The 55,627-nt window shown below is 40.2% G+C and overlaps 1 protein-coding gene across 1 annotated transcript; it reads right to left on the bottom strand.

Annotated features, from left to right (window-relative positions):
- Window positions 1–36,871: 36,871 nt before the first annotated feature.
- Window positions 36,872–53,753, bottom strand: LOC118961913 (GATOR complex protein WDR59-like; the record flags this gene model as incomplete). The annotated part of the gene is given in 8 exon segments (XM_036974580.1): window positions 36,872–37,449; window positions 42,819–42,961; window positions 43,198–43,318; window positions 46,444–46,525; window positions 46,703–46,847; window positions 49,574–49,686; window positions 52,318–52,399; window positions 53,620–53,753. Coding segments are annotated over 8 exon segments (1,056 nt in total), but the record flags the coding sequence as incomplete, so codon positions are not given.
- Between the last annotated feature and the right edge of the window lie 1,874 nt (window positions 53,754–55,627).

The following is a 55,627-nucleotide window of genomic DNA, read 5'->3' as shown; positions in this document are numbered from 1 at the left end:
CTCTATTATATTATGACAGACCAGCTACATCTACTGTCTCTATTATATTATGGCAGAACAGACAGATCTACTGTCTCTATTATATTATGACAGACCAGCTACATCTACTGTCTCTATTATATTATGGCAAAAGAGACAGATGTACTGTCTCTTTTATATTATGACAGACCAGCTACATCTACTGTCTCTATAATATTATGACAGACCAGCTAGATCTACTGTATCTATTGTATTATGACAGACCAGCTAGATGTACTGTCTCTATTATATTATGATAGATCAGCTAGATCTACTGTCTCTATTATATTATGGCAGACCAGCTAGATCTACTGTCTCTATTATATAATGACAGACCAGCTTGATATACTGTCTCTATAATATTATGACAGACCAGCTAGATCTACTATCTCTATTTTATTATGACAGACCAGCTAGATCTACTGTCTCTATTATATTATGGCAGACCAGCTAGATGTACTGTCTCTATTATATTATGGCAGACCAGCTACATCTACTGTCTCTATTATATTATGACAGACCAGCTAAATCTACTGTCTCTATTATATTATGACAGAACAGACAGATGTACTGTCTCTTTATACTATGACAGACCAGCTAGATCTACTGTCTCTATAATATTACGAAAGACCAGCTAGATCTACTGTCTCTATTATATTATGATAGATCAGCTAGATCTACTGTCTCAATTATATTATGGCAGACCAGCTAGATCTACTGTCTCAATTAAATTATGGCAGACCAGCTAGATCTACTGTCTCTATTATATTATGGCAGACCAGCTAGATCTACTGTCTCTATTATATTATGACAGACCAGCTACATCTACTGTCTCTAAAATATTATGACAGACCAGCTAGATGGACTGTCTCTATTATACTATGACAGACCAGCTAGATCTACTGTCTCTATTATATTACGAAAGACTAGCTGATCTACTGTCTCTATTATATTATGATAGATCATCTAGATCTACTGTCTCTATTATATTATGGCAGACCAGCTAGATCTACTGTCTCTATTATATTATGAGAGACCAGCTAGATCTACTGTCTCAATTATATTATGGCAGACCAGCTAGATCTACTGTCTCTATTATATTATGGCAGACCAGCTAGATCTACTGTCTCTATTGTATTATGACAGACCAGCTAGATGGACTGTCTCTATTATACTATGACAGACCAGCTAGATCTACTGTCTCTATTATATTACGAAAGACTAGCTGATCTACTGTCTCTATTATATTATGATAGATCATCTAGATCTACTGTCTCTATTATATTATGGCAGACCAGCTAGATCTACTGTCTCTATTATATTATGAGAGACCAGCTAGATCTACTGTCTCAATTATATTATGGCAGACCAGCTAGATCTACTGTCTCTATTATATTATGGCAGACCAGCTAGATCTACTGTCTCTATTATATTATGGCAGACCAGCTACATCTACTGTCTCTATTATATTATGACAGACCAGCTAAATCTACTGTCTCTATTATATTATGACAGAACAGACAGATGTACTGTCTCTTTATACTATGACAGACCAGCTAGATCTACTGTCTCTATTATATAATGACAGACCAGCTAGATCTACTGTCTCTATTATATTATGACAGACCAGCTAGATCTACTGTCTCTATTATATTATGGCAGACCAGCTAGATCTACTGTCTCTATTATATTATGGCAGACCAGCTACATCTACTGTCTCTATTATATTATGACAGACCAGCTAAATCTACTGTCTCTATTATATTATGACAGAACAGACAGATGTACTGTCTCTTTATACTATGACAGACCAGCTAGATCTATTGTCTCTATTATATTACGAAAGACCAGCTAGATCTACTGTCTCTATTATATTATGATAGATCAGCTAGATCTACTGTCTCAATTATATTATGGCAGACCAGCTAGATCTACTGTCTCAATTATATTATGGCAGACCAGCTAGATCTACTGTCTCTATTATATTATGGCAGACCAGCTAGATCTACTGTCTCTATTATATTATGACAGACCAGCTACATCTACTGTCTCTAAAATATTATGACAGACCAGCTAGATGGACTGTCTCTATTATATTATGGCAGACCAGCTGGATCTCCTGTCTCTATTATATTATGACAGACCAGCTAGATCTACTGTCTCTATTGTATTATGACAGACCAGCTAGATGTACTGTCTCTATTATATTATGATAGATGAGCTAGATCTACTGTCTCTATTATATTATGGCAGACCAGCTAGATCTACTGTCTCTATTATATTATGACAGACCAGCTTGATATACTGTCTCTATAATATTATGACAGACCAGCTAGATCTACTATCTCTATTGTATTATGACAGACCAGCTAGATCTACTGTCTCTATTATATTATGGCAGACCAGCTAGATGTACTGTCTCTATTATATTATGGCAGACCAGCTACATCTACTGTCTCTATTATATTATGACAGACCAGCTAAATCTACTGTCTCTATTATATTATGACAGAACAGACAGATGTACTGTCTCTTTATACTATGACAGACCAGCTAGATCTACTGTCTCTATAATATTACGAAAGACCAGCTAGATCTACTGTCTCTATTATATTATGATAGATCAGCTAGATCTACTGTCTCAATTATATTATGGCAGACCAGCTAGATCTACTGTCTCAATTATATTATGGCAGACCAGCTAGATCTACTGTCTCTATTATATTATGGCAGACCAGCTAGATCTACTGTCTCTATTATATTATGACAGACCAGCTAGATCTACTGTCTCTATTATATTATGGCAGACCAGCTACATCTACTGTCTCTATTATATTATGACAGACCAGCTAAATCTACTGTCTCTATTATATTATGACAGAACAGACAGATGTACTGTCTCTTTATACTATGACAGACCAGCTAGATCTATTGTCTCTATTATATTACGAAAGACCAGCTAGATCTACTGTCTCTATTATATTATGATAGATCAGCTAGATCTACTGTCTCAATTATATTATGGCAGACCAGCTAGATCTACTGTCTCAATTATATTATGGCAGACCAGCTAGATCTACTGTCTCTATTATATTATGGCAGACCAGCTAGATCTACTGTCTCTATTATATTATGACAGACCAGCTACATCTACTGTCTCTAAAATATTATGACAGACCAGCTAGATGGACTGTCTCTATTATATTATGGCAGACCAGCTGGATCTACTGTCTCTATTATATTATGACAGACCAGCTAGATCTACTGTCTCTATTGTATTATGACAGACCAGCTAGATGTACTGTCTCTATTATATTATGATAGATGAGCTAGATCTACTGTCTCTATTATATTATGGCAGACCAGCTAGATCTACTGTCTCTATTATATTATGACAGACCAGCTTGATATACTGTCTCTATAATATTATGACAGACCAGCTAGATCTACTATCTCTATTGTATTATGACAGACCAGCTAGATCTACTGTCTCTATTATATTATGGCAGACCAGCTAGATGTACTGTCTCTATTATATTATGGCAGACCAGCTACATCTACTGTCTCTATTATATTATGACAGACCAGCTAAATCTACTGTCTCTATTATATTATGACAGAACAGACAGATGTACTGTCTCTTTATACTATGACAGACCAGCTAGATCTACTGTCTCTATAATATTACGAAAGACCAGCTAGATCTACTGTCTCTATTATATTATGATAGATCAGCTAGATCTACTGTCTCAATTATATTATGGCAGACCAGCTAGATCTACTGTCTCAATTATATTATGGCAGACCAGCTAGATCTACTGTCTCTATTATATTATGGCAGACCAGCTAGATCTACTGTCTCTATTATATTATGACAGACCAGCTACATCTACTGTCTCTAAAATATTATGACAGACCAGCTAGATGGACTGTCTCTATTATACTATGACAGACCAGCTAGATCTACTGTCTCTATTATATTACGAAAGACTAGCTGATCTACTGTCTCTATTATATTATGATAGATCATCTAGATCTACTGTCTCTATTATATTATGGCAGACCAGCTAGATCTACTGTCTCTATTATATTATGAGAGACCAGCTAGATCTACTGTCTCAATTATATTATGGCAGACCAGCTAGATCTACTGTCTCTATTATATTATGGCAGACCAGCTAGATCTACTGTCTCTATTGTATTATGACAGACCAGCTAGATGGACTGTCTCTATTATACTATGACAGACCAGCTAGATCTACTGTCTCTATTATATTACGAAAGACTAGCTGATCTACTGTCTCTATTATATTATGATAGATCATCTAGATCTACTGTCTCTATTATATTATGGCAGACCAGCTAGATCTACTGTCTCTATTATATTATGAGAGACCAGCTAGATCTACTGTCTCAATTATATTATGGCAGACCAGCTAGATCTACTGTCTCTATTATATTATGGCAGACCAGCTAGATCTACTGTCTCTATTATATTATGGCAGACCAGCTACATCTACTGTCTCTATTATATTATGACAGACCAGCTAAATCTACCGTCTCTATTATATTATGACAGAACAGACAGATGTACTGTCTCTTTATACTATGACAGACCAGCTAGATCTACTGTCTCTATTATATTACGAAAGACCAGCTAGATCTACTGTCTCTATTATATTATGATAGATCAGCTAGATCTACTGTCTCAATTATATTATGGCAGACCAGCTAGATCTACTGTCTCAATTATATTATGGCAGACCAGCTAGATCTACTGTCTCTATTATATTATGGCAGACCAGCTAGATCTACTGTCTCTATTATATTATGACAGACCAGCTACATCTACTGTCTCTAAAATATTATGACAGACCAGCTAGATGGACTGTCTCTATTATACTATGACAGACCAGCTAGATCTACTGTCTCTATTATATTACGAAAGACTAGCTGATCTCCTGTCTCTATTATATTATGATAGATCATCTAGATCTACTGTCTCTATTATATTATGACAGACCAGCTAAATCTACTGTCTCTATTATATTATGACAGAACAGACAGATGTACTATCTCTTTATACTATGACAGACCAGCTAGATCTACTGTCTCTATAATATTACGAAAGACCAGCTAGATCTACTGTCTCTATTATATTATGATAGATCAGCTAGATCTACTGTCTCAATTATATTATGGCAGACCAGCTAGATCTACTGTCTCAATTATATTATGGCAGACCAGCTAGATCTACTGTCTCTATTATATTATGGCAGACCAGCTAGATCTACTGTCTCTATTATATTATGACAGACCAGCTACATCTACTGTCTCTAAAATATTATGACAGACCAGCTAGATGGACTGTCTCTATTATACTATGACAGACCAGCTAGATCTACTGTCTCTATTATATTACGAAAGACTAGCTGATCTACTGTCTCTATTATATTATGATAGATCATCTAGATCTACTGTCTCTATTATATTATGGCAGACCAGCTAGATCTACTGTCTCTATTATATTATGAGAGACCAGCTAGATCTACTGTCTCAATTATATTATGGCAGACCAGCTAGATCTACTGTCTCTATTATATTATGGCAGACCAGCTAGATCTACTGTCTCTATTGTATTATGACAGACCAGCTAGATGGACTGTCTCTATTATACTATGACAGACCAGCTAGATCTACTGTCTCTATTATATTACGAAACACTAGCTGATCTACTGTCTCTATTATATTATGATAGATCATCTAGATCTACTGTCTCTATTATATTATGGCAGACCAGCTAGATCTACTGTCTCTATTATATTATGAGAGACCAGCTAGATCTACTGTCTCAATTATATTATGGCAGACCAGCTAGATCTACTGTCTCTATTATATTATGGCAGACCAGCTAGATCTACTGTCTCTATTATATTATGGCAGACCAGCTACATCTACTGTCTCTATTATATTATGACAGACCAGCTAAATCTACCGTCTCTATTATATTATGACAGAACAGACAGATGTACTGTCTCTTTATACTATGACAGACCAGCTAGATCTACTGTCTCTATTATATTACGAAAGACAAGCTAGATCTACTGTCTCTATTATATTATGATAGATCAGCTAGATCTACTGTCTCAATTATATTATGGCAGACCAGCTAGATCTACTGTCTCAATTATATTATGGCAGACCAGCTAGATCTACTGTCTCTATTATATTATGGCAGACCAGCTAGATCTACTGTCTCTATTATATTATGACAGACCAGCTACATCTACTGTCTCTAAAATATTATGACAGACCAGCTAGATGGACTGTCTCTATTATACTATGACAGACCAGCTAGATCTACTGTCTCTATTATATTACGAAAGACTAGCTGATCTACTGTCTCTATTATATTATGATAGATCATCTAGATCTACTGTCTCTATTATATTATGGCAGACCAGCTAGATCTACTGTCTCTATTATATTATGAGAGACCAGCTAGATCTACTGTCTCAATTATATTATGGCAGACCAGCTAGATCTACTGTCTCTATTATATTATGGCAGACCAGCTACATCTACTGTCTCTATTGTATTATGACAGACCAGCTAGATGTACTGTCTCTATTATATTATGACAGACCAGCTAGATCTACTGACTCTATTATATTACGAAAGACCAGCTAGATCTACTGTCTCAATTATATTATGATAGATCAGCTAGATCTACTGTCTCTATTTTATTATGGCAGACTAGCTACATCTACTGTCTCTATTATATTATGAGAGACCAGCTTGATATACTGTCTCTATAATATTATGACAGACAATCTAGATCTACTATCTCTATTGTATTATGACAGACCAGCTAGATCTACTGTCTCTATTATATTATGGGAGACCAGCTAGATCTACTGTCTCTATTGTATTAGGACAGACAAGCTAGATCTACTGGCACTATTATATTATGGCAGACCAGCTAGATCTACTATAATATTATGATTGACAAGCTAGATCTACTGTCTCTATTATATTATGGCAGACCAGCTAGATCTACTGTCTCTTCTATATTATGACAGACCAGCTAAATTTACTGTATCTATTATATTATGACAGACCAGCTAGATCTACCGTCTATTAAATTATGGCAGACCAGCTAGATCTATTGTCTCTATTATATTATGACAGACCAGCTAAATCTACTGTCTCTATTATATTATGACAGACATGCTAGATCTACTGTCACTATTATATTATGGCAGACCAGCTAGATCTACTATAATATTATGACTGACCAGCTAGATCTACTGTCTCTATTATATTATGGCAGACCAGCTAGATCTACTGTCTCTATTATATTATGACAGTCCAGCTTGATATACTGTCTCTATAATATTATGACAGACCAGCTAGATCTACTATCTCTATTGTATTATGACAGACCAGCTAGATCTACTGTCTCTATAATATTACGAAAGACTAGCTAGATCTACTGTCTCTATTATATTATGACAGACCAGCTAGATCTACTGTCTCTATTATATTATGGCAGACCAGCTAGATCTACTGTCTCTATTATATTATGACAGACCAGCTACATCTACTGTCTCTGTTATATTATGACAGACCAGCTAGATCTACTGTCTCTATAATATTATGACAGACCAGCTAGATCTACTGTCTCTATTATATTATGACAGACCAGCTACATCTACTGTCTCTAAAATATTATGACAGACCAGCTAGATGGACTGTCTCTATTATACTATGACAGACCAGCTAGATCTACTGTCTCTATTATATTACGAAAGACTAGCTGATCTACTGTCTCTATTATATTATGATAGATCATCTAGATCTACTGTCTCTATTATATTATGGCAGACCAGCTAGATCTACTGTCTCTATTATATTATGAGAGACCAGCTAGATCTACTGTCTCAATTATATTATGGCAGACCAGCTAGATCTACTGTCTCTATTATATTATGGCAGACCAGCTAGATCTACTGTCTCTATTATATTATGGCAGACCAGCTACATCTACTGTCTCTATTATATTATGACAGACCAGCTAAATCTACCGTCTCTATTATATTATGACAGAACAGACAGATGTACTGTCTCTTTATACTATGACAGACCAGCTAGATCTACTGTCTCTATTATATTACGAAAGACCAGCTAGATCTACTGTCTCTATTATATTATGATAGATCAGCTAGATCTACTGTCTCAATTATATTATGGCAGACCAGCTAGATCTACTGTCTCAATTATATTATGGCAGACCAGCTAGATCTACTGTCTCTATTATATTATGGCAGACCAGCTAGATCTACTGTCTCTATTATATTATGACAGACCAGCTACATCTACTGTCTCTAAAATATTATGACAGACCAGCTAGATGGACTGTCTCTATTATACTATGACAGACCAGCTAGATCTACTGTCTCTATTATATTACGAAAGACTAGCTGATCTACTGTCTCTATTATATTATGATAGATCATCTAGATCTACTGTCTCTATTATATTATGGCAGACCAGCTAGATCTACTGTCTCTATTATATTATGAGAGACCAGCTAGATCTACTGTCTCAATTATATTATGGCAGACCAGCTAGATCTACTGTCTCTATTATATTATGGCAGACCAGCTAGATCTACTGTCTCTATTGTATTATGACAGACCAGCTAGATGTACTGTCTCTATTATATTATGACAGACCAGCTAGATCTACTGACTCTATTATATTACGAAAGACCAGCTAGATCTACTGTCTCAATTATATTATGATAGATCAGCTAGATCTACTGTCTCTATTATATTATGGCAGACTAGCTACATCTACTGTCTCTATTATATTATGAGAGACCAGCTTGATATACTGTCTCTATAATATTATGACAGACAATCTAGATCTACTATCTCTATTGCATTATGACAGACCAGCTAGATCTACTGTCTCTATTATATTATGGGAGACCAGCTAGATCTACTGTCTCTATTGTATTAGGACAGACAAGCTAGATCTACTGGCACTATTATATTATGGCAGACCAGCTAGATCTACTATAATATTATGATTGACAAGCTAGATCTACTGTCTCTATTATATTATGGCAGACCAGCTAGATCTACTGTCTCTCCTATATTATGACAGACCAGCTAAATTTACTGTATCTATTATATTATGACAGACCAGCTAGATCTACCGTCTATTAAATTATGGCAGACCAGCTAGATCTATTGTCTCTATTATATTATGACAGACCAGCTAAATCTACTGTCTCTATTATATTATGACAGACATGCTAGATCTACTGTCACTATTATATTATGGCAGACCAGCTAGATCTACTATAATATTATGACTGACCAGCTAGATCTACTGTCTCTATTATATTATGGCAGACCAGCTAGATCTACTGTCTCTATTATATTATGACAGTCCAGCTTGATATACTGTCTCTATAATATTATGACAGACCAGCTAGATCTACTATCTCTATTGTATTATGACAGACCAGCTAGATCTACTGTCTCTATAATATTACGAAAGACTAGCTAGATCTACTGTCTCTATTATATTATGACAGACCAGCTAGATTTACTGTCTCTATTATATTATGGCAGACCAGCTAGATCTACTGTCTCTATTATATTATGACAGACCGGCTACATCTACTGTCTCTGTTATATTATGACAGACCAGCTAGATCTACTGTCTCTATAATATTATGACAGACCAGCTAGATCTACTGTCTCTATTATATTATGACAGACCAGCTAGATCTCTTTGGATAATTCATTCCAATCATTTAAAAGTTAACAGCAGGTATTTTGCATGTACGTTTAAGTATTTTGATATGTTCAGAAATCTACAAAACAGACGTTTTACATCCTATTATAGTATGACAGACCAGCAAGATATACTGTCTCTATTATATTATGACAGACCAGCTAGATCTACTGTCTCTATTATATTATCATAGGCCAGCAAGATGTACTGTCTCTATTATATTATGACAGACCAGCAAGATATACTGTCTCTATTATATTATGACAGACCAGCTAGATCTACTGTCTGTATTATATTATGGCAGACCAGCTACATCTACTGTCTCTATTATATTATGACAGACCAGCTAAATCTACTGTCTCTATTAAATTATGACAGACCAGCTAGATCTACCGTCTATTATATTATGACTGACCAGCTAGATCTACTGTCTCTATTATATTATGACAGACCAGCTAGATCTACTGTCTCTATTATGTTATGGCAGATCAGCGAGATCAACTTTCTTAATTATAATATAAAGACCAGCTAGATCTACTGTCTCTATTATATTATGAAAGACCAGCTAGATCTACTGCCTCTATTATATCATAGCAGACCAGCTAGATCTACGGTCTCTAGAATATTATGGCAGACAAACTAGATCTACTGTCTTAATTATATTATGGCAGACCAGCTAGATGTACTGTCTCTATTATATTATGGCAGACCAGCTAAATCTACTGTCTCTATTATATTATGACAGACCAGCTAAATCTACTGTCTCTATTATATTATGACAGACCAGCTAGATCTACTGTCTCTATTATATTATGGCAGACCAGCTACATCTACTGTCTCTATTATATTATGACAGACCAGCTAAATCTACTGTCTCTATTATATTATGACAGAACAGACAGATGTACTGTCTCTTTATACTATGACAGACCAGCTAGATCTATTGTCTCTATTATATTACGAAAGACCAGCTAGATCTACTGTCTCTATTATATTATGATAGATCAGCTAGATCTACTGTCTCAATTATATTATGGCAGACCAGCTAGATCTACTGTCTCAATTATATTATGGCAGACCAGCTAGATCTACTGTCTCTATTATATTATGGCAGACCAGCTAGATCTACTGTCTCTATTATATTATGACAGACCAGCTACATCTACTGTCTCTAAAATATTATGACAGACCAGCTAGATGGACTGTCTCTATTATATTATGGCAGACCAGCTGGATCTCCTGTCTCTATTATATTATGACAGACCAGCTAGATCTACTGTCTCTATTGTATTATGACAGACCAGCTAGATGTACTGTCTCTATTATATTATGATAGATGAGCTAGATCTACTGTCTCTATTATATTATGGCAGACCAGCTAGATCTACTGTCTCTATTATATTATGACAGACCAGCTTGATATACTGTCTCTATAATATTATGACAGACCAGCTAGATCTACTATCTCTATTGTATTATGACAGACCAGCTAGATCTACTGTCTCTATTATATTATGGCAGACCAGCTAGATGTACTGTCTCTATTATATTATGGCAGACCAGCTACATCTACTGTCTCTATTATATTATGACAGACCAGCTAGATCTACTGTCTCTATTATATTATCATAGGCCAGCAAGATGTACTGTCTCTATTATATTATGACAGACCAGCAAGATATACTGTCTCTATTATATTATGACAGACCAGCTAGATCTACTGTCTCTATTATATTATGGCAGACCAGCTACATCTACTGTCTCTATTATATTATGACAGACCAGCTAAATCTACTGTCTCTATTAAATTATGACAGACCAGCTAGATCTACCGTCTATTATATTATGACTGACCAGCTAGATCTACTGTCTCTATTATATTATGACAGACCAGCTAGATCTACTGTCTCTATTATGTTATGGCAGATCAGCGAGATCAACTTTCTTAATTATAATATAAAGACCAGCTAGATCTACTGTCTCTATTATATTATGAAAGACCAGCTAGATCTACTGCCTCTATTATATCATAGCAGACCAGCTAGATCTACGGTCTCTAGAATATTATGGCAGACAAACTAGATCTACTGTCTTAATTATATTATGGCAGACCAGCTAGATGTACTGTCTCTATTATATTATGGCAGACCAGCTAAATCTACTGTCTCTATTATATTATGACAGACCAGCTAAATCTACTGTCTCTATTATATTATGACAGACCAGCTAGATCTACTGTCTCTATTATATTATGGCAGACCAGCTACATCTACTGTCTCTATTATATTATGACAGACCAGCTAAATCTACTGTCTCTATTATATTATGACAGAACAGACAGATGTACTGTCTCTTTATACTATGACAGACCAGCTAGATCTATTGTCTCTATTATATTACGAAAGACCAGCTAGATCTACTGTCTCTATTATATTATGATAGATCAGCTAGATCTACTGTCTCAATTATATTATGGCAGACCAGCTAGATCTACTGTCTCTATTATATTATGGCAGACCAGCTAGATCTACTGTCTCTATTATATTATGACAGACCAGCTACATCTACTGTCTCTAAAATATTATGACAGACCAGCTAGATGGACTGTCTCTATTATATTATGGCAGACCAGCTGGATCTCCTGTCTCTATTATATTATGACAGACCAGCTAGATCTACTGTCTCTATTGTATTATGACAGACCAGCTAGATGTACTGTCTCTATTATATTATGATAGATGAGCTAGATCTACTGTCTCTATTATATTATGGCAGACCAGCTAGATCTACTGTCTCTATTATATTATGACAGACCAGCTTGATATACTGTCTCTATAATATTATGACAGACCAGCTAGATCTACTATCTCTATTGTATTATGACAGACCAGCTAGATCTACTGTCTCTATTATATTATGGCAGACCAGCTAGATGTACTGTCTCTATTATATTATGGCAGACCAGCTACATCTACTGTCTCTATTATATTATGACAGACCAGCTAAATCTACTGTCTCTATTATATTATGACAGAACAGACAGATGTACTGTCTCTTTATACTATGACAGACCAGCTAGATCTACTGTCTCTATAATATTACGAAAGACCAGCTAGATCTACTGTCTCTATTATATTATGATAGATCAGCTAGATCTACTGTCTCAATTATATTATGGCAGACCAGCTAGATCTACTGTCTCAATTATATTATGGCAGACCAGCTAGATCTACTGTCTCTATTATATTATGGCAGACCAGCTAGATCTACTGTCTCTATTATATTATGACAGACCAGCTACATCTACTGTCTCTAAAATATTATGACAGACCAGCTAGATGGACTGTCTCTATTATACTATGACAGACCAGCTAGATCTACTGTCTCTATTATATTACGAAAGACTAGCTGATCTACTGTCTCTATTATATTATGATAGATCATCTAGATCTACTGTCTCTATTATATTATGGCAGACCAGCTAGATCTACTGTCTCTATTATATTATGAGAGACCAGCTAGATCTACTGTCTCAATTATATTATGGCAGACCAGCTAGATCTACTGTCTCTATTATATTATGGCAGACCAGCTAGATCTACTGTCTCTATTGTATTATGACAGACCAGCTAGATGGACTGTCTCTATTATACTATGACAGACCAGCTAGATCTACTGTCTCTATTATATTACGAAAGACTAGCTGATCTACTGTCTCTATTATATTATGATAGATCATCTAGATCTACTGTCTCTATTATATTATGGCAGACCAGCTAGATCTACTGTCTCTATTATATTATGAGAGACCAGCTAGATCTACTGTCTCAATTATATTATGGCAGACCAGCTAGATCTACTGTCTCTATTATATTATGGCAGACCAGCTAGATCTACTGTCTCTATTATATTATGGCAGACCAGCTACATCTACTGTCTCTATTATATTATGACAGACCAGCTAAATCTACCGTCTCTATTATATTATGACAGAACAGACAGATGTACTGTCTCTTTATACTATGACAGACCAGCTAGATCTACTGTCTCTATTATATTACGAAAGACCAGCTAGATCTACTGTCTCTATTATATAATGATAGATCAGCTAGATCTACTGTCTCAATTATATTATGGCAGACCAGCTAGATCTACTGTCTCAATTATATTATGGCAGACCAGCTAGATCTACTGTCTCTATTATATTATGGCAGACCAGCTAGATCTACTGTCTCTATTATATTATGACAGACCAGCTACATCTACTGTCTCTAAAATATTATGACAGACCAGCTAGATGGACTGTCTCTATTATACTATGACAGACCAGCTAGATCTACTGTCTCTATTATATTACGAAAGACTAGCTGATCTCCTGTCTCTATTATATTATGATAGATCATCTAGATCTACTGTCTCTATTATATTATGACAGACCAGCTAAATCTACTGTCTCTATTATATTATGACAGAACAGACAGATGTACTGTCTCTTTATACTATGACAGACCAGCTAGATCTACTGTCTCTATAATATTACGAAAGACCAGCTAGATCTACTGTCTCTATTATATTATGATAGATCAGCTAGATCTACTGTCTCAATTATATTATGGCAGACCAGCTAGATCTACTGTCTCAATTATATTATGGCAGACCAGCTAGATCTACTGTCTCTATTATATTATGGCAGACCAGCTAGATCTACTGTCTCTATTATATTATGACAGACCAGCTACATCTACTGTCTCTAAAATATTATGACAGACCAGCTAGATGGACTGTCTCTATTATACTATGACAGACCAGCTAGATCTACTGTCTCTATTATATTACGAAAGACTAGCTGATCTACTGTCTCTATTATATTATGATAGATCATCTAGATCTACTGTCTCTATTATATTATGGCAGACCAGCTAGATCTACTGTCTCTATTATATTATGAGAGACCAGCTAGATCTACTGTCTCAATTATATTATGGCAGACCAGCTAGATCTACTGTCTCTATTATATTATGGCAGACCAGCTAGATCTACTGTCTCTATTGTATTATGACAGACCAGCTAGATGGACTGTCTCTATTATACTATGACAGACCAACTAGATCTACTGTCTCTATTATATTACGAAAGACTAGCTGATCTACTGTCTCTATTATATTATGATAGATCATCTAGATCTACTGTCTCTATTATATTATGGCAGACCAGCTAGATCTACTGTCTCTATTATATTATGAGAGACCAGCTAGATCTACTGTCTCAATTATATTATGGCAGACCAGCTAGATCTACTGTCTCTATTATATTATGGCAGACCAGCTAGATCTACTGTCTCTATTATATTATGGCAGACCAGCTACTTCTACTGTCTCTATTATATTATGACAGACCAGCTAAATCTACCGTCTCTATTATATTATGACAGAACAGACAGATGTACTGTCTCTTTATACTATGACAGACCAGCTAGATCTACTGTCTCTATTATATTACGAAAGACCAGCTAGATCTACTGTCTCTATTATATTATGATAGATCAGCTAGATCTACTGTCTCAATTATATTATGGCAGACCAGCTAGATCTACTGTCTCAATTATATTATGGCAGACCAGCTAGATCTACTGTCTCTATTATATTATGGCAGACCAGCTAGATCTACTGTCTCTATTATATTATGACAGACCAGCTACATCTACTGTCTCTAAAATATTATGACAGACCAGCTAGATGGACTGTCTCTATTATACTATGACAGACCAGCTAGATCTACTGTCTCTATTATATTACGAAAGACTAGCTGATCTACTGTCTCTATTATATTATGATAGATCATCTAGATCTACTGTCTCTATTATATTATGGCAGACCAGCTAGATCTACTGTCTCTATTATATTATGAGAGACCAGCTAGATCTACTGTCTCAATTATATTATGGCAGACCAGCTAGATCTACTGTCTCTATTATATTATGGCAGACCAGCTACATCTACTGTCTCTATTGTATTATGACAGACCAGCTAGATGTACTGTCTCTATTATATTATGACAGACCAGCTAGATCTACTGACTCTATTATATTACGAAAGACCAGCTAGATCTACTGTCTCAATTATATTATGATAGATCAGCTAGATCTACTGTCTCTATTTTATTATGGCAGACTAGCTACATCTACTGTCTCTATTATATTATGAGAGACCAGCTTGATATACTGTCTCTATAATATTATGACAGACAATCTAGATCTACTATCTCTATTGTATTATGACAGACCAGCTAGATCTACTGTCTCTATTATATTATGGGAGACCAGCTAGATCTACTGTCTCTATTGTATTAGGACAGACAAGCTAGATCTACTGGCACTATTATATTATGGCAGACCAGCTAGATCTACTATAATATTATGATTGACAAGCTAGATCTACTGTCTCTATTATATTATGGCAGACCAGCTAGATCTACTGTCTCTTCTATATTATGACAGACCAGCTAAATTTACTGTATCTATTATATTATGACAGACCAGCTAGATCTACCGTCTATTAAATTATGGCAGACCAGCTAGATCTATTGTCTCTATTATATTATGACAGACCAGCTAAATCTACTGTCTCTATTATATTATGACAGACATGCTAGATCTACTGTCACTATTATATTATGGCAGACCAGCTAGATCTACTATAATATTATGACTGACCAGCTAGATCTACTGTCTCTATTATATTATGGCAGACCAGCTAGATCTACTGTCTCTATTATATTATGACAGTCCAGCTTGATATACTGTCTCTATAATATTATGACAGACCAGCTAGATCTACTATCTCTATTGTATTATGACAGACCAGCTAGATCTACTGTCTCTATAATATTACGAAAGACTAGCTAGATCTACTGTCTCTATTATATTATGACAGACCAGCTAGATCTACTGTCTCTATTATATTATGGCAGACCAGCTAGATCTACTGTCTCTATTATATTATGACAGACCAGCTACATCTACTGTCTCTGTTATATTATGACAGACCAGCTAGATCTACTGTCTCTATAATATTATGACAGACCAGCTAGATCTACTGTCTCTATTATATTATGACAGACCAGCTACATCTACTGTCTCTAAAATATTATGACAGACCAGCTAGATGGACTGTCTCTATTATACTATGACAGACCAGCTAGATCTACTGTCTCTATTATATTACGAAAGACTAGCTGATCTACTGTCTCTATTATATTATGATAGATCATCTAGATCTACTGTCTCTATTATATTATGGCAGACCAGCTAGATCTACTGTCTCTATTATATTATGAGAGACCAGCTAGATCTACTGTCTCAATTATATTATGGCAGACCAGCTAGATCTACTGTCTCTATTATATTATGGCAGACCAGCTAGATCTACTGTCTCTATTGTATTATGACAGACCAGCTAGATGGACTGTCTCTATTATACTATGACAGACCAGCTAGATCTACTGTCTCTATTATATTACGAAAGACTAGCTGATCTACTGTCTCTATTATATTATGATAGATCATCTAGATCTACTGTCTCTATTATATTATGGCAGACCAGCTAGATCTACTGTCTCTATTATATTATGAGAGACCAGCTAGATCTACTGTCTCAATTATATTATGGCAGACCAGCTAGATCTACTGTCTCTATTATATTATGGCAGACCAGCTAGATCTACTGTCTCTATTATATTATGGCAGACCAGCTACATCTACTGTCTCTATTATATTATGACAGACCAGCTAAATCTACCGTCTCTATTATATTATGACAGAACAGACAGATGTACTGTCTCTTTATACTATGACAGACCAGCTAGATCTACTGTCTCTATTATATTACGAAAGACCAGCTAGATCTACTGTCTCTATTATATTATGATAGATCAGCTAGATCTACTGTCTCAATTATATTATGGCAGACCAGCTAGATCTACTGTCTCAATTATATTATGGCAGACCAGCTAGATCTACTGTCTCTATTATATTATGGCAGACCAGCTAGATCTACTGTCTCTATTATATTATGACAGACCAGCTACATCTACTGTCTCTAAAATATTATGACAGACCAGCTAGATGGACTGTCTCTATTATACTATGACAGACCAGCTAGATCTACTGTCTCTATTATATTACGAAAGACTAGCTGATCTACTGTCTCTATTATATTATGATAGATCATCTAGATCTACTGTCTCTATTATATTATGGCAGACCAGCTAGATCTACTGTCTCTATTATATTATGAGAGACCAGCTAGATCTACTGTCTCAATTATATTATGGCAGACCAGCTAGATCTACTGTCTCTATTATATTATGGCAGACCAGCTAGATCTACTGTCTCTATTGTATTATGACAGACCAGCTAGATGTACTGTCTCTATTATATTATGACAGACCAGCTAGATCTACTGACTCTATTATATTACGAAAGACCAGCTAGATCTACTGTCTCAATTATATTATGATAGATCAGCTAGATCTACTGTCTCTATTATATTATGGCAGACTAGCTACATCTACTGTCTCTATTATATTATGAGAGACCAGCTTGATATACTGTCTCTATAATATTATGACAGACAATCTAGATCTACTATCTCTATTGTATTATGACAGACCAGCTAGATCTACTGTCTCTATTATATTATGGGAGACCAGCTAGATCTACTGTCTCTATTGTATTAGGACAGACAAGCTAGATCTACTGGCACTATTATATTATGGCAGACCAGCTAGATCTACTATAATATTATGATTGACAAGCTAGATCTACTGTCTCTATTATATTATGGCAGACCAGCTAGATCTACTGTCTCTCCTATATTATGACAGACCAGCTAAATTTACTGTATCTATTATATTATGACAGACCAGCTAGATCTACCGTCTATTAAATTATGGCAGACCAGCTAGATCTATTGTCTCTATTATATTATGACAGACCAGCTAAATCTACTGTCTCTATTATATTATGACAGACATGCTAGATCTACTGTCACTATTATATTATGGCAGACCAGCTAGATCTACTATAATATTATGACTGACCAGCTAGATCTACTGTCTCTATTATATTATGGCAGACCAGCTAGATCTACTGTCTCTATTATATTATGACAGTCCAGCTTGATATACTGTCTCTATAATATTATGACAGACCAGCTAGATCTACTATCTCTATTGTATTATGACAGACCAGCTAGATCTACTGTCTCTATAATATTACGAAAGACTAGCTAGATCTACTGTCTCTATTATATTATGACAGACCAGCTAGATCTACTGTCTCTATTATATTATGGCAGACCAGCTAGATCTACTGTCTCTATTATATTATGACAGACCGGCTACATCTACTGTCTCTGTTATATTATAACAGACCAGCTAGATCTACTGTCTCTATAATATTATGACAGACCAGCTAGATCTACTGTCTCTATTATATTATGACAGACCAGCTAGATCTCTTTGGATAATTCATTCCAATCATTTAAAAGTTAACAGCAGGTATTTTGCATGTACGTTTAAGTATTTTGATATGTTCAGAAATCTACAAAACAGACGTTTTACATCCTATTATAGTATGACAGACCAGCAAGATATACTGTCTCTATTATATTATGACAGACCAGCTAGATCTACTGTCTCTATTATATTATCATAGGCCAGCAAGATGTACTGTCTCTATTATATTATGACAGACCAGCAAGATATACTGTCTCTATTATATTATGACAGACCAGCTAGATCTACTGTCTCTATTATATTATGGCAGACCAGCTACATCTACTGTCTCTATTATATTATGACAGACCAGCTAAATCTACTGTCTCTATTAAATTATGACAGACCAGCTAGATCTACCGTCTATTATATTATGACTGACCAGCTAGATCTACTGTCTCTATTATATTATGACAGACCAGCTAGATCTACTGTCTCTATTATGTTATGGCAGATCAGCGAGATCAACTTTCTTAATTATAATATAAAGACCAGCTAGATCTACTGTCTCTATTATATTATGAAAGACCAGCTAGATCTACTGCCTCTATTATATCATAGCAGACCAGCTAGATCTACGGTCTCTAGAATATTATGGCAGACAAACTAGATCTACTGTCTTAATTATATTATGGCAGACCAGCTAGATGTACTGTCTCTATTATATTATGGCAGACCAGCTAAATCTACTGTCTCTATTATATTATGACAGACCAGCTAAATCTACTGTCTCTATTATATTATGACAGACCAGCTAGATGTACTGTCTCTATTATATTATGGCAGACCAGCTAAATCTACTGTCTCTATTATATTATGACAGACAAGCTAGATCTACCGTCTCTATTGCATTATGACAGACCAGCTCAATATACTGTCTCTATTATATTATGACAGACCAGCTAGATCTACTGTCTCTATTGTATTATGACAGACTAGCTCGATCTAATGTCTCTATTATATTATGACAGACCAGCTAGATCTACTGTCTCTATTATATTATGACAGACCAGCTAGATCTACTGTCACTATTATATTATGGCAGACCAGCTAGATCTACTGTTTCTATAATATTATGACAGACGAGCTAGATCTACTGTCTCTATTATATTATGACAGACCAGCTAGATCTACTGTCTCTATTATATTATGACAGACCAGCTTGATCTACTGTCTCTATTATATTATGACAGACCAGCTAGATCTACTGTCTCTATTATAGTATAACAGACCAGCTAGATCTCCTGTCTCTATTATATTATGACAGACCAGCTAGATCTACTGCCTTAATTATAATATGACAGTCCAGCTAGATCTACTGTATCTATTATTTTATGATGGACCAGCTAGATCTACTGTCTCTATTATATTATGACAGACCAGCTAGATCTACTGCCTCAATTATAATATGACAGACCAGCTATATCTACTGTCTCTATTATATTATGACAGACCAGCAAGATCTACTGTCTCTATTATATTATGACAGACCAGCTAGATCTACTGTCTCTATTATATTATGACAGACAAGCTAGATCTACTGTCTCTATTATATTATGACAGACCAGCTAGATCTACTGTCTCTATTATATTATGACAGACAAGCTAGATCTACTGTCTCTATTATATTATGACAGACCAGCTAGATATACTGTCTCTAATATATTATTACAGACCAGATAGATCTACTGTCTCTATTATATTATGACAGACCAGCTCAATATACTGTCTCTATTATATTATGACAGACCAGCTAGATCTACTGTCTCTATTATATTATGACAGACCAGCTAGATCTCCTGTCTCTATTATATTATGACAGACCAGCTAGATCTACTGTCTCTATTATATTATGACAGACCAGCTAGATCTACTGTCTCTATTATATTATGACAGACCAGCTAGATCTACTGTCTCTATTATATTATGGCAGACCAGCTAGATCTACTGTCTCTATTATATTATGACAGACCAGCTACATCTACTGTCTCTATTATATTATGGCAGAACAGACAAATGTACTGTCTCTATTATATTATGACAGACCAGCTACATCTACTGTCTCTATTATATTATGACAGACCAGCTAGATCTACTGTCTCTATTATACTATGACAGACCAGCTAGGTCTGCTGTCTCTATTATATTACGAAAGACCAGCTAGATCTACTGTCTCTATTATATTATGATAGATCAGCTAGATCTACTGTCTCTATTATATTATGGCAGACAAACTAGATATACTGTCTCTATTATATTATGGCAGAACAGCTAGATCTACTGTCTCTATTATATTATGACAGACCAGCTACATCTACTGTCTCTATTATATTATGGCAGAACAGACAGATCTACTGTCTCTATTATATTATGACAGACCAGCTACATCTACTGTCTCTATTATATTATGGCAAAAGAGACAGATGTACTGTCTCTTTTATATTATGACAGACCAGCTACATCTACTGTCTCTATAATATTATGACAGACCAGCTAGATCTACTGTCTCTATTATATTATGACAGACCAGCTTGATCTACTGTCTCTATTATATTATGACAGACCAGCTAGATCTACTGTCTCTATTATAGTATAACAGACCAGCTAGATCTCCTGTCTCTATTATATTATGACAGACCAGCTAGATCTACTGCCTTAATTATAATATGACAGTCCAGCTAGATCTACTGTATCTATTATTTTATGATGGACCAGCTAGATCTACTGTCTCTATTATATTATGACAGACCAGCTAGATCTACTGCCTCAATTATAATATGACAGACCAGCTATATCTACTGTCTCTATTATATTATGACAGACCAGCAAGATCTACTGTCTCTATTATATTATGACAGACCAGCTAGATCTATTGTCTCTATTATATTATGACAGACAAGCTAGATCTACTGTCTCTATTATATTATGACAGACCAGCTAGATCTACTGTCTCTATTATATTATGACAGACAAGCTAGATCTACTGTCTCTATTATATTATGACAGACCAGCTAGATATACTGTCTCTAATATATTATTACAGACCAGATAGATCTACTGTCTCTATTATATTATGACAGACCAGCTCAATATACTGTCTCTATTATATTATGACAGACCAGCTAGATCTACTGTCTCTATTATATTATGACAGACCAGCTAGATCTCCTGTCTCTATTATATTATGACAGACCAGCTAGATCTACTGTCTCTATTATATTATGACAGACCAGCTAGATCTACTGTCTCTATTATATTATGACAGACCAGCTAGATCTACTGTCTCTATTATATTATGGCAGACCAGCTAGATCTACTGTCTCTATTATATTATGACAGACCAGCTACATCTACTGTCTCTATTATATTATGGCAGAACAGACAAATGTACTGTCTCTATTATATTATGACAGACCAGCTACATCTACTGTCTCTATTATATTATGACAGACCAGCTAGATCTACTGTCTCTATTATACTATGACAGACCAGCTAGGTCTGCTGTCTCTATTATATTACGAAAGACCAGCTAGATCTACTGTCTCTATTATATTATGATAGATCAGCTAGATCTACTGTCTCTATTATATTATGGCAGACAAACTAGATATACTGTCTCTATTATATTATGGCAGAACAGCTAGATCTACTGTCTCTATTATATTATGACAGACCAGCTACATCTACTGTCTCTATTATATTATGGCAGAACAGACAGATCTACTGTCTCTATTATATTATGACAGACCAGCTACATCTACTGTCTCTATTATATTATGGCAAAAGAGACAGATGTACTGTCTCTTTTATATTATGACAGACCAGCTACATCTACTGTATCTATTGTATTATGACAGACCAGCTAGATGTACTGTCTCTATTATATTATGATAGATCAGCTAGATCTACTGTCTCTATTATATTATGGCAGACCAGCTAGATCTACTGTCTCTATTATATTATGACAGACCAGCTTGATATACTGTCTCTATAATATTATGACAGACCAGCTAGATCTACTATCTCTATTTTATTATGACAGACCAGCTAGATCTACTGTCTCTATTATATTATGGCAGACCAGCTAGATGTACTGTCTCTATTATATTATGGCAGACCAGCTACATCTACTGTCTCTATTATATTATGACAGACCAGCTAAATCTACTGTCTCTATTATATTATGACAGAACAGACAGATGTACTGTCTCTTTATACTATGACAGACCAGCTAGATCTACTGTCTCTATAATATTACGAAAGACCAGCTAGATCTACTGTCTCTATTATATTATGATAGATCAGCTAGATCTACTGTCTCAATTATATTATGACAGACCAGCTAGATCTACTGTCTCAATTATATTATGGCAGACCAGCTAGATCTACTGTCTCTATTATATTATGGCAGACCAGCTAGATCTACTGTCTCTATTATATTATGACAGACCAGCTACATCTACTGTCTCTAAAATATTATGACAGACCAGCTAGATGGACTGTCTCTATTATACTATGACAGACCAGCTAGATCTACTGTCTCTATTATATTACGAAAGACTAGCTGATCTACTGTCTCTATTATATTATGATAGATCATCTAGATCTACTGTCTCTATTATATTATGGCAGACCAGCTAGATCTACTGTCTCTATTATATTATGAGAGACCAGCTAGATCTACTGTCTCAATTATATTATGGCAGACCAGCTAGATCTACTGTTTCTATTATATTATGGCAGACCAGCTACATCTACTGTCTCTATTGTATTATGACAGACCAGCTAGATCTACTGTCTCTATTATATTACGTAAGACTAGCTGATCTACTGTCTCTATTATATTAAGATAGATCATCTAGATCTACTGTCTCTATTATATTATGGCAGACCAGCTAGATCTACTGTCTCTATTATATTATGAGAGACCAGCTAGATCTACTGTCTCAATTATATTATGGCAGACCAGCTAGATCTACTGTCTCTATTATATTATGGCAGACCAGCTAGATCTACTGTCTCTATTATATTATGGCAGACCAGCTACATCTACTGTCTCTATTATATTATGACAGACCAGCTAAATCTACTGTCTCTATTATATTATGACAGAACAGACAGATGTACTGTCTCTTTATACTATGACAGACCAGCTAGATCTACTGTCTCTATTATATAATGACAGACCAGCTAGATCTACTGTCTCTATTATATTATGACAGACCAGCTAGATCTACTGTCTCTATTATATTATGGCAGACCAGCTAGATCTACTGTCTCTATTATATTATGGCAGACCAGCTACATCTACTGTCTCTATTATATTATGACAGACCAGCTAAATCTACTGTCTCTATTATATTATGACAGAACAGACAGATGTACTGTCTCTTTATACTATGACAGACCAGCTAGATCTACTGTCTCTATTATATTACGAAAGACCAGCTAGATCTACTGTCTCTATTATATTATGATAGATCAGCTAGATCTACTGTCTCAATTATATTATGGCAGACCAGCTAGATCTACTGTCTCAATTATATTATGGCAGACCAGCTAGATCTACTGTCTCTATTATATTATGGCAGACCAGCTAGATCTACTGTCTCTATTATATTATGACAGACCAGCTACATCTACTGTCTCTAAAATATTATGACAGACCAGCTAGATGGACTGTCTCTATTATATTATGGCAGACCAGCTGGATCTCCTGTCTCTATTATATTATGACAGACCAGCTAGATCTACTGTCTCTATTGTATTATGACAGACCAGCTAGATGTACTGTCTCTATTATATTATGATAGATGAGCTAGATCTACTGTCTCTATTATATTATGGCAGACCAGCTAGATCTACTGTCTCTATTATATTATGACAGACCAGCTTGATATACTGTCTCTATAATATTATGACAGACCAGCTAGATCTACTATCTCTATTGTATTATGACAGACCAGCTAGATCTACTGTCTCTATTATATTATGGCAGACCAGCTAGATGTACTGTCTCTATTATATTATGGCAGACCAGCTACATCTACTGTCTCTATTATATTATGACAGACCAGCTAAATCTACTGTCTCTATTATATTATGACAGAACAGACAGATGTACTGTCTCTTTATACTATGACAGACCAGCTAGATCTACTGTCTCTATAATATTACGAAAGACCAGCTAGATCTACTGTCTCTATTATATTATGATAGATCAGCTAGATCTACTGTCTCAATTATATTATGGCAGACCAGCTAGATCTACTGTCTCAATTATATTATGGCAGACCAGCTAGATCTACTGTCTCTATTATATTATGGCAGACCAGCTAGATCTACTGTCTCCATTATATTATGACAGACCAGCTACATCTACTGTCTCTAAAATATTATGACAGACCAGCTAGATGGACTGTCTCTATTATACTATGACAGACCAGCTAGATCTACTGTCTCTATTATATTACGAAAGACTAGCTGATCTACTGTCTCTAATATATTATGATAGATCATCTAGATCTACTGTCTCTATTATATTATGGCAGACCAGCTAGATCTACTGTCTCTATTATATTATGAGAGACCAGCTAGATCTACTGTCTCAATTATATTATGGCAGACCAGCTAGATCTACTGTCTCTATTATATTATGGCAGACCAGCTAGATCTACTGTCTCTATTGTATTATGACAGACCAGCTAGATGGACTGTCTCTATTATACTATGACAGACCAGCTAGATCTACTGTCTCTATTATATTACGAAAGACTAGCTTATCTACTGTCTCTATTATATTATGACAGATCATCTAGATCTACTGTCTCTATTATATTATGGCAGACCAGCTAGATCTACTGTCTCTATTATATTATGAGAGACCAGCTAGATCTACTGTCTCAATTATATTATGGCAGACCAGCTAGATCTACTGTCTCGATTATATTATGGCAGACCAGCTAGATCTACTGTCTCTATTATATTATGGCAGACCAGCTACATCTACTGTCTCTATTATATTATGACAGACCAGCTAAATCTACTGTCTCTATTATATTATGACAGAACAGACAGATGTACTGTCTCTTTATACTATGACAGACCAGCTAGATCTACTGTCTCTATTATATTACGAAAGACCAGCTAGATCTACTGTCTCTATTATATTATGATAGATCAGCTAGATCTACTGTCTCAATTATATTATGGCAGACCAGCTAGATCTACTGTCTCAATTATATTATGGCAGACCAGCTAGATCTACTGTCTCTATTATATTATGGCAGACCAGCTAGATCTACTGTCTCTATTATATTATGACAGACCAGCTACATCTACTGTCTCTAAAATATTATGACAGACCAGCTAGATGGACTGTCTCTATTATACTATGACAGACCAGCTAGATCTACTGTCTCTATTATATTACGAAAGACTAGCTGATCTACTGTCTCTATTATATTATGATAGATCATCTAGATCTACTGTCTCTATTATATTATGGCAGACCAGCTAGATCTACTGTCTCTATTATATTATGAGAGACCAGCTAGATCTACTGTCTCAATTATATTATGGCAGACCAGCTAGATCTACTGTCTCTATTATATTATGGCAGACCAGCTAGATCTACTGTCTCTATTGTATTATGACAGACCAGCTAGATGTACTGTCTCTATTATATTATGACAGACCAGCTAGATCTACTGACTCTATTATATTACGAAAGACCAGCTAGATCTACTGTCTCAATTATATTATGATAGATCAGCTAGATCTACTGTCTCTATTATATTATGGCAGACTAGCTACATCTACTGTCTCTATTATATTATGAGAGACCAGCTTGATATACTGTCTCTATAATATTATGACAGACAATCTAGATCTACTATCTCTATTGTATTATGACAGACCAGCTAGATCTACTGTCTCTATTATATTATGGGAGACCAGCTAGATCTACTGTCTCTATTGTATTAGGACAGACAAGCTAGATCTACTGGCACTATTAGATTATGGCAGACCAGCTAGATCTACTATAATATTATGATTGACAGGCTAGATCTACTGTCTCTATTATATTATGGCAGACCAGCTAGATCTACTGTCTCTATTATATTATGACAGTCCAGCTTGATATACTGTCTCTATAATATTATGACAGACCAGCTAGATCTACTATCTCTATTGTATTATGACAGACCAGCTAGATCTACTGTCTCTATAATATTACGAAAGACTAGCTAGATCTACTGTCTCTATTATATTATGACAGACCAGCTAGATCTACTGTCTCTATTATATTATGGCAGACCAGCTAGATCTACTGTCTCTATTATATTATGACAGACCAGCTACATCTACTGTCTCTGTTATATTATGACAGACCAGCTAGATCTACTGTCTCTATAATATTATGACAGACCAGCTAGATCTACTGTCTCTATTATATTATGACAGACCAGCTAGATCTCTTTGGATAATTCATTCCAATCATTTAAAAGTTAACAGCAGGTATTTTGCATGTACGTTTAAGTATTTTGATATGTTCAGAAATCTACAAAACAGACGTTTTACATCCTATTATAGTATGACAGACCAGCAAGATATACTGTCTCTATTATATTATGACAGACCAGCTAGATCTACTGTCTCTATTATATTATCATAGGCCAGCAAGATGTACTGTCTCTATTATATTATGACAGACCAGCAAGATATACTGTCTCTATTATATTATGACAGACCAGCTAGATCTACTGTCTCTATTATATTATGGCAGACCAGCTACATCTACTGTCTCTATTATATTATGACAGACCAGCTAAATCTACTGTCTCTATTAAATTATGACAGACCAGCTAGATCTACCTTCTATTATATTATGACTGACCAGCTAGATCTACTGTCTCTATTATATTATGACAGACCAGCTAGATCTACTGTCTCTATTATGTTATGGCAGATCAGCGAGATCAACTTTCTTAATTATAATATAAAGACCAGCTAGATCTACTGTCTCTATTATATTATGAAAGACCAGCTAGATCTACTGCCTCTATTATATCATAGCAGACCAGCTAGATCTACGGTCTCTAGAATATTATGGCAGACAAACTAGATCTACTGTCTTAATTATATTATGGCAGACCAGCTAGATGTACTGTCTCTATTATATTATGGCAGACAAGCTAAATCTACTGTCTCTATTATATTATGACAGACCAGCTAAATCTACTGTCTCTATTATATTATGACAGACCAGCTAGATGTACTGTCTCTATTATATTATGGCAGACCAGCTAAATCTACTGTCTCTATTATATTATGACAGACAAGCTAGATCTACCGTCTCTATTGCATTATGACAGACCAGCTCAATATACTGTCTCTATTATATTATGACAGACCAGCTAGATCTACTGTCTCTATTGTATTATGACAGACTAGCTCGATCTAATGTCTCTATTATATTATGACAGACCAGCTAGATCTACTGTCTCTATTATATTATGACAGACCAGCTAGATCTACTGTCACTATTATATTATGGCAGACCAGCTAGATCTACTGTTTCTATAATATTATGACAGACGAGCTAGATCTACTGTCTCTATTATATTATGACAGACCAGCTAGATCTACTGTCTCTATTATATTATGACAGACCAGCTTGATCTACTGTCTCTATTATATTATGACAGACCAGCTAGATCTACTGTCTCTATTATAGTATAACAGACCAGCTAGATCTCCTGTCTCTATTATATTATGACAGACCAGCTAGATCTACTGCCTTAATTATAATATGACAGTCCAGCTAGATCTACTGTATCTATTATTTTATGATGGACCAGCTAGATCTACTGTCTCTATTATATTATGACAGACCAGCTAGATCTACTGCCTCAATTATAATATGACAGACCAGCTATATCTACTGTCTCTATTATATTATGACAGACCAGCAAGATCTACTGTCTCTATTATATTATGACAGACCAGCTAGATCTACTGTCTCTATTATATTATGACAGACAAGCTAGATCTACTGTCTCTATTATATTATGACAGACCAGCTAGATCTACTGTCTCTATTATATTATGACAGACAAGCTAGATCTACTGTCTCTATTATATTATGACAGACCAGCTAGATATACTGTCTCTAATATATTATTACAGACCAGATAGATCTACTGTCTCTATTATATTATGACAGACCAGCTCAATATACTGTCTCTATTATATTATGACAGACCAGCTAGATCTACTGTCTCTATTATATTATGACAGACCAGCTAGATCTCCTGTCTCTATTATATTATGACAGACCAGCTAGATCTACTGTCTCTATTATATTATGACAGACCAGCTAGATCTACTGTCTCTATTATATTATGACAGACCAGCTAGATCTACTGTCTCTATTATATTATGGCAGACCAGCTAGATCTACTGTCTCTATTATATTATGACAGACCAGCTACATCTACTGTCTCTATTATATTATGGCAGAACAGACAAATGTACTGTCTCTATTATATTATGACAGACCAGCTACATCTACTGTCTCTATTATATTATGACAGACCAGCTAGATCTACTGTCTCTATTATACTATGACAGACCAGCTAGGTCTGCTGTCTCTATTATATTACGAAAGACCAGCTAGATCTACTGTCTCTATTATATTATGATAGATCAGCTAGATCTACTGTCTCTATTATATTATGGCAGACAAACTAGATATACTGTCTCTATTATATTATGGCAGAACAGCTAGATCTACTGTCTCTATTATATTATGACAGACCAGCTACATCTACTGTCTCTATTATATTATGGCAGAACAGACAGATCTACTGTCTCTATTATATTATGACAGACCAGCTACATCTACTGTCTCTATTATATTATGGCAAAAGAGACAGATGTACTGTCTCTTTTATATTATGACAGACCAGCTACATCTACTGTCTCTATAATATTATGACAGACCAGCTAGATCTACTGTATCTATTGTATTATGACAGACCAGCTAGATGTACTGTCTCTATTATATTATGATAGATCAGCTAGATCTACTGTCTCTATTATATTATGGCAGACCAGCTAGATCTACTGTCTCTATTATATTATGACAGACCAGCTTGATATACTGTCTCTATAATATTATGACAGACCAGCTAGATCTACTATCTCTATTTTATTATGACAGACCAGCTAGATCTACTGTCTCTATTATATTATGGCAGACCAGCTAGATGTACTGTCTCTATTATATTATGGCAGACCAGCTACATCTACTGTCTCTATTATATTATGACAGACCAGCTAAATCTACTGTCTCTATTATATTATGACAGAACAGACAGATGTACTGTCTCTTTATACTATGACAGACCAGCTAGATCTACTGTCTCTATAATATTACGAAAGACCAGCTAGATCTACTGTCTCTATTATATTATGATAGATCAGCTAGATCTACTGTCTCAATTATATTATGACAGACCAGCTAGATCTACTGTCTCAATTATATTATGGCAGACCAGCTAGATCTACTGTCTCTATTATATTATGGCAGACCAGCTAGATCTACTGTCTCTATTATATTATGACAGACCAGCTACATCTACTGTCTCTAAAATATTATGACAGACCAGCTAGATGGACTGTCTCTATTATACTATGACAGACCAGCTAGATCTACTGTCTCTATTATATTACGAAAGACTAGCTGATCTACTGTCTCTATTATATTATGATAGATCATCTAGATCTACTGTCTCTATTATATTATGGCAGACCAGCTAGATCTACTGTCTCTATTATATTATGAGAGACCAGCTAGATCTACTGTCTCAATTATATTATGGCAGACCAGCTAGATCTACTGTCTCTATTATATTATGGCAGACCAGCTAGATCTACTGTCTCTATTGTATTATGACAGACCAGCTAGATGGACTGTCTCTATTATACTATGACAGACCAGCTAGATCTACTGTCTCTATTATATTACGAAAGACTAGCTGATCTACTGTCTCTATTATATTATGATAGATCATCTAGATCTACTGTCTCTATTATATTATGGCAGACCAGCTAGATCTACTGTCTCTATTATATTATGAGAGACCAGCTAGATCTACTGTCTCAATTATATTATGACAGACAATCTAGATCTACTATCTCTATTGTATTATGACAGACCAGCTAGATCTACTGTCTCTATTATATTATGGGAGACCAGCTAGATCTACTGTCTCTATTGTATTAGGACAGACAAGCTAGATCTACTGGCACTATTAGATTATGGCAGACCAGCTAGATCTACTATAATATTATGATTGACAAGCTAGATCTACTGTCTCTATTATATTATGGCAGACCAGCTAGATCTACTGTCTCTTCTATATTATGACAGACCAGCTAAATTTACTGTATCTATTATATTATGACAGACCAGCTAGATCTACCGTCTATTAAATTATGGCAGACCAGCTAGATCTATTGTCTCTATTATATTATGACAGACCAGCTAAATCTACTGTCTCTATTATATTATGACAGACATGCTAGATCTACTGTCACTATTATATTATGGCAGACCAGCTAGATCTACTATAATATTATGACTGACCAGCTAGATCTACTGTCTCTATTATATTATGGCAGACCAGCTAGATCTACTGTCTCTATTATATTATGACAGTCCAGCTTGATATACTGTCTCTATAATATTATGACAGACCAGCTAGATCTACTATCTCTATTGTATTATGACAGACCAGCTAGATCTACTGTCTCTATAATATTACGAAAGACTAGCTAGATCTACTGTCTCTATTATATTATGACAGACCAGCTAGATCTACTGTCTCTATTATATTATGGCAGACCAGCTAGATCTACTGTCTCTATTATATTATGACAGACCAGCTACATCTACTGTCTCTGTTATATTATGACAGACCAGCTAGATCTACTGTCTCTATAATATTATGACAGACCAGCTAGATCTACTGTCTCTATTATATTATGACAGACCAGCTAGATCTCTTTGGATAATTCATTCCAATCATTTAAAAGTTAACAGCAGGTATTTTGCATGTACGTTTAAGTATTTTGATATGTTCAGAAATCTACAAAACAGACGTTTTACATCCTATTATAGTATGACAGACCAGCAAGATATACTGTCTCTATTATATTATGACAGACCAGCTAGATCTACTGTCTCTATTATATTATCATAGGCCAGCAAGATGTACTGTCTCTATTATATTATGACAGACCAGCAAGATATTCTGTCTCTATTATATTATGACAGACCAGCTAGATCTACTGTCTCTATTATATTATGGCAGACCAGCTACATCTACTGTCTCTATTATATTATGACAGACCAGCTAAATCTACTGTCTCTATTAAATTATGACAGACCAGCTAGATCTACCGTCTATTATATTATGACTGACCAGCTAGATCTACTGTCTCTATTATATTATGACAGACCAGCTAGATCTACTGTCTCTATTATGTTATGGCAGATCAGCGAGATCAACTTTCTTAATTATAATATAAAGACCAGCTAGATCTACTGTCTCTATTATATTATGAAAGACCAGCTAGATCTACTGCCTCTATTATATCATAGCAGACCAGCTAGATCTACGGTCTCTAGAATATTATGGCAGACAAACTAGATCTACTGTCTTAATTATATTATGGCAGACCAGCTAGATGTACTGTCTCTATTATATTATGGCAGACCAGCTAAATCTACTGTCTCTATTATATTATGACAGACCAGCTAAATCTACTGTCTCTATTATATTATGACAGACCAGCTAGATGTACTGTCTCTATTATATTATGGCAGACCAGCTAAATCTACTGTCTCTATTATATTATGACAGACAAGCTAGATCTACCGTCTCTATTGCATTATGACAGACCAGCTCAATATACTGTCTCTATTATATTATGACAGACCAGCTAGATCTACTGTCTCTATTGTATTATGACAGACTAGCTCGATCTAATGTCTCTATTATATTATGACAGACCAGCTAGATCTACTGTCTCTATTATATTATGACAGACCAGCTAGATCTACTGTCACTATTATATTATGGCAGACCAGCTAGATCTACTGTTTCTATAATATTATGACAGACGAGCTAGATCTACTGTCTCTATTATATTACGAAAGAACAGCTAGATCTACTGTCTCTATTATATTATGGCAGACCAGCTAGATCTACTGTTTCTATAATATTATGACAGACAAGCTAGATCTTCTGTCTCTATTATATTATGACAGACCAGCTAGATCTCTTTGGATAATTCATTCCAATCATTTAAAAGTTAACAGCAGGTATTTTGCATGTACGTTTAAGTATTTTGATATGTTCAGAAATCTACAAAACAGACGTTTTACATCCTATTATAGTATGACAGACCAGCTAGATCTACTGTTTCTATAATATTATGACAGACAAGCTAGATCTACTGTCTCTATTATATTATGGCAGACCAGCTAGATGTACCGTCTCTATTATATTATGGCAGACCAGCTAGATCTACTGTCTCTATTATATTATGACAGACCAGCTAGATCTACCGTCTATTAACATATGGCAGACCAGCTAGATCTACTGTCTCTATTATATTATGACAGACCAGCTAGATCTACTGTCTTTATTATAGTATGGCAGACCAGCTACATCTACTGTCTCTATTATATTATGACAGACCAGCTAAATCTACTGTCTCTATTATATTATGACAGACCAGCTAGATCTACCGTCTATTAAATTATGGCAGACCAGCTAGATCTACTCTCTTAATTTTATTATGACAGACCAGCTTGATCTACTGTATCTATTATATTATGACAGACCAGCTAGATCTACTGTCTCTATTGTATTATGACAGACAAGCTAGATCTACTGTCTTTAATATAGTATGGCAGACCAGCCAGATCTACTGTCTTAATTATATTGTGACATACCAACTTGATATACTGTCACTATTATATTATGGCAGACCAGCTAGATCTACTATAATATTATGACAGACCAGCTAGATCTACTGTCTCTATTAAATTATGGCAGATCAGCTAGATCTACTGTCTTAATTATATTATTACAGAACAGCTTGATATACTGTCACTATTATATTATGGAAGGACACACAAATGACTGCTTTTGATACAATCGATCACCACATTCTTTTGTAGAGATTGGAAACCCAAATTGGTCTACACGGACACATTCTGACCTGGTTAAGATCTTATCTGTCGGAAAGATATCAGTTTGTCTCTGTGGATGGTTTGTCCTCTGACAAATAAACGGTTAATTTCAGTGTTCCTCAAGGCTCCGTTTTAGGAACGCTATTGTTTTCACTATATATTTTACCTCTAATGTTAACTTTCACTGCTATGAGGACGATACACAGCTGTACATTTCGATGAAACGTCCCTGGAAGCCTGTGTTTCAGATATTATACATTTATTTAACTAGTCAGTTAAGAACAAATTCTTATTTTCAATGACTGCCTTGTTCAGGGGCAGAACGACATTTTTTTTTACCTTGTCAGCTTGGGGATTCGATCTTGCAACCTTTCGGTTACAAGTCCAACGCTCTAACCACTTGGCTACCTGCCATAAGGCAGTGGATGGTGGCAATTTTTCTACTTTTAAACTCGGACAAAACAGAGATGCTAGTTCTAGGTCCCAAGAAACAAGTAGATATTCTGTTGAATCTGACAATTAATCTTGATTGTTGTACAGTCGTCTCAAATAAAACTGTGAAGGACCTTGGCGTTACTCTGGACCCTGATCTCTCTTTTGACGAACATATCAAGACTGTTTCATGGACAGCTTTTTTCCCCATCTACAAAACATTAACTTTAACAGTAACTGTCCTGTTAGTACTAAGCATTGGGAGAGGACCAGTAACTGTCCTGTTAGTACTAAGCATTGGGAGAGGACCAGTAACTGTCCTGTAAGTACTAAGCATTGGGAGAGGACCAGTAACTGTCCTGTTAGTACTCAGCATTGGGAGAGGACCAGTAACTGTCCTGTTAGTACTAAGAATTGGGAGAGGACCAGTAACTGTCCTGTTAGTACTAAGCATTGGGAGAGGACCAGTAACTGTCCTGTTAGTACTAAGCATTGGGAGAGGACCAGTAACTGTCCTGTTATTACTAAGCATTGGGAGAGGACCAGAAACTGTCCTGTTAGTACTCAGCATTGGGAGAGGACCAGTAACTGTCCTGTTAGTACTAAGCATTGGGAGAGGAGGAGAGGAAGCATTTTACTGTGAGGTCTACTACACCTGTTGTATTCAGCATTTCACTGTAAGGTCTACTACACCTGTTGTATTCAGCATTTCACTGTAAGGTCTACTACACCTGTTGTATTCAGCATTTCATTGTAAGGTCTACTACACCTGTTGTATTCAGCATTTCACTGTGAGGTCTACTACACCTGTTGTATTCATCATGTCACTGTGAGGTCTACTACACCTGTTGTATTCAGCATTTCACTGTAAGGTCTACTACACCTGTTGTATTCAGCATTTCACTGTAAGGTCTACTACACCTGTTGTATTCAGCATTTCACTGTGAGGTCTACTACACCTGTTGTATTCAGCATTTCACTGTAAGGTCTACTACACCTGTTGTATTCAGCATTTCACTGTGAGGTCTACTACACCTGTTGTATTCATCATGTCACTGTGAGGTCTACTACACCTGTTGTATTCAGCATTTCACTGTAAGGTCTACTACACCTGTTGTATTCAGCATTTCACTGTAAGGTCTACTACACCTGTTGTATTCAGCATTTCACTGTGAGGTCTACTACACCTGTTGTATTCAGCATTTCACTGTAAGGTCTACTACACCTGTTGTATTCAGCATTTCACTGTAAGGTCTACTACACCTGTTGTATTCAGCATTTCACTGTGAGGTCTACTACACCTGTTGTATTCAGCATTTCACTGTGAGGTCTACTACACCTGTTGTATTCAGCATTTCACTGTGAGGTCTACTACACCTGTTGTATTCAGCATTTCACTGTAAGGTCTACTACACCTGTTGTATTCATCATTTCACTGTAAGGTCTACTACACCTGTTGTATTCAGCATTTCACTGTGAGGTCTACTACACCTGTTGTATTCATCATTTCACTGTGAGGTCTACACCTGTTGTAATCGGTGCATGTCACAAATAAAATCAGATGTGATTATGGCATGAATATATCTGCCATCCATGGCACCATACGGTCGTAGTGCGTCACCCCACGGACCTCCCGGTCGCGGCCGGTTACAGCAGTATTATGTATTATTTGTATTAGTATTATGGCATGAATATATCTGCCATCCATGGCACCATACGGTCGTTGCATACCTTTCATCTGTTGCTAAGTGACAGGACCAGTGAGTTTCAGACACACAACAGTTTGTATTCAAGTATTCAATCAGATGTTTATTGTGTGGAGGAACATCGAGTCAAGGCATTAAGGCCTTCATAACAACCTCTACCTCAGCATTACATTATACAACCTCTCCAGACCACAGCGACTAAATGAATGGACTGCTGTGTGTGTGTGTGTGTGTACATGTGTTTTAGTTGGGTTAAATGTCCGTCAAACCCCCTGCTTTTAGACGTGTGTGTTTGTGTGTGTGTGTGTGTGTGTGAGTGAGTGTGTCTGCATCAGTCTGTGTCTCAGCGTCTCTCTCAGAAGGTGCTCTGTAGCAGACAGTGTGTGTGTATATGTGAGTCTGTGTCCCAGCGTCTCTCTCAGAAGGTGCTCTGTAGCAGACAGTGGCAGCCACAGCCTGTGGGACATTCGTCCTGTGTTCTGAACCACTCCATCATGTGGGAGGTGTGCCCCCCGTGACCACAACTCAGACAGAAGTTAGAGGAGCCTCGGACAGCCACGTGACAGATGGCACACTGGAAGGTGAAGCGCTTACACACAGCACACTGAGTCCCCCGCACCTGGCTACGACAATGGCAGCAGTACACACCAAACTCTGAAGAGAGGGGGAGAGAGAGGAGGAGAAGAAGGAGAGGGGGTGGATGGAGAGAGGGGGGAGGAGGAGAGGGGAGGAAAAGGGAGAGGAGGTGGTGGTGAAGGAGAGGGGGTGGATGGAGAGAAGGGGGAGGAGGAGAGGAGAAGAAGGGAGGGAAGGAGGAGAGGGGTTGGATGGAGAGAGGAGGGAGAAGTTAGAGGAGGAGGAGAGGGGTTGGATGGAGAGAAGAGGGAGGAGGAGGAGAGGGGTTGGATGGAGAGAGGAGGGAGGAGGAGGAGAGGGGGTAGATGGAGAGAGGAGGGAGGAGGAGGAGAGGGGGTGGATGGAGAGAGGAGGGAGGAGGAGGAGAGGAGGTGGATGGAGAGAGGAGGGAGGAGGAGGAGAGGGGTTAGATGGAGAGAAGAGGGGGTAGATGGAGAGAGGAGGGAGGAGGAGGAGAGGGGGTGGATGGAGAGAGGAGGGAGGAGGAGGAGAGGAGGTGGATGGAGAGAGGAGGGAGGAGGAGGAGAGGGGTTAGATGGAGAGAAGAGGGGGTAGATGGAGAGAGGAACCAAATGGAGTCAGTAATCAATTCAAAGCTCAGAGTTAATCTCTATTGATGACCTCTCTCAGTACAAACACAACTCTTCGGGCTCCATTCATCCGTACTGTGGAAGTTCAGAGCTATGGCTCCATTCATCCGTACCGTGGAAGTTCAGAGCTATGGCTCCATTCAGCCGTACCGTGGAAGTTCAGAGCTATGGCTCCATTCAGCCGTACCGTGGAAGTTCAGAGCTATGGCTCCATTCAGCCGTACCGTGGAAGTTCAGAGCTATGGCTCCATTCAGCCGTACCGTGGAAGTTCAGAGCTATGGCTCCATTCATCCGTACCGTGGAAGTTCAGAGCTATGGCTCCATTCATCCGTACCGTGGAAGTTCAGAGCTATGGCTCCATATCAATTTAAAGGCAATGTTCCAGCAAAGACTGCATTCACGGTAAACACTGCATATATCAGCTCAATCATAAATTACCTTTAGAATTTAATTGAGACTGGGGTTGAATGGGGCCCTTCCTCTCTATCTGAGAGGTATATTACAGAGGGTTGAATGGGGCCCTTCCTCTCTATCTGACAGGTATATTACAGAGGGTTGAATGGGGCCCTTCCTCTCTATCTGAGAGGTACATTACAGAGGGTTGAATGGGGCCCTTCCTCTCTATCTGAGAGGTATATTACAGAAGGTTGAATGGGGCCCTTCCTCTCTATCTGACAGGTATATTACAGAGGGTTGAATGGGGCCCTTCCTCTCTATCTGAGAGGTATATTACAGAGGGTTGAATGGGGCCCTTCCTCTCCATCTGAGAGGTATATTACAGAGGGTTGAATGGGGCCCTTCCTCTCTATCTGACAGGTATATTACAGAGGGTTGAATGGGGCCCTTCCTCTCTATCTGAGAGGTATATTACAGAGGGTTGAATGGGGCCCTTCCTCTCTATCTGAGAGGTATATTACAGAGGGTTGAATGGGGCCCTTCCTCTCTATCTGAGAGTTATATTACAGAGGGTTGAATGGGGCCCTTCCTCTCTATCTGAGAGGTATATTACAGAGGGTTGAATGGGGCCCTTCCTCTCTATCTGAGAGGTATATTACAGAGGGTTGAATGGGGCCCTTCCTCTCTATCTGAGAGGTATATTACAGAGGGTTGAATGGGGCCCTTCCTCTCTATCTGAGAGGTATATTACAGAGGGTTGAATGGGGCCCTTCCTCTCTATCTGAGAGGTATATTACAGAGGGTTGAATGGGGCCCTTCCTCTCTATCTGACAGGTATATTACAGAGGGTTGAATGGGGCCCTTCCTCTCTATCTGACAGGTATATTACAGAGGGTTGAATGGGGCCCTTCCTCTCTATCTGAGAGGTATATTACAGAGGGTTGAATGGGGCCCTTCCTCTCTATCTGACAGGTATATTACAGAGGGTTGAATGGGGCCCTTCCTCTCTATCTGACAGGTATATTACAGAGGGTTGAATGGGGCCCTTCCTCTCTATCTGACAGGTATATTACAGAGGGTTGAATGGGGCCCTTCCTCTCTATCTGAGAGGTATATTACAGAGGGTTGAATGGGGCCCTTCCTCTCTATCTGAGAGGTATATTACAGAGGGTTGAATGGGGCCCTTCCTCTCTATCTGAGAGGTATATTACAGAGGGTTGAATGGGGCCCTTCCTCTCTATCTGACAGGTATATTACAGAGGGTTGAATGGGGCCCTTCCTCTCTATCTGAGAGGTATATTACAGAGGGTTGAATGGGGCCCTTCCTCTCTATCTGATTGGTATATTACAGAGGGTTGAATGGGGCCCTTCCTCTCTATCTGACAGGTATATTACAGAGGGTTGAATGGGGCCCTTCCTCTCTATCTGAGAGGTATATTACAGAGGGTTGAATGGGGCCCTTCCTCTCTATCTGAGAGGTATATTACAGAGGGTTGAATGGGGCCCTTCCTCTCTATCTGAGAGGTATATTACAGAGGGTTGAATGGGGCCCTTCCTCTCTATCTGAGAGGTATATTACAGAGGGTTGAATGGGGCCCTTCCTCTCTATCTGACAGGTATATTACAGAGGGTTGAATGGGGCCCTTCCTCTCTATCTGACAGGTATATTACAGAGGGTTGAATGGGGCCCTTCCTCTCTATCTGAGAGTTATATTACAGAGGGTTGAATGGGGCCCTTCCTCTCTATCTGAGAGGTATATTACAGAGGGTTGAATGGGGCCCTTCCTCTCTATCTGAGAGGTATATTACAGAGGGTTGAATGGGGCCCTTCCTCTCTATCTGAGAGGTATATTACAGAGGGTTGAATGGGGCCCTTCCTCTCTATCTGAGAGGTATATTACAGAGGGTTGAATGGGGCCCTTCCTCTCTATCTGAGAGGTATATTACAGAGGGTTGAATGGGGCCCTTCCTCTCTATCTGAGAGGTATATTACAGAGGGTTGAATGGGGCCCTTCCTCTCTATCTGACAGGTATATTACAGAGGGTTGAATGGGGCCCTTCCTCTCTATCTGACAGGTATATTACAGAGGGTTGAATGGGGCCCTTCCTCTCTATCTGAGAGGTATATTACAGAGGGTTGAATGGGGCCCTTCCTCTCTATCTGAGAGGTATATTACAGAGGGTTGAATGGGGCCCTTCCTCTCTATCTGAGAGGTACATTACAGAGGGTTGAATGGGGCCCTTCCTCTCTATCTGAGAGGTATATTACAGAGGGTTGAATGGGGCCCTTCCTCTCTATCTGAGAGGTATATTACAGAGGGTTGAATGGGGCCCTTCCTCTCTATCTGAGAGGTATATTACAGAGGGTTGAATGGGGCCCTTCCTCTCTATCTGACAGGTATATTACAGAGGGTTGAATGGGGCCCTTCCTCTCTATCTGAGAGGTATATTACAGAGGGTTGAATGGGGCCCTTCCTCTCTATCTGAGAGGTATATTACAGAGGGTTGAATGGGGCCCTTCCTCTCTATCTGAGAGGTATATTACAGAGGGTTGAATGGGGCCCTTCCTCTCTATCTGACAGGTATATTACAGAGGGTTGAATGGGGCCCTTCCTCTCTATCTGAGAGGTATATTACAGAGGGTTGAATGGGGCCCTTCCTCTCCATCTGAGAGGTATATTACAGAGGGTTGAATGGGGCCCTTCCTCTCTATCTGAGAGGTATATTACAGAGGGTTGAATGGGGCCCTTCCTCTCTATCTGAGAGGTATATTACAGAGGGTTGAATGGGGCCCTTCCTCTCTATCTGACAGGTATATTACAGAGGGTTGAATGGGGCCCTTCCTCTCTATCTGAGAGGTATATTACAGAGGGTTGAATGGGGCCCTTCCTCTCTATCTGAGAGGTATATTACAGAGGGTTGAATGGGGCCCTTCCTCTCTATCTGACAGGTATATTACAGAGGGTTGAATGGGGCCCTTCCTCTCTATCTGACAGGTATATTACAGAGGGTTGAATGGGGCCCTTCCTCTCTATCTGACAGGTATATTACAGAGGGTTGAATGGGGCCCTTCCTCTCTATCTGACAGGTATATTACAGAGGGTTGAATGGGGCCCTTCCTCTCTATCTGACAGGTATATTACAGAGGGTTGAATGGGGCCCTTCCTCTCTATCTGACAGGTATATTACAGAGGGTTGAATGGGGCCCTTCCTCTCTATCTGACAGGTATATTACAGAGGGTTGAATGGGGCCCTTCCTCTCTATCTGAGAGGTATATTACAGAGGGTTGAATGGGGCCCTTCCTCTCTATCTGAGAGGTACATTACAGAGTTATAGTACTATCTATCTAGGAGACTCACCCTGGTATACCATCTATCTAGGAGACTCACCCTGGTATACTATATATCTAGGAGACTCACCCTGGGATACCATCTATCTAGGATACTCACCCTGGGATACAATCTATCTAGGAGACTCACCCTGGTATACCATCTATCTAGGAGACTCACCCTGGTATACCATCTATCTAGGAGACTCACCCTGGGAAACCATCTATCTAGGAGACTCACCATCTATCTAGGAGACTCACCCTGGTATACCATCTATCTCGGAGACTCACCCTGGTATACCATCTATCTCGGAGACTCGCCCTGGTATACTATCTATCTAGGAGACTCACCCTGGTATAATATAGATCTAGGAGACTCACCCTGGTATACCATCTATCTAGGAGACTCACCCTGGTATACTATCTATCTAGGAGACTCACCCTGGTATAATATCGATCTAGGAGACTCACCCTGGTATAATATCGATCTAGGAGACTCACCCTGGTATACCATCTATCTAGGAGACTCACCATCTATCTAGGAGACTCACCCTGGGATACCATCTATCTAGGAGACTCACCATCTATCTAGGAGACTCACCCTGGGATACTATCTATCTAGGAGACTCACCCTGGGATACCATCTATCTAGGAGACTCACCATCTATCTAGGAGACTCACCCTGGGATACTATCTATCTAGGAGACTCACCCTGGGATACTATCTATCTAGGAGACTCACCCTGGGATACCATCTATCTAGGAGACTCACCATCTATCTAAGAGACTCACCCTGGGATACTATCTATCTAGGAGACTCACCATCTATCTAGGAGACTCACCCTGGGATACTATCTATCTAGGAGACTCACCATCTATCTAGGAGACTCACCCTGGTATACCATCTATCTAGGAGACTCACCCTGGTATACTATCTATCTAGGAGACTCACCCTGGTATACCATCTATCTAGGAGACTCACCCTGGTATACCATCTATCTAGGAGACTCACCCTGGTATACTATCTATCTAGGAGACTCGCCCTGGTATACCATCTATCTAGGAGACTCACCGATGCCTTTGTGAGGTTCAGGAGGACAGGATGTAAACTTGAGGACCTCGGCTCTCTTGTCCTTCAGCCCCCATCGATGGAGGATCTCCCCGTAACACTTCTTAAAGTCATCAAACTGCATGGTGTTGGCTGGGTCCAGCAGCCTGAGAGGGTAGAGAGAGAGAGAGAACCGGAGATCTAGAACAGATAAGAGACTGCCCCATGTTCCTATTGGTGCTGGTTCAGAACCGGTCCTAGGTAAGATGGCCGACATGTTGGTCCATTCTGACGCAGACATCAGCCTCTCTGTTGTTTCTCGTGTATGTCTATGAAGAAACATTGGGTTGTCTTTGTTTATGTGTGTTTTTCTAACGTCTAATTCTGGACTCGACTCAGTGACCTTTTATTCATGTCGTGTTGTTCTCTCTCTCGCTCGCGGGGGTCTGTGTACATCTGGTTGGCGTAGCGATAGTCGTCAGGCGAGGACTCCCCCAAGGGAGGGACGTGCTCCGGATCTCGACCTAATGAAATAGACAGATCTCCTTTTACACAGATGGCTACATGTCATTGACACTGGGTATCTATGGAGAATATTAGCAGGTTAGACTGTATGTTCCACAGGAAGCAGCAGGTTAGACTGTATGTTCCACAGGAAGCAGCAGGTTAGACTGTATGTTCCACAGGAAGCAGCAGGTTAGACTGTATGTTCCACAGGAAGCAGCAGGTTAGACTGTATGTTCCACAGGAAGCAGCAGGTTAGACTGTATGTTCCACAGGAAGCAGCAGATATGACTGTATGTTCAACAGGAAGCAGCAGGTTAGACTGTATGTTCCACAGGAAGCAGCAGGTTAGACTGTATGTTCCACAGGAAGCAGCAGGTTAGACTGTATGTTCAACAGGAAGCAGCAGGTTAGACTGTATGTTCCACAGGAAGCAGCAGGTTAGACTGTATGTTCCACAGGAAGCAGCAGGTTAGACTGTATCTTCCACAGGAAGCAGCAGGTTAGACTGTATGTTCCACAGGAAGCAGCAGGTTAGACTGTATGTTCCACAGGAAGCAGCAGGTTAGACTGTATGTTCCACAGGAAGCATCAGGTTAGACTGTATGTTCCACAGGAAGCAGCAGGTTAGACTGTATGTTCCACAGGAAGCAGCAGGTTAGACTGTATGTTCCACAGGAAGCAGCAGATTAGACTGTATGTTCCACAGGAAGCAGCAGGTTAGACTGTATGTTCCACAGGAAGCAGCAGGTTAGACTGTATGTTCCACAGGAAGCAGCAGGTTAGACTGTATGTTCCACAGGAAGCAGCAGGTTAGACTGTATGTTCCACAGGAAGCAGCAGGTTAGACTGTATGTTCCACAGGAAGCAGCAGATTAGACTGTATGTTCCACAGGAAGCAGCAGGTTAGACTGTATGTTCCACAGGAAGCAGCAGGTTAGACTGTATGTTCAACAGGAAGCAGCAGGTTAGACTGTATGTTCCACAGGAAGCAGCAGGTTAGACTGTATGTTCCACAGGAAGCAGCAGGTTAGACTGTATGTTCCACAGGAAGCAGCAGGTTAGACTGTATGTTCCACAGGAAGCAGCAGGTTAGACTGTATGTTCCACAGGAAGCAGCAGATTAGACTGTATGTTCCACAGGAAGCAGCAGGTTAGACTGTATGTTCCACAGGAAGCAGCAGGTTAGACTGTATGTTCCACAGGAAGCAGCAGGTTAGACTGTATGTTCCACAGGAAGCAGCAGGTTAGACTGTATGTTCCACAGGAAGCAGCAGGTTAGACTGTATGTTCCACAGGAAGCAGCAGGTTAGACTGTATGTTCCACAGGAAGCAGCAGGTTAGACTGTATGTTCCACAGGAAGCAACAGGTTAGACTGTATGTTCCACAGGAAGCAGCAGGTTAGACTGTATGTTCCACAGGAAGCAGCAGGTTAGACTGTATGCTCCACAGGAAGCAGCAGGTTAGACTGTATGTTCCACAGGAAGCAGCAGGTTAGACTGTATGCTCCACAGGAAGCAGCAGGTTAGACTGTATGTTCCACAGGAAGCAGCAGGTTAGACTGTATGTTCCACAGGAAGCAGCAGATTAGACTGTATGTTCCACAGGAAGCAGCAAGTTAGATTGTATGTTCCACAGGAAGCAGCAGGTTAGACTATGTTCCACAGGAAGCAGCAGGTTAGACTGTATGTTCCACAGGAAGCAGCAGGTTAGACTGTATGTTCCACAGGAAGCAGCAGGTTAGACTGTATGTTCCACAGGAAGCAGCAGGTTAGACTGTATGTTCCACAGGAAGCAGCAGGTTAGAATGTATGTTCCACAGGAAGCAGCAGGTTAGACTGTATGTTCCACAGGAAGCAGCAGGTTAGACTGTATGTTCCACAGGAAGCAGCAGGTTAGACTGTATGCTCCACAGGAAGCAGCAGGTTAGACTGTATGTTCCACAGGAAGCAGCAGGTTAGACTGTATGTTCCACAGGAAGCAGCAGGTTAGACTGTATGTTCCACAGGAAGCAGCAGGTTAGACTGTATGCTCCACAGGAAGCAGCAGGTTAGACTGTATGTTCCACAGGAAGCAGCGGGTTAGACTGTATGTTCCACAGGAAGCAGCAGGTTAGACTGTATGATCCACAGGAAGCAGCAGGTTAGACTGTATGTTCCACAGGAAGCAGCAGGTTAGACTGTATGTTCCACAGGAAGCAGCAGGTTAGACTGTATGTTCCACAGGAAGCAGCAGATTAGACTGTATGTTCCACAGGAAGCAGCAGGTTAGACTGTATGCTCCACAGGAAGCAGCAGGTTAGACTGTATGTTCCACAGGAAGCAGCAGGTTAGACTGTATGCTCCACAGGAAGCAGCAGGTTAGACTGTATGTTCCACAGGAAGCAGCAGGTTAGACTGTATGTTCCACAGGAAGCAGCAGGTTAGACTGTATGTTCCACAGGAAGCAGCAGGTTAGACTGTATGTTCCACAGGAAGCAGCAGGTTAGACTGTATGTTCCACAGGAAGCAGCAGGTTAGACTGTATGTTCCACAGGAAGCAGCAGGTTAGACTGTATGTTCAACAGGAAGCAGCAGGTTAGACTGTATGTTCCACAGGAAGCAGCAGGTTAGACTGTATGTTCCACAGGAAGTAGCAGGTTATATTAAATCATGACTCTCCCATGTTCCCTAACAGTTATGAAAGTTGACTGGTGATTAGGACACTTCTTTAGGGCAAAAATAGTGTACTTCAGTATAGGGATTAGGGTGTAGGCTCTGACCTAAAGTAGTGCACTATTCATTCAGCAGTATGTGGACACCCCTTCATATTAGTGGATTTGGCTATTTCAGCCACACGCGTTTCTGACAGGTATGTAAAATTGCGCACACAAGCCATGCAATCTCCATAGACAAACATTGGCAGTAGAGTGGTGGGAAGCCTTCCCAGAAGAGTGGAGGCTGTTATAGCAGCAAAGGGGGGGACCAACTCCATATTAATGCCCATCATTTTTGAATGAGATGTTGGATGAGCAGGTGTCCACATACTCTTGGTCATGTAGTGTACTAGTGAACAGGGTGCTAGTTGGGTCTCGGCGCTGGCCTCTTCTGGGGTCACTGAGGTCATACCATAAACAGCCTTTTATTTCCATCCCGGGTTACATACCGATGCTCCAGGTGGTGGTGGTGGTGGAGTCTGAGGTGCTGTAACAGGAGCCTGACGACACAGAGCTGGATGTGTAGCTGGGCTGGAGGAGAGGAGAGGAGAGGAGAGGAGAGGAGAGGAGAGGAGAGGAGAGGAGAGGCAGGGAGGGAGGGAGAATACATTTAAAAAACATTTTCAGAAAAAGGAATGGCTCCATATGCCAGACCAGGGAAAACAGTAACCAAGGTTACCCACGTTGAGGATATAAACTTTGACTTACGTATCGGGAGTGATGAGGGGGAAACAGAGAAGAGCGTTGCTGTCCATACAGAGAGAAGTAGTCCTGGGAACAGCCCTGGGTCCTGAACACACTACACAGCATGGCTAGAGTCTGGACATCACTCATCAGACTGTAGTGGTCCAGACTGGGGAGGAGAGGACAGAGGAGTCCTGAACACACTACACAGCATGGCTAGAGTCTGGACATCACTCATCAGACTGGGAGGAGGGGACAGAGGAGTCCTGAACACACTACACAGCATGGCTAGAGTCTGGACATCACTCATCAGACTGTAGTGGTCCAGACTGGGGAGGAGAGGACAGAGGAGTCCTGAACACACTACACAGCATGGCTAGAGTCTGGACATCACTCATCAGACTGGGAGGAGGGGACAGAGGAGTCCTGAACACACTACACAGCATGGCTAGAGTCTGGACATCACTCATCAGACTGTAGTGGTCCAGACTGGGGAGGAGAGGACAGAGGAGTCCTGAACACACTACACAGCATGGCTAGAGTCTGGACATCACTCATCAGACTGGGAGGAGGGGACAGAGGAGTCCTGAACACACTACACAGCATGGCTAGAGTCTGGACATCACTCATCAGACTGTAGTGGTCCAGACTGGGGAGGAGAGGACAGAGGAGTCCTGAACACACTACACAGCATGGCTAGAGTCTGGACATCACTCATCAGACTGGGAGGAGGGGACAGAGGAGTCCTGAACACACTACACAGCATGGCTAGAGTCTGGACATCACTCATCAGACTGTAGTGGTCCAGACTGGGGAGGAGAGGACAGAGGAGTCCTGAACACACTACACAGCATGGCTAGAGTCTGGACATCACTCATCAGACTGTAGTGGTCCAGACTGGGAGGAGAGGACAGAGGAGTCCTGAACACACTACACAGCATGGCTAGAGTCTGGACATCACTCATCAGACTGTAGTGGTCCAGACTGGGGAGGAGAGGACAGAGGAGTCCTGAACACACTACACAGCATGGCTAGAGTCTGGACATCACTCATCAGACTGGGAGGAGGGGACAGAGGAGTCCTGAACACACTACACAGCATGGCTAGAGTCTGGACATCACTCATCAGACTGTAGTGGTCTAGACTGGGGAGGAGGGGACAGAGGAGTCCTGAACACACTACAGAGCATGGCTAGAGTCTGGACATCACTCATCAGACTGGGAGGAGGGGACAGAGGAGTCCTGAACACACTACACAGCATGGCTAGAGTCTGGGCATCACTCATCAGACTGTAGTGGTCTAGACTGGGGAGGAGGGGACAGAGGAGTCCTGAACACACTACACAGCATGGCTAGAGTCTGGACATCACTCATCAGACTGGGAGGAGGGGACAGAGGAGTCCTGAACACACTACACAGCATGGCTAGAGTCTGGGCATCACTCATCAGACTGAGAGGAGGGGACAGAGGAGTCCTGAACACACTACACAGCATGGCTAGAGTCTGGACATCACTCATCAGACTGGGAGGAGGGGACAGAGAAGTCCTGAACACACTACACAGCATGGCTAGAGTCTGGACATCACTCATCAGACTGTAGTGGTCTAGACTGGGGAGGAGGGGACAGAGGAGTCCTGAACACACTACACAGCATGGCTAGAGTCTGGACATCACTCATCAGACTGGGAGGAGGGGACAGAGGAGTCCTGAACACACTACACAGCATGGCTAGAGTCTGGACATCACTCATCAGACTGGGAGGAGGGGACAGAGGAGTCCTGAACACACTACACAGCATGGCTAGAGTCTGGACATCACTCATCAGACTGGGAGGAGGGGACAGAGGAGTCCTGAACACACTACACAGCATGGCTAGAGTCTGGACATCACTCATCAGACTGTAGTGGTCTAGACTGGGGAGGAGGGGACAGAGGAGTCCTGAACACACTACAGAGCATGGCTAGAGTCTGGACATCACTCATCAGACTGGGAGGAGGGGACAGAGGAGTCCTGAACACACTACACAGCATGGCTAGAGTCTGGGCATCACTCATCAGACTGGGAGGAGGGGACAGAGACAGACAGAGTGTCCTAATCCCTCCAGTATATACAGTAAGTAGCCTTGTCCCAGCCACAATGGCTAATGTACAGGACACCCCCTGGACAGGACACCAGTCTCTCTCCTGTTTCTGTAGTGAGACAGCTTGATGTACAGGACACCCCCTGGGCAGGACACTAGTCTATCTCTGTAGTGAAACATCTTGATGTACAGGACACCCCCTGGACAGGACACTAGTCTGTCTCCTGTTTCTGTAGTGAGACAGCTTGATGTACAGGACACCCCCTGGACAGGACACTAGTCTGTCTCCTGTTTCTGTAGTGAGACAGCTTTATGTACCAGGACACCCCCTGGACAGGACACTAGTCTGTCTCCTGTTTCTGTAGTGAGACAGCTTGATGTACCAGGACACCCCCTGGACAGGACACTAGTCTGTCTCCTGTTTCTGTAGTGAGACAGCTTGATGTACCAGGACACCCCCTGGACAGGACACTAGTCTGTCTCCTGTTTCTGTAGTGAGACATCTTGATGTACCAGGACACCCCCTGGACAGGACACTAGTCCTGTCTCCTGTTTCTGTAGTGAGACAGCTTGATGTACCAGGACACCCCCTGGTCAAACTGAATTCCTGGCGGGTCCGGTATGTTCCTGCTGGGCTTTGCCAAATCTGATCTTTTGTCCAATTGTTGTTATTTTTAATTGAGTATACAAAACATTAAGAACACCTTCCTAATATTGAGTCAGTCTATGTCATGTCAGCAGGTGTTCATAATGTTTTGTTCACTCAGTGTACATTAGTACAGTATATACAGTGTAGTATATTTGCCTGCTACTCACAGAGTCTCCAACAGGTGGCGTCCAAACGGGTGTCTGGCCCAGGGAGCGTCTGCATCAGGGTCAGAGTCAGGACTGAGTTCTAGACTGGTGGCAGCCGAGGCCAGGGCCCACACCTACAGTACACAGAGTTAACACAGGGCCCTACAGTACACAGAGTTAATACAGGGTCCTACAGTACACAGAGTTAATACAGGGCCCACACCTACAGTACACAGAGTTAATACAGGGCCCACACCTACAGTACACAGAGTTAATACAGGGCCCACACCTACAGTACACAGAGTTAATACAGGGCCCTACAGTACACAGAGTTAATACAGGGCCCTACAGTACAGAGTTAATACAGGGCCCACACCTACAGTACACAGAGTTAATACAGGGTCCTACAGTATACAGAGTTAATACAGGGCCATACAGTACACAGAGTTAATACAGGGCTCTACAGTACACAGAGTTAATACAGGGCCCTACAGTACACAGAGTTAATACAGGGCCCACACCTACAGTACACCGAGTTAATACAGGGCCCACACCTACAGTACACAGAGTTAACACAGGGTCCTACAGTACACAGAGTTAATACAGGGCCCACACCTACAGTACACAGAGTTAATACAGGGTCCTACAGTACACAGAGTTAATACAGGGCCCACACCTACAGTACACCGAGTTAATACAGGCCCCTACAGTACACAGAGTTAATACAGGGCCCACACCTACAGTACACCGAGTTAATTCAGGGCCCACACCTACAGTACACAGAGTTAATACAGGGTCCTACATTACACAGAGTTAATACAGGGCCCTACAGTACACAGAGTTAATACAGGGTCCACACCTACAGTATACAGAGTTAATACAGGGTCCTACAGTACACAGAGTTAATACAGGGCCCTACAGTACACAGAGTTAATACAGGACCCACACCTACAGTACACAGAGTTAATACAGGGTCCTACAGTACACAGAGTTAATACAGGGCCCACACCTACAGTACACCGAGTTAATACAGGGGCCCTACAGTACACAGAGTTAATACAGGGCCCTACAGTACACAGAGTTAATACAGGGCCCACACCTACAGTATACAGAGTTAATACAGGGTCCTACAGTACACCGAGTTAATACAGGGCCCTACAGTACACATAGTTAATACAGGGTCCTACAGTACACAGAGTTAATACAGGGCCCTACAGTACACATAGTTAATACAGGGCCCTACAGTACACAGAGTTAATACAGGGTCCACACCTACAGTACACAGAGTTAACACCTACAGTACACAGAGCTAATACAGGGTCGCACAGTACACAGAGTTAATACAGGGTCCTACAGTACACAGAGTTAATACAGGGCCCACACCTACAGTACACAGATTTAATACATGGCCCTACAGTACACAGAGTTAATACAGGGCCCACACCTACAGTATACAGAGTTAATACAGGGTCCTACAGTACACATAGTTAATACAGGGTCCTACAGTACACAGAGTTAATACAGGGCCCTACAGTACACAGAGTTAATACAGGGCCCTACAGTACACAGAGTTAATACAGGGTCCACACCTACAGTACACAGAGTTAACACCTACAGTACACAGAGCTAATACAGGGTCGCACAGTACACAGAGTTTAATACAGGGTCCTACAGTACACAGAGTAATACAGGGCCCACACCTACAGTACACAGAGTTAATACAGGGCCCTACAGTACACAGAGTTAATACAGGGCCCACACCTACAGTACACAGAGTTAATACAGGGTCCTACAGTACACAGAGTTAATACAGGGCCCTACAGTACACAGAGTTAATACAGGGCCCTACAGTACACAGAGTTAATACAGGGCCCTACAGTACACAGAGTTAATACAGGGCCCACACCTACAGTATACAGAGTTAATACAGGGTCCTACAGTACACAGAGTTAATACAGGGTCCTACAGTACACAGAGTTAATACAGGGCCCTACAGTACACAGAGTTAATACAGGGCCCTACAGTACACAGAGTTAATACAGGGCCCTACAGTACACAGAGTTAATACAGGGCCCTACAGTACACAGAGCTAATAACCTCTCTGATCAGTCCTACCTTAGCCACGTCTCTGATCAGTCCTACCTTAGCCACGCCTCTGATCAGTCCCTTAGCCACGCCTCTGATCAGTCCTACCTTAGCCACCGTTCGCTGATCAGTCCTACCTTAGCCAAGCCTCTGATCAGTCCTACTTAGCCACGCCTCTGATCAGTCCTACATTAGCCACGCCTCTGCATCAGTCCTACCTTAGCCACGCCTCTGATCAGTCCTACCTTAGCCACGTCGCTGATCAGTCCTACCTTAGCCACGTCGCTGATCAGTCCTACATTAGCCACGCCTCTGATCAGTCCTACCTTAGCCATGTCTCTGTCTCTCTGATCAGTCTTACCTTAGCCACGCCTCTGATCAGTCCTACCTTAGTCACGCCTTTGATCAGTCCTACCTTAGCCATGTCTCTCTCTCTGATCAGTCCTACCTTAGCCACACCTCTGATCAGTCCTACCTTAGTCACGCCTCTGATCAGTCCTACCTTAGCCATGTCTCTGTCTCTCTGATCAGTCCTACCTTAGTCACGCCTCTGATCAGTCCTACCTTAGCCATGTCTCTGTCTCTCTGATCAGTCCTACCTTAGTCACGCCTTGGATCAGTCCTACCTTAGCCATGTCTCTGATCAGTCCTACCTTAGCCACACCTCTGATCAGTCCTACCTTAGCCACGTCTCTGCGTCCCACCACCAGAGCTGCTGCTGCATTCTTCTGACACGTGTCCTGTATGTCGTTCACATTCAGACTGCAGAGGGACAAACAGACAGCACATTACAGATGTTTCAAAATGTTGGGCAAGGCATTATATACAATATTAAGATGTCTTGAGCCTGTTACATGTACATGTATGTCTCCCCAGGGTGATGAACTCACATGTATGTCTCCCCCAGGGTGATGAACTCACATGTATGTCTCCCCAGGGTGATGAACTCACATGTATGTCTCCCCCAGGGTGATAGTTATGATCTCACATGCATGTCTCCCCCAGGGTGATGAACTCACATGTATGTCTCCCCCAGGGTGATGAAATCACATGTATGTCTCCCCAGGGTGATGAACTCACATGTATGTCTCCCCCAGGGTGATGAACTCACATGTATTGTCTCCCCCAGGGTGATGAACTCACATATATGTTTCCCCAGGGTGATGAACTCACATATATGTTTCCCCAGGGTGATGAACTCACATGCATGTCTCCCCCAGGGTGATGAATTCACATGTATGTCTCCCCCAGGGTGATGAACTCACATGTATTCTCCCCCAGGGTGATGAACTCACATGTATCTTTTCCCCAGGGTGATGAACTCACATGTATGTCTCCCCCAGGGTGATGAACTCACACATATGTCTCCCCCAGGGTGATAGTTATGATCTCACATGCATGTCTCCCCCAGGGTGATGAACTCACATGTATGTCTCCCCCAGGGTGATAGTTATGATCTCACATGCATGTCTCCCCCAGGGTGATGAACTCACATGTATGTCTCCCCCAGGGTATAGTTATGATCTCACATGTATGTCTCCCCCAGGGTGATGAACTCACATGTATCTTTTCCCAGGGTGATGAACTCACATGTATGTCTCCCCAGGGTGATAGTTATGATCTCACATGCATGTCTCCCCCAGGGTGATGAACCTCACATGTATGTCTCCCCCAGGTGATAGTTATGATCTCACATGCATGTCTCCCCCAGGGTGATGAACGCACAATGTATGTCTCTCCCCAGGGGATAGTTATGATCTCACATGTATGTCTCCCCCAGGGTGATGAACTCACATGTATGTCTCCCGCAGGGTGATGAACGCACATGTATGTCTCCCCCAGGGTGATGAACTCACATGTATGTCTCCCTCCAGGGTGATGAACTCACATGTATGTCTCCCGCAGGGTGATGAACTCACATGTATGTCTCCCCCAGGGTGATGAACTCACATGTATGTCTCCCCCCAGGGTGATGAACTCACCTGTATGTCTCCCCCAGGGCTTTGTGAACAGGCAGCAGACAGGAGATCTCCTGGATGATGATTTTTCCTGCCAGCTTTACGGGTCTGTTACCGTAGTCGGCTCCCTCGCGCTTCGTCTTGAACCGACGAGACTTCTGACAGACAGAAAAAGACACCAACATCACAGAACTGACCATAGATCAGGGCTATAGACACCCTGGTGTTGTAGTGAGACAGACAGAACTGACCATAGATCAGGGCTATAGACACCCTGGTGTTGTAGTGAGACCAGACAGAACTGACCATAGATCAGGGCTATAGACACCCTGGTGTTGTAGTGAGACCAGACAGAACTGACCATAGATCAGGGCTATAGACACCCTGGTGTTGTAGTGAGAACAGACAGAACTGACCATAGATCAGGGCTATAGACACCTGGTGTTGTAGTGAGACCAGACATAACTGACCATAGATCAGGGCTATATAGACACCCTGGTGTTGTAGTGAGACCAGACAGAACTGACCATAGATCAGGGCTATAGAAACCTGGTGTTGCAGTGGTCCAGACCTGGGTTCAAACAGTACTGAAAATAATTGAATGTACTTTATCTGTGGGTGATTGAGCGCGCCTGGCTAAATGGACCAATAGTTTAGTCCCAAAATGGCAAACCACGCCACACTGGCACTCCAGACAGTCTAGAGCAAACGCTGAAAGTATTTGAAAGATTTAAAATAGGATCTGAAACCAGGTCTGCTGTAGACTCTAGACCTCCTCCCCAGGTCTGCTGTAGACTCTAGACCTCCTCCCCAGGTCTGCTGTAGACTCTAGACCTCCTCCCCAGGTCTGCTGTAGATCTAGACCTCCTCCCCAGGTCTGCTGTAGACTCTAGACCTCCTCCCAGGTCTGCTGTAGACTCTAGACCTCCTCCCCAGGTATGCTGTAGACTCTAGACCTCCTTCCAGGTCTGCTGTAGACTCTAGACCTCCTCCCCAGGTCTGCTGTAGACTCTAGACCTCCTCCCCAGGTCTGCTGTAGACTCTAGACCTCCTCCCCAGGTCTGCTGTAGACTCTAGACCTCCTCCCCAGGTCAGGTATAGACTCTAGACCTCTCCCCAGGTCTGGTATAGACTCTAGACCTCCTCCCCAGGTCTGGTATAGACTCTAGACCTCCTCCCCAGGTTTGCTGTAGACTCTAGACCTCCTCCCCAGGTCAGGTATAGACTCTAGACCTCCTCCCCAGGTCTGGTATAGACTCTAGACCTCCTCCCCAGGTCTGTATAGACTCTAGACCTCCTCCCCAGGTCAGGTATAGACTCTAGACCTCCTCCCCAGGTCTGGTATGGACTCTACACTCCTCCCCAGGTCAGTATAGACTCTACAACTCCTCCCCAGGTCAGGTGTAGACTCTAGACCTCCTCCCCAGGTCAGGTATAGACTCTAGACCTCTCCCCAGGTCTGCTGTAGATTCTAGACCTCCCTCCAGGTCTGGTATAGACTAGACCTCCTCCAGGTCTGCTGTAGATTCTAGACCTCCTTCCCAGGTCTGGAATAGACTCTAGACCTCCTCCCCAGGTCAGGTATAGATTCTAGACCTCCTCCCCAGGTCTGGTATAGACTCTAGACTCCTCCCGAGGTCAGGTATAGACTTAGACTCCTCCCCAGGTCTGCTGTAGACTCTAGACCTCCTCCCCAGGTCTGGTATAGACTCTAGACCTCCTCCAGGTCTGGTATAGACTCTAGACCCCCCAGGTCAGGTATTAGACTTTAGACCTCCTCCCCAGGTCAGGTATAGATCTAGACCTCCTCCCCAGGTCTGGTATAGACTCTAGACCTCCACCCAGGTCTGGAAGGCATTGTGGTGAGATTTGTGAGAGGCAAACAGGCCTAAAGCTACATTACTGGGAGGCATTGTGGTGAGAATTTGTGAGAGGCCAACAGGCCTAAAGCTACATTACTGGGAGGTTGAATCATCTCTCATGTTGACTAATGTATTTACGTTTTTGAAATGGTCAACAATTATTGATGTCA

Source organism: Oncorhynchus mykiss, unplaced genomic scaffold, assembly GCF_013265735.2.
Source record: "Oncorhynchus mykiss isolate Arlee unplaced genomic scaffold, USDA_OmykA_1.1 un_scaffold_708, whole genome shotgun sequence".
NCBI classification, from domain to species: Eukaryota; Metazoa; Chordata; class Actinopteri; order Salmoniformes; family Salmonidae; genus Oncorhynchus; species Oncorhynchus mykiss.
Note: the sequence above shows the minus strand (reverse complement) of the source record. Positions and strands in the feature narration are given on the sequence as shown.